This window comes from Haliotis rufescens, unplaced genomic scaffold (genome assembly GCF_023055435.1).
Source record: "Haliotis rufescens isolate VD_foot unplaced genomic scaffold, xgHalRufe1.0.p SCAF_2, whole genome shotgun sequence".
In the NCBI taxonomy this organism is placed as follows: domain Eukaryota; kingdom Metazoa; phylum Mollusca; class Gastropoda; order Lepetellida; family Haliotidae; genus Haliotis; species Haliotis rufescens.
In genome coordinates this window covers 7,862,074-7,923,021 of record NW_025963890.1, presented here as the reverse complement: position 1 = coordinate 7,923,021, position 60,948 = coordinate 7,862,074, and the positions used below count along the sequence as shown (strand labels likewise).

At 40.9% G+C, this 60,948-nt stretch overlaps 4 protein-coding genes across 4 annotated transcripts in view; 1 reads left to right on the top strand and 3 right to left on the bottom strand.

The window, feature by feature from the left end:
• Window positions 1-527: 527 nt before the first annotated feature.
• LOC124111112 (phospholipid scramblase 4-like) lies at window positions 528-10,190 on the bottom strand. The gene is made up of 6 exons (XM_046470708.2): window positions 9,657-10,190; window positions 7,013-7,099; window positions 6,003-6,195; window positions 5,544-5,652; window positions 4,937-5,033; window positions 528-1,396 (listed from the first exon to the last, which is right to left on the bottom strand). The coding sequence occupies exons 1-6, from the start codon at window positions 9,820-9,822 to the stop codon at window positions 1,308-1,310; spliced, it is 741 nt and encodes a 246-aa protein (XP_046326664.2). The 5' UTR covers window positions 9,823-10,190; the 3' UTR covers window positions 528-1,307.
• A 10,917-nt stretch (window positions 10,191-21,107) lies between these two features.
• LOC125381866 (cytochrome P450 2C7-like) lies at window positions 21,108-27,976 on the top strand. Its single transcript, XM_048399192.1, has 7 exons — window positions 21,108-21,196; window positions 21,736-22,325; window positions 22,574-22,786; window positions 22,991-23,105; window positions 23,258-23,376; window positions 26,541-26,668; window positions 26,885-27,976. Exons 2-7 carry the CDS (start codon window positions 21,780-21,782, stop codon window positions 27,093-27,095), a joined length of 1,332 nt encoding a protein of 443 aa, XP_048255149.1. The 5' UTR covers window positions 21,108-21,196; window positions 21,736-21,779; the 3' UTR covers window positions 27,096-27,976.
• Window positions 27,977-32,109: 4,133 nt separating this feature from the next.
• On the bottom strand, window positions 32,110-37,345 carry LOC124111111 (scavenger receptor class F member 1-like). The gene is made up of 5 exons (XM_048399191.1): window positions 37,315-37,345; window positions 36,779-37,147; window positions 34,809-35,411; window positions 33,718-33,785; window positions 32,110-33,535 (listed from the first exon to the last, which is right to left on the bottom strand). The coding sequence occupies exons 1-5, from the start codon at window positions 37,343-37,345 to the stop codon at window positions 33,518-33,520; spliced, it is 1,089 nt and encodes a 362-aa protein (XP_048255148.1). The 3' UTR covers window positions 32,110-33,517.
• Window positions 37,346-58,680: 21,335 nt separating this feature from the next.
• Window positions 58,681-60,948, bottom strand: part of LOC125371674 (platelet endothelial aggregation receptor 1-like) — a 3,547-nt gene continuing 1,279 nt past the window's right edge. Inside the window, exons 2-3 of the mRNA XM_048399571.1 lie at window positions 59,926-60,528; window positions 58,681-58,914 (exon numbers count right to left, since the gene is read on the bottom strand). Of these exons, the coding sequence (XP_048255528.1) occupies window positions 58,778-58,914; window positions 59,926-60,528 (740 nt within the window). The 3' untranslated portion in view covers window positions 58,681-58,777. The remainder of the gene's footprint in view (window positions 58,915-59,925; window positions 60,529-60,948) is intronic.

Here is a 60,948-nt window from a genome sequence, read left to right as displayed (position 1 = left end):
CTGGGGAATGGTAGCCCACTCGGCCTTCAACGCAAAAGCCAACTGCTGCGACGTCTCGGGTTGTGATTGACGTTGGCGTAGCCGTCTATCCAATTCATCCCACAGGTGCTATATCGGGTTCAAATCCGGGGAGCTGTAGGGCCAGGGGAGAACATCAACGTTGTCGTTGTGTAGACAGACTCTTGTGATCCATGCTGTATGCGGTCGAGCGTTTTCCTCCTGGAATACACCGTTGCCGTTGGCTGCATTTGGGAGGACGTGTGGTAGGATAATTTCGTTGATATATCGTTGAGCCGTAAGACTGCCCTGGATATGAATCAAACCTGCCCTGCCATGATGAGAGATCCGCCCACATCATAACGCAACCCCCTCAAACCTGTCCACTTCCTGTACGCAGTTTCCGGCGTAATGTTCTCCCCGACGTCTGTAGACCCGTAATTTTCCATCCCCTCGACGGAAGAGAAATCTTGATTCGTCGCTAAACAAGAAATCTCTCCATCGCAGTTGAGGCCATAGCCTGTGTTGACGATACCAATGCAGTCGTTGTTGACGATGTTGTCGATTGACGCGTCTAACAGGACGTCTTGCTTGTAGACCTGCTGCTCTTAAACGGTTTCGTACGGTCTGGTCAGAGATTCTGCGCAGTCCGGGTAGTTAAGTGCGACATTGTGATATCATCCAGGAATAATGAATGTAATGCATCATGTTTGTAACATATTCTCATGAGTGCTTTCTGTAAGGCATTGGTATATTTATTGTGTGCGGTGTACATGTGTAAAAGGTTTTTCAGTTTCTTGTTTCTTTGTACCTGAAAAAATACTACAAATATGATCAAATTGTTCCCAAGCGACAGTTCCATTATGATAGCTGCAGTTTTGTAGTTTTGTTTTCGGCGTCGTCGGACAAAGAACATATTTGTAACGCAGATGGAAGCTTAGTACATTATCTCGGTACTGGATATTAATAATGAAGATAAATTGCACAAAATGAAGAATTGTACATAGAAGGGAAAATATCAACATTGTAATAAATAATTACCCCTTAGTAATTTAGTAAAATGGGCCTTAAATACATAGATATTTACAAATTGCGTTACAATATACATATTGTATGTAAAATGCATAATAAAGAATGAAGTTTAAACAGTATATATAAATATATAACATATTAGTTTGATCGCTATTGCATATTCATATTACTATCTTGCAACACATCCAGCCCTGATATTATATATATGGATGATGCGAAGGTCGGTGCTCAGCCAACACAGCGTGGTCACGTGGTATGAAGATCACGCGTCAGTGAGGTCACACTCGAAGTTCCAGGTAGTTGAAGTCCACTAGGAACGCTGCCCCGAAGATGAGCATCTTGTCCTGGGCTGACATCGACGACAGGTCTAGACGACATGGAAGTGTTATAAGGTTAAAAATGCATCTCAGAAACTAATGATAACAAATAGAACCATTATAGCTGCAATGAGGAGTTGCATTAGATATAGTTTGTGACAGAACTTTTAGTTTGTAAGGAATCAATAGAGAAAAGACATTTCACATTTATCACAAGTGTATTCTGGACATTTCACATTTATCATTGGATTGGTTTCTGGCTACCGTCCATGAGTTAATGAAACAAATGGGGAGTTTCAAGGCATAATTCATTTGGAGCTTCCGGACGCGTGTCACAAAATCAATAGAGAGATGAGCAATATGGCACGTAGGCTCTGGTATTTTTCCGATTACGACACACATGAGTTCATGGTCAGATCTAACTTGTAACGAATCAAATGGAGGTATTGAGACATGTGACAAGGACAGGCCAGGCTCGAACACTATGAAATGATACCCTCAACATTAGGAGAGGAGAGCGCGGTTTGCAATCGATCGAGTTGAATCCCGATCGTTCTAAGTTTCCCCCAGCTAGTGACGAGCCTGGCCAGTCTGATCCTGTCCTGTATTGATAGATGGGCTGAGAGTAAGTAAAACTATGTGAGTATAAACTGGTGTTGCGTTTCTTTATTATGCGGGTGTGAATGCTGATAGAGACAACTTGGAGTAAGTGTCATTAGACCAATCATTCCTTGACGGAGCCGAGCCGTGGTGGACAAGGCGAGGGTAATGTCATGGCTTAATTGACCACAAGGACCAGGAACGGCAATACATTTAGTAACTGTAGCAGGGTCGCACTGGACGCCCAAAGGCAGTTACGACAGAAGCAAATCTCATATATAACTGCATTAACATGTTCATTATTGTCACTTAGTTTTACGTATTTTCTCAAAAACAATTAATTATTTTTTTTAAAGCTATCTAGTGAGTGAGTGAGTTGGGTTTAACGCCGCTATGAACAGTATTCCAGTTATACAAACAAGAAACATAATCGTGGCGAAATGAGATTCAAACATATGATCATAGATTTCTGCTGTGCCCAATGGACGCAACTCTGCATTGCGATTTGAGGCGCCTTATACGACTGGGAAAGCCGTGTCCCCTTGAAGAGATGTAAGACAATGAAGTGGCGGTCGGATAAAGCAATAACAATTAAATGTTTAAATGAAAACTCAAAGGGTTGCTTGCTTACCAAGAATATTGTTCGATTTTCTGATTGACAGTTAGTGAACAGACTTCGCGGGGAGAAAAATATTCATTTTGCAAAATTATAATTTCATATCACATATTTGCCATTTTGTATAGGGATACCAAGACGAAAAACATCTTATTCGACTGCAGAACAGAACTTTATCCTTACTCGAGGTTCTGAACCGTGGCGTAAATGAAGCTTTCCCGAGCGAAATGTCTCATATAACCTTTCAGCTGTGTTCTGGATACTTCATTCTGGACAGTCTACAAGAAGACAGTCCACAAGAAGACAGTCCACAAAAAGACAGTTCACAAGAAGACAGTCCACAAGAAGACAGTCCACAAGAAGACAGTCCACAAAAAGACAGTTCACAAGAAGACAGTCCACAAGAAGACAGTCCACAAGAAGACAGTCCACAAGAAGACAGTTCACAAGAAGACAGTCCACAAGAAGACAGTCCACAAGAAGACAGTCCACAAAAAGACAGTTCAAAAGAAGACAGTCCACAAGAAGACAGTCCACAAGAAGACAGTCCACAAGAAGACAGTCCACAAAAAGACAGTTCACAAGAAGACAGTCCACAAAAAGACAGTTCACAAGAAGACAGTCCACAAGAAGACAGTCCACAAGAAGACAGTCCACAAGAAGACAGTCCACAAAAAGACAGTTCACAAGAAGACAGTCCACAAGAAGACAGCCCACAAAAAGACAGTTCACAAGAAGACAGCCCACAAGAAGAGTCCACAAGAAGACAGTCCACAAGAAGACAGTTCACAAGAAGACAGTCCACAAGAAGACAGCCCACAAGAAGACAGTTCACAAGAAGACAGTCCACAAGAAGACAGTCCACAAGAAGACAGTTCACAAAAGACAGTCCACAAGAAGACAGTTCACCGGAAGACAGTTCACAAGAAGACAGTCCACAAGAAGACAGTTCACAAAAGACAGTTCACAAGAAGACAGTTCACAAGAAGACAACCCACAAGAAGACAGTCCACAAGAAGACAGCCCACAAGAAGACAGTTCACAAGAAGACAGTCCACAAGAAGACAGTTCACAAGAAGACAGTCCACAAGAAGACAGTTTATAAGAAGACAGTCCACAAGAAGACAGTCCACAAGAAGACAGTTCACAAGAAGACAGTTCACAAGAAGACAGTTCACCGGAAGACAGTTCACAAGAAGACAGTTCACAAGAAGACAGTTCACAAAAGACAGTCCACAAAGAAGACAGTTTATAAGAAGACAGTCCACAAGAAGACAGTCCACAAGAAGACAGTTCACAAGAAGACAGTCCACAAGAAGACAGTCCACAAGAAGACAGTTCACAAGAAGACAGTCCACAAGAAGACAGTCCACAAGAAGACAGTTCACAAAAGACAGTCCACAAGAAGACAGTTCACCGGAAGACAGTTCACAAGAAGACAGTTCACAAAAGACAGTCCACAAGAAGACAGTTTATAAGAAGACAGTCCACAAGAAGACAGTCCACAAGAAGACAGTTCACAAGAAGACAGCCCACAAGAAGAGTCCACAAGAAGACAGTTCACAAGAAGACAGTTCACAAGAAGACAGTCCACAAGAAGACAGTTCACAAGAAGACAGTCCACAAGAAGACAGTTCACAAAAGACAGTTCACAAGAAGACAGTTTACAAGAAGACAGTTCACAAGAAGACAGTTCACAAGAAGACAGTCCACAAGAAGACAGTCCACAAGAAGACAGCCGACAAGAAGACAGTCCACAAGAAGACAGTTCACAAGAAGACAGTTCACAAAAGACAGTCCACAAGAAGACAGTCCACAAGAAGACAGTTCACAAGAAGACAGTCCACATGAAGACAGTCCACAAGAAGACTGTTCATAAGAAGACAGTCCAGAAGAAGACAGTCCACAAGAAGACAGTTCACAAGAAGACAGTCCACAAGAAGACAGTTCACAAGAAGACAGTTCATAAGAAGACAGTTCATAAGAAGACAGTCCAGAAGAAGACAGTCCAAAAGAAGACAGTCCACAAGAAGACAGTCCACAAGAAGACAGTCCACAAGAAGACAGTACACAAGAAGACAGTTCACAAGAAGACAGTTCACAAGAAGACAGTCCACAAGAAGACAGTTCACAAGAAGACAGTTCACAAAAGACAGTCCACAAAAAGACAGTCCACAAGAAGACAGTTCACAAGAAGACAGTCCACAAGAAGACAGTTCACAAGAAGACAGTCCAAAAGTAGACGAGAGGCTGCCAACTATAAATACACGTTTGTCCAGCTTGAAGGTTATAATTGCTGAAATAAGTATCTTGTTAAGTTGGACAATAAATAGTGGTAATATATTAGAGATAAGCTTATTTAAACATTACTTACACTCGATCTTGAAATCATTAAGGAATGCACATCTCGCTGTGCAGTTCTCGTACGTCTTAGAAATAACCGCTACCTTCTCCCCTGATCGGTCGTAAACCTGAAACACGAGTGTAAAGTCAATAACTATGAAATATAGTCGGACATGTCACTCGGTGAGATGATGGATTACGCTTTTCTAGCATGGCTCACAGGGCGATTTGAGCCAGAAAGGCCCCTCTTGTGAAGTGTTCAGCAGACGTTCGTGAAAAGGTTGTTATTAGTTGTTAGGTGCAATGTATTGTTAACCGGAAGTCTTGTGACCACTACCTCGATTTCATGTGTTAATAATGGCCAGCCGACACGTCGTCCCAATGATGTCCACGTCTAGTCTTTCGTCCAGAGGACATAGTCCCCAAAACACAACATCGTGCATCCCACGATTCACGCAAGAACTGATTGGTGATCGGGTGGTTACAATGTATGACTGGGATGACCGTATCAACGCCATTGCATCATGCTTACTGCAGCTTTAAAATACCAAATAGCTCTGTTCCATGTAGTGCACAATCAAGTGTTTGGTAATTGTGTTCGAAAAGTTTAGAATAGTGTATTTAAGAGGGCAACTCACATAAAATTTGTTATGTGAAGCACAGCGACATGACGACCACGCCCCTCTCAGCAGGAAGCCGCCCTGCCCAGACACAGAGATATCAAACTCCGGCCGCCAACACGTCCAGCTGGAAACAGACGCATGTAGATGGAAGTTGAACTTTCAAGACAAAAACCCTATATGTCCCACTCGACATGTCAATGTTAATGTCAGCATCAGCGGTCCTGATGTTATATTTATGTCAAGGGATTTTATTTTGCATCATCTGCCTGTATTTAACCAGAAATCATTGATCAGAATAACAAACTAATATTTTGAGCCTGTGAATTAGTAGTATCTTATTTATCAGAATGAAATTGCAAGTTTGCACTGCAACTTTTTCAGCATTAGCCAACATGAAGCAGTCAACATGTATGTGATGTGTTTTATACTGATTCAGTGGGTAGTACAACATGTTATGCTTTGTCCAGTGCTTACTTCTCATTGACCGTTGCCAACACGACCCCTGGCGGCCGTTCTATGAACATTTCCTGTAAGTGACAACAACACAGCCAGCTCGCGCGGCACCGCCAGGGCCTGTCCAATCGCATCACGACGCTCCCATAGTTGTCCTTAACCTCCACTCTCATTGGTCGCTGATGGAAGCAGATCCGCCATTTTGTCTCACTTGCTAAAACCAGAGACCATATAATAATATTATTATTGTAATATTATATGGTCTCTGCTAAAACAAACCAACAAACACTATTCAAAATGTTTGAAAAGACACAGTTTTAACTGTTATCTAAATTGTACTAAAGGAACTTGGAATGGGCCAATCCGCAGTCCTAGCAAGAATGTTAATTCTTGTCAAAAACAACTTTGTCTGCTAACTCAAATTCAAGGACATATATGAGCCTTATCTCAATAACGGGCGGGCCTAGTGGTTGAAGCGTTCGCTCGTCACGCCGGTCCCGGGTTCGATTTCCGACATGGGTACAATGTGTAAAGCCCATTTCTGGTGTTCCCCGCCGTGATATTCCTGGAATATTGCTAAAAGCGGCGTAAAACCATACTCACTCACTCACTATCTTTATAACAGAGAGGCAATGTCTCAAGACCCTGATTGGCTTCATAATTATATACGAGTTCCGCTTTTATTGAAAATTGACTTCAATATAAGTATTGTGTTCATAGAGGTAGGATTTTTGTTTGTTGTTTAACGCCGCACTCAGCAATATTCCAGCTATATGATGGCGGTCTGTAATTAATCGAGTCTGGACCAGAAAATCCTGTGATTAATATCATGAGCATCCATCCACGTAATTGGGATCGATGACATGCATCAACCATGTCAGCGAGCCTGACCACCCGATCCCGTTAGTCGCCTCTTGCGACAAGCATAGTCGACACTTACGACAAGCATGGGTTGCTGAAGACCTATTCTACTCTGCATCTCCACAGGTCTACACCACATACATCCTGACACTATCATCCAAGATACTCACATTCCTTTGCGAAGTAACATGCTTCGTCGTCAGCGGTACATATAGTGTAGGTGTTGTACCGCTCAAAACTTGTCTTCAGGAAGGTAGCTGTAAATATGTATCATAGTCGTCAATATAAACAGAAATGACATGAACTCGCTTGTGTAGTCAGTCAGCAGATACTGATTAACAGACGCTAACACGTTGCTATGTACTCAATTGTTATTGTGACATGGTTATGTTTCACTGACAAACCCACATAATAATTTGTGGATTTGAACCATTGAAAATGTTTATGAAAACATCAGAATAACCGCAACCAACCAAATGTCGTTGGTATTGTTACGAGTTGATTTCCAAGTTGACAAGCGAAGGTTAACCCAGGTGTCGGTACGTTTGGATTTTTAAAAAATCAGTAAATAAACATACAAGATCAATAACTAGTTAACAAATCATATGGAAACACACCAGATTGTGTTTACTATCATAACAGATCAAGGACGTGACAGCAGCAGTGTGTAATAGGCCTTATTAAGTCAGTGCTCCGTGGTTCAATCCAGGAAACAGTGTTTGAAGCAGGCATTAAGTCGATGTTTTCCTACAGGTATCCTATCCACACTATATCAGTAGATAAGACTCAAGTCAGTTCGTAGAAAATCTCGAAGCGAACTCGTCTTGCTCTAAAACAGGTACAGCCAGCCTCCTAGAAAATGGGCATAGTGTAAAGTATGGAATGGAGTTTGGATTGGAATACTGGAATGGAATTTGGAATGGCAAAAATGGCATATACTCATCTCGCGCTGAAAACAAACCCTGTGTTGTACAGACCCTTATTGGTATAATATCGTGAATTAAATCGACAGTTTGTAAAATTCCATTCCAGTATTCCAGTATTCCAATCCAAACTCCATTCCACACTTTACACTATGCCAAGAAAAAAATCCATACTTTAGACAATGCCAAGAAAATGTTACCTCGCTAAGTTTCACAATCTCATTAAGATCAGCTCAAAGTTCTCGCTACCGCTAAACAAAGATCTGAAGACATCCCATTACGGGTCATTTCAGAACGACCTTTCGCGAACTTTTACCGACCACTGAAATGACTAACAAGAAGCCGACATCAGCCAGTTAGAAAGCAGCTTTCTCGAGCTTTACGGCACCCTTTTCAACCTGGCGACTTTCATTTCAGTCTACGCTTGAAAAATATGTTGAAAATAAAAATTTGAAAACTGAACAAACGAACATTCCAGGATGTCTAATATGTGGTTGAGATTGTATGGCAGTGCTTCCCACGTGCCGTGCAACGCCTCCTCCGTTCAAATGTTTATCCCACGGAAGCGAGATGTAGACGATGATTTTGACGGAATCAGTCGTACGGGCCGTAACTGTCGTTCGGAATACCCCGTGTTAACGTTTTCAAGATTGCATGTATTAGAAAACACATTCCGACTGTCACTTTCATGATCTGGTAAGCGACTCTTTGATTGGACAGATGGAAGGTCGTTCTGACGTGACCCGTAATGGGATGTCCTCAGATCTTTGTGTAGCGATAGCGAGAACTAAGAGGTGATTTTAATGAGATTGCGAAGCTTCACGGATGAGGTTGTCGGTACCGGGAGTCAATCGATAGCGGTATAAACAAGGTCTCTAGCGCTGGGACGGAGCGTTGACTTTAAAAAATAAGGGAGTCACTTTATTTTACGAGCGCTTCAATTAGCTGACACTAACAATCCTCCGAAATAAACTTACAATGAATACTGACACTTGACCGCAGTGCATGTTTTTGGCTAGAAGTGAAGAATATTCTGGAGATATTGCTTCTGATATTCTCTATAAAAGGCCAAATATCCAATCTCATATCAGTGACACTATAAACAAGCTTCGGAAGTGCAGAGCTAAGACAAACACGATGTGTGATCGTTTTGAATTCAACGTCCACGGGGGTATCCTATGGCACCTATGGCGACGTCACACTAGAACAACCACGTCAGAGATCGGTTCTGTAGCGGCCGCCCACACGTGACAACCACACACCAACACATATGATTCAAACCATGCATCTTTCAGACAGCAGGTTCCAGACGGCAACTCTCACATCCCCTGCAATCCCTGCTACCAGGGGTGTATCTGCGAGGTCAGACAGACGACGTCCACATATCTACCGCATCCGGGCGATTCGCCCACCATTGTATATGACTGAACCGCCGGGTGTAGAAGACCGTACCTCCGGATATATACGACTGTACCTTCAGGTGTGTATAAGCTTGTACCTCCGTTGTATAAGACAGTACCTCCGGATATAAAAGACTACCCCCAGGTGTGTATAAGACTGTGACGTCGGATATGTATGTGGGTAACTCCTTGTGCATGAGCCTGTACCTTGGTAATCGCGGTTGAACCTCCGGGTGTATAAGACTGTAGTCACTGTACCTCAGGATATATATAAGACTGTACCTCGATGATCGCGGTGTGTAAGACATAAACTCAGGTAGTATTAGACACCACAAGTTGTATCCGACAGTACCTGTTTTCATGGATCCACAAAAACATTATAATGGATCTTTATACATATGTCACAGGGTGTTAGTTTTTGTGACATCTATGATAGTCTAGGCTGATACATGTCGGTCACTACTGACTATAACATACACACAGACACCTACCGTCCAACAGGTCCAGCTGCTGGTATATCCTCAACTCATCCTGTCTCTCCAGGAAGGCTATATCCCTGGGGGGTGGGTCTGGGTCCTGAGGGGACCGGGACGTGCCCGGGGGTCGGGGGTCAGTATATCGGGAAGGAGAAGGCTGTGTGAGGATAGGTCTATCCATACTCCATTGTAGCTAGGTCTTATCTCTGACCTAGTTATATAGACGCATGTCGTAAAACCTTTTATCCGTTGTCCAGTATAAATCCTCTTGTTCATGTGTACATACTTTATCACTATTCATCACTGGAAGCAGCTCTCACAAACTTATAAACCACAAGATACCGACTATCGGTAGATATGGCTGCTGGCGTTGCTGGACACAAGTGCTACATCAGAAACGAGGCTCGGAAATGTATTTGAGTTCCTCCGAGATGCAGATGACTGACTGTTGACTAAAGATTGCGACTTGATGATGTTGAGGAAGAAGGTTCATGATCAAGCATGGATTCTCTACGTGGCATCGAACATATTGAAACGGGAGAGGGGAACTGCATTTTGAATGGGTATAGTCACAATATGAAAAGCGGCCATTTGGTGGAGGTTTTACTTCATAACTCACAGTCAGCTGACTGTATAAACAAGCCTGTGTCGACAGATACCTCTCTATGTTACTGTGATGTATCCTTAATGCGTGACTAGAGTAACATTGGGACAACTGAGCGAGGTTATCCATCATGTTCTCTGTGCTGATTCTGCATGGTGATCCTTTTTATTATTTAGCGATATAAATAATGTATTTATTTGAAAATAGTAATGCAATGTTACGCTCACGTTAAAAAAACATTTCACTCGAATAACATGTCGGGAAATTGTTGCCTGAAAAACTTGACATTTTCCCTCGTGGAAATATCACCTTAGCCTGGTCACTCTGTGAGATAAACATGTAACTTGAGCACACAAAAACATAATAAACTCGTTTAATCTGCCACAAAGATTGTCTCCTGGTGGTACATTAGTGTAGCCTTGTTTATCATTTATCATATTTATGCAATAGATTTTGATTGATTTATCTGTTTGTTCATTCTGCCATTTCATTTAACAGTGGGTGATTACATAATTTTTATTTATTAACAGAATTAATACCTATTTTATTTAAAAGCGAAACAAATACCAAAACAATGAAAACTAATCTGCACCGAAACAACCTGATCGACTAAATGGAAATGTAATGTGAAGTCGGTCTCTCATTTCATTGTCGGCTTATATATTTTTTCGTTTGAAGAAATTTGATGAAGTATTGAAAACAGAAAATTGTGACAAGTATTAAAATTCGGATTTATATAACAAATCATTTCATTCACGTGATCTAAGAAGATGGAACCGTTTGTGTGAATTATATTGACTATAATCAGATAAAGATTTGTTATTGCAACATTATGATGCAATATCATACCTTACTTCGTGCTTCTCGAACCGCTGTTGTGCTTCTGGGTCTGAATAATGCCTGTCGTGAGAGACTACTAAATTGGGTGGATATCAGGCCATGTGACGTCACCTGGTTCCGACGTACAGTAGTCTACAGGCCTCGACACTGGTCAGATATTGCGACTGCGGCGATGAACAACATCAATTTATTCAATCGCTCATTGAAGTCTTTTGTTTAATATCGTTGTGATTTTTTTATTGTATGTAATTTGCAATGTTATGTTTCATGCAGAAAGTGAAGAGAAACAAAAATGTAATGTTATTAATTTGGATTTATTATATTAATTTTTGAATTTTGACCTTGTTTCAGATGAACTGTTTTTGACTCCGTTCTGAAGTTATTTGTGTGTTGGAGATGAATGTTGGTGAAAATATACATAAATGTTAGCCAAAAGAAAGTACACATCCATGTTTAACGGTGGCTAACAAAAAATAAACAAGAAATGTGTTTTGGACCTTTAGTTTGCAGTGTTTTGGCGCCTGTTTTCAGCCGAGTCACGTTTTGATAACGTTTGAAAACGTTTCTAATTCTTTGGTCTAATCCGATTTGACAAGTGTATTAACTTGCCCGACAGTTTAATTAATATATTTTACTGTAAGACGTGTTTCAACTGCATACAATTTCAACGTGTATAGTGTTTGATTACAACAGATAATCTACAAGTCAGATATGGAGGTGAGACTCAGTTGAAAGGAGGGTGAGGCATGCACATTGTGTGTATTTCTGCGGCGTATTTGCTTGCTGCAGTGATTAAAATTAGTGCTTGAAGTGACTTCTATTATGACATGACCAAACTATAAAACTCAACATTTTTTATGGATGTCACTGAACAGACACAATACATCAGATGGGTGACTGAAACTGAAGAACGAATAATATTTGGAACAATTCGGCACTCATTGTCACTCATTGTCATTTTACTAGTCATAGTACTCGGAGTAAAGCGATCCTATAAAAAATGGTACGCATCACTTTGGAGTCAGGAGAAAGTTAATGTATATGTTACAGGAGAACATATACGTATGTTTACTACTCCGACTAGGAAAGGAAAGGACATGATTTAAAGATAGATAAAAATCTGTATAAAAATTACCACATATGTTCATTTGCATTCGGATTGGAGTAGGGGCGGTCGGGTAGCCTAGTGGTTAAAGCGTTCGCTCGCCACGCCGAAGACCCGGGTTCGATTCCCGACATGGGTACAATGTGTGAAGCCGTGATATTGCTGGAATATTGCTAAAAGCGGCGTAAAACCATACTCACTCACTCACTCGGGTTGGAGTAAGGATTGTGTATATTCACTGTAACACCAGTATGTTTCGACTTTTAACAACGTTTAATAAGTAGCTAAGACACGACGTGTCCTTGAAATCCACATGGTTATGACTCATTTGGTAGGATAATCTCCAGTGAGCGATGTGTCAGGCTGAGGTCAACACAATGGACAATGTGTACACATTCCATACACACGAGGACACCAGTGGCACATTCGTCTTGGTCGCCGCAGTTCACTGTGCAGACTTCAGAGTCGTAGCAATCCTCAGACCTTTCCCCCCACCTCACGCTGACACGGCCTGATGTCACTGAAATACTGTTCAAAGCAGTGTCGAGCCTAACTCGTTCACCCACTTACAACAACACACACCAAGGATGTTTGACGGGTGTTTATTGCCGTTGTAATTATCTGTCATGAATACGTAAAGGAAATAAAGTATTCACTGTGTCAAAAAGAACATGTATAAATACAACCTCACTGCAATACCAAGTACTGCTGTTCAGAAATACAAGCTGTAAATTACTGTAAAAAAACAATACACACATACTTGTAAAAAACAATACAATACTACAACAAAATCCTGCCTGGTACCATTCCTGCGGCATCAGGTTATAGTTAGTGGATGAAAGACAGACACAGGTCTTCAGACAGCAAAGCCGGTCAAATATATGTTTCATATTAATTCAATGTTAAGAGGTATAACTGAAGGGCAGACTTCGACTTGTGAAATTGACGTAGGGTCGATCATTTTGCCGAGTTGCTACAACCCCTGGACACTGCTGCATGAGTTGGCCTGTACATGACTTGCCAGAACCGTGAATGTTGACAGGCAAAGAAGCCCAACGCTTGTGATTAGATTCCACCTGGTTGGGCCACCTTAAAATCAAATACAAGATGAGATTGACACCAGTTCCCCCAGTTCTTCTGTGGATATTAGGCAATGTCATATATAAAGTTTACCAAAATTAAAAAAGCAATCCTTTTTAGGTTTGTGGCCATCATCACGCGGGGAAGATTGCCTGAGAATTGACGGTTTACTAATTCAAAATGGTTCAAATCAATCCATATTTATCACGGGCATAAACTTGAAACCCAATTACAGTTTACTCAATAATAAAAGGTAAGGTCAAGACTGCATACAAAAATCAAAATAACTATTAACTTCAATATTTCTAGACCCATCGTTCGTTCTAAGACATAACATGTTTCACAGAGATGTTGATCCAATGTTGTTGTTTTTTATATCTACCAGATTCAACTTGTAGTTTGTGATTACAAGGGGGGGGGGGGGGGGGGGGGGGGGTTATTGCCTGGCCTCTGCGTCAATCGAACAGTGACAGTTCAAGATCCTGCGAAGATTAACAGAAGTGCAAATAAACAACGTCATAGGCCGCTTGCAGGCAGAGGAATCTCGATTAGCTGTAGCCAGGGTTTTCAATGTAGCGCCCAGCACCATCACAAGGCTATGGGGTCGGTTTCAACAGAATGGGTTAATAAGAGTAACCACCCCCGCCCAAGACCGCTACATCCGAATGCGCCACATACGTGAAAGGACGACCACAGCCTCCTCAACCGCATCCCAAATACCCGGAGTGCGCAGAATCTCCGACCAGTCCGTACGAAACCGTACGAAAGAGCAGCAGGTCCTGTTCGACGCGTCATATTGAGTCGACAACATCGTCAACAACGACTGCATTGGTGTCGTCAACACAGGGTATGGCCTCAACTGCGATGGAGAGATTTCTTGTTCAGCGACGAATCAAGATTTCTCTTCCGTCGAGGGGATGGAAGAGCACGGGTCTACAGACGTCGGGGGAACGTTACGCCGGAAACTGCGTACAGGAAGTGGACAGGTTTGAGGGGGTAGCGTTATGACGTGGGAAGCTATCTCTCATCATTGCAGGACAGGTTTGGTCCATATTCAGGGCAATCTTATGGCTCAACGATACATCAACGATATTCTCCTACCACACTTCCTCCCAATTGCAGCCAACGGCAACGGTGTATTCGAGCAGGACAACGATCGAGCGCATACAGCATGGATCACAAGAGCCTTTCTACACAACAACAACGTTGATGTTCCCCCTGGCCCTACAGATCCCCGGATTTGAACCAGACAGAATACCCGTGGGATGAATGGGATAGACGGCTACGCCGACGTCAACCACAACCCCAGCAATATTCCTGCAATATGACGGTGGTTTGTAAATAATCGAGTCTGGACAGAACAATCAGGTAACATCAAGTCATCATGAGCATCGATCCACGCAATTGGGATACGAAGATATGCATCAGCCAAGTCAGCGAGGCTGATCACCCGATCCCGTTAGTCGCCTCTTACGTTAAGCATGGGTTGCTGAATTCTAACCGGATCCTCACGGGTCCACATAATCAAAACATCAAACTAATTGGTTTGTTATTTTAAGAAAGTGAATGATTTTCCGTGTGTGGATTAGCAATGAAATCATCTGCGATCAATGCAATTAGTTTGTTGATTTATAACAGGGAATTATCTCCAAAAGAATCTATACAACCATGTTTTGTCAAAATTAAGGCAAAATGGCATTATCACCTGAGAATTGGAATGTGTGTTCTGAAACAAGCTGGCATTAGTATTATAACCAGGAAATTTTGTACTGAGAAAAACATGGCACTTTTACCAGGGTGGTATTATAACCAGGGGTGGGGCGGTACATATAATGCATTGGTGACAGTAGTGTGAGTCATATTTAGGTTGATGTTTCAAACAGTTCATGTTTAGTTTTGACAGGTAAATACTATTATTTACATATACAAGTAAATTGTACCAGTTATTTAGTAACAAAATATTGGTGTATTTTCATACTGTGTTTGAGTTGATCATTTTATTCTGGAACAAACACTTTACATCTCTATCCTCATAGTGATGCGTGACAGGGTTTAGGGGTGGGTTTACTACAGCCCATTAGAACTACAGTCCAAAATAGATACAGGGGTTATGTAACCACAACTGGCCTACCACTATCATTGATAATGGAATAATCCCTTAGAACTACAGTAATATGCAATAATCACTTGGTATGAATGTAAGAAATTAAATAGTTTAATCATTAAATAAATTAATACTTATATTTTTTTCTAGTGATGGTATTACATATTATGTGATTGTTGAGTTGTTATAGAAACCAGTTACATGTGATTATAAAGTGGCTTATTATAGAAACCAGTTACATGAGATAATCTGGAAGCTAGTATATTATAATCTCCTAAATTCAGATTATTAATTGTTTTTGTAACACTTAATCAGTTTTGATTTACACAATTACGTGCTGTAAAGACTTCAGTTCAAAGTAGTTCAGCTAGACTTCCTCTCCCCCCTGTCAGCCTGATGCAGGACACATGAATAGAAGCCATGGAAGCGACTCCCGAGGTGCCACGCAGTGAGGAGTTCAATGACTATGTTGTGGCATCATGAGTTGCCTATGGTCCCTCCCTATCGAACTACTACCTGACAACTGAACCAAGAACAACAACTAAGAAGGATTCCATTCCTGACTCAACACACCCTTGCCTTATCATCACCCGAATCTCTTGAGATTTATTGACATCGGTTCCATTGAGAAGTGTGAACGTGCCAAACTGAGCCATGAATGTTATGTTATTTAAGGATCGAAGTTGTATTTGTTGACGTTCATCAGCTGATGAAGACAGTGCCTTACGTGAACAAATGTCTTTATATTGACTGAAACATAGTGAGTGAGTGAATGAGTGTGGTTTTACGCTGCTTTTAGCAATATTCCAGCGATATCACGGCGGGGGACACCAGAAACGGGCTTCACGCATTGTACCCATGTCGGGAATAGAACCCGGGTCTTCAATGTGACGAGCGAACGCTTTAACCCCTAGGCTACCCGACCGCCCCGACAGAAACATAAATCATAACAAAACAACCCATTAAACATCAAACTGTAATTATTTAAAGCGAACTATATCAACGCGGAGAGTCGTGACGTCATCCGTTCCAAACATTCCATTTGGAGTGGCATCCCTTGGTTTGACAAACGGCAGAAAATGGCGGCTACGGCAATGTCATTCACTTGAAATAAAAGTTGCACCCAGCAAAGTTAGAGTTGGAAAGAAATCCAGACCCGGCTGAAAATGGATTGATATTAACGTACTGTGAACTTTGGGTGTGTGTTTGAGTCATACTACGGCTGCTGACGACGTGGATTACCGCTTGAGGCGGCGCGGTTGGTTTCCCCGAAGCAATACACGACAGTGTGGAGCTCAGTAAAGTCGAGCATTCTCGGTTTTTTAATATTATTTTTAGACATTGAGGAATCCCCCTAAAGAAGTTCTGTATGTCTCCGCTCAATTCACAACCCAATCACGTAACATACTAAGGTTCATCGGGAATGAACGGCAGTCAGCTTGGTAGTGTTCACCTAGGCAAGGTCACCTGCTACTGTCAATATTATATACATATATGTAAGAAGGTTAATAAAGTACATAATAAGACATAAAGTACCATTTACTTCTTATGGCAGTAACAAGCAGCCCAATCAATTAACATAAAGACAATTGACACATACCTTTTACTGTTTTAAGCTGTAGTTCTTATGGGATGTGGTTCTTATGACAGGAGGCCTCGGGTGGGTGTAGAAGTCAGTTGTTGAGAGCTAATATCTGCTCCCCACACCCAGCAGTAACTATATAGGTTATCTCGCTTATTGTGAAATTATGTATTGGTGTGTTTGTAGTGTACTTTAGGTGAGTATTTTTTTTCTGGAACATAACCCCTCACATCTCTTATCAGCTAGTGATATGTGACAGGGTGTATGCGAAGGGGTGGGGGTGGGGGGTCAGTTTTTGAGAGCTCTAGTGTTTATAGCAAAGGTTATCCGGGTCACACGGGAAAGGATTGGAAAAACTGCGAAACAACACCTGCTTCTACTTGTTAAAATTACGACTACAAATGCGCAACAAGGTCATAACTTCTGTTGCGGACAATGCCTAAACACAATATTAGATCGGTTCTGCTTAACTGGTATAGTTGCATGTTGAATCATAAAGTTTATAATCATGACACTGCATAAATGTATAGTTTTATCCCTTTAAATATCAACAATATTAAAAAATGCAAATTAAATCATTTAATTCTATAATAATCCTTTCATAATTATAACACTTATTATGAATAAATTTGTATATATCTTCACTTGCCTACCTCATTTCATGAAACTCAACGGATATCACTGAACACATATATTATATTTGCAGGTATTTGACAGACTAATATAAAACTTAATAATAATAATAATCATCAGGAGAAGAAGAAGCATGTGTGCATGAATCATTATCATACAGTGATGATACCAGGTGTTCACGAAAAGGTGAGTGTCTCCTACCCTACATGTGACATTAATCACAAACACATGCAAAGGCAAGGCAAGTATTCACCTGAGGAAAAAACCCACTTATCTACACTAAAACTTTATGAATATTCTAACCCTCATCAATCAACTTTTGAGCAAGGGTGATATGACGCTCTTGGAAATCTTCGAGTGAGTGAGTTAGGTATACGCCGCTTAAACAGTATTCCAGTTATATCGCGGCGTGTCAGCTTAATGTGGGAGGAAAGCCCGAAGTGATGCAGGTCTCAGACGTTTACCACTTCGGTGAAACCCACGAGCACGGCTAGGTGCTGACAAACCTAGAAACAATCGGGGCGAACCGGGATTCGACCCCATAATCATAGGTTTCTGGCGTGCCCAAGGGACGCAACTCTGCACAGGGAAATCGTCGAAGAAAGAGCATGTTCGATTGCATCCCAAAGAACAAAGCGTAAAGAAACCGCATCAGTAGAAAATACTTCCATGATTAAACTTATAACGGCCCAGATCTGGAGCCTCAAACTCGCCTAAAGATCAGTTCTCACAAAATCGAAGCAAATGACAATCTGCATTCACGGGTGAAAGTTTATAATGGCAACAGTTGTTCGTGAACTGCCGGCCATGCGAGTACCAGGTGACTGACACTGTACCAGGTGACTTACTCTACCCGGTGACTTACACTGTACCAGGTGACTTACACTGTACCAGGTGACTTACACTGTACCAGGTGACCTACACTGTACCAGGTGACTTACACTGTACCAGGTGACTTACATTGCACCAGGTGACTTACACTGTACCAGGTGACCTACACTGTACCAGGTGACCTACACTGTACCAGGTGACTTACATTGCACCAGGTGACTTACATTGCACCAGGTGACCTACACTGTACCAGGTGACCTACACTGTACCAGGTGACTTACACTGTACCAGGTGACCTACACTGTACCAGGTGACCTACACTGTACCAGGTGACTTACACTGTACCAGGTGACCTACACTGTACCCGGTGACTTACACTGTACCCGGTGACCTACACTGTACCAGGTGACTTACACTGTACCCGGTGACTTACACTGTACCAGGTGACTTACACTGTACCAGGTGACTTACACTGTACCAGGTGACTTACTCTGAACCAGGTGACTTACACTGTACCAGGTGACTTACACTGAACCAGGTGACTTACACTGTACCAGGTGACTTACACTGTACCGGGTGACTGACACTGTACCAGGTGACTTACTCTACCCGGTGACTTACACTGTACCAGGTGACTTACACTGTACCAGGTGACTTACACTGTACCAGGTGACTTACACTGTACCAGGTGACTTACACTGTACCAGGTGACTTACACTGTACCTCACAAGTTGTGAAAATTATTCACAAAAAATATACCAAATCCATCACGTGTGTCAGCGATATTTGTGGTCAGACTGAAGTAGCAGGATAGTGTTGTTGGTTGTATCAAAGACATATATAGTATATACGTCCGTGGTTGTATATTAGCGCAGTTACGTGGTGATAAAATTAGTCGCGTAATCAATCAAAATTGATTATGTCCAATTTTGTGTATGACTTTATTGATTTCCAATCAAATTCAAGTTATTCACATAGTCATGGAAGAAGATCACATAATTAAAGCGAAGATTTGTTTGTGTGTGGGAAACGAATAACACTTGGCTGATGTATTTGGGTATCAGGAACAGTAGTAATTGTCACGGATCTGTGCTCCAATGTTCAGGTGTGTAATTACAAAGTAGAAAGTAATGATAACAACGTGGTAATAGGTTCACAGCTTTATTAATAACAGCTAATTGTACTAATACATGACAATAAAAGATAAGATAAACCCTATCTCCGCTGACACAGATCCCCGATTAAGTACATCAGACCAACGATCCGGGGTAGAAGAGGTCTTCAGCAACCCATGCTTGCCGTAAAAGGCGACTTTGCTTGTTGTAAATTAAAGGGCGACTAACGGGATCGGGTGGTCAGGCTTGCTGACTTGGTTGATGCATGTCATCGTATCCCCAATTGCGTGGATTGATGCTCATGATGTCAATCCCTGGATTGTCTGGTCCATACTCGACAGAACATCGGTCCAGGGAGAGGCAATGGTGTCACAGCAGCTCGGTACATTGATCTTGAGACCACACGCCATACCTCATTTGGCACGTCGCCGCAGCCACGAGTTTCAGCATGATAACGCCCGTGTTCACACTGCGAGAGCAACGAGAGACTTCCTCCGACAGAATGGCATCAGAACCATGTAGTGGCATGCCCTCAGTCCCGATTTAAATCCCATTGAGCACCTGTGGGGCGAGATTCAAAGATGGCTGAATGAAATCCGACCAAGGCCGACAACTGCAGCCGAACTGCGTCCGGCGTTCCTCAGAGTGTGGGCTCAAGTGCCTATGGCCTTCATCAACCGCCTCATCCATTCCATGTATCGACTTTGCACGGCAGTCATCAATGCACATGGCGGACACACGAGATACTAACTTTTCTCAGAGACTAGTGTTGTGTTTCACTTTAAGAACATTTGACAAAGTATGTCTCAAAGTATGTTTACAGTGTTTGGACAAATAAGGTTTCTCATATATCTATCCATGGTGACGTTTCTTTTGCGGTTCAGTATATATAATGAGACTGACCAATCATGAAGTTGGAACAATGATGAAACTCTCTATTATTTATAAGATTATTATGCCTCACTTCAAAAAGTAACTGGGTAAATTCATGTTAGTATCTTACCATCTTTACTGTTTAACTTGTATCTCATCTTTCCTTTCTTTCTTTCTCTTTTTTTATTTGACAAACCCAAATGCAACCTCGCCGTTTTTACTGTATATACAATGTGCATATAATATTATATACATACTGTACCTCTTATGCTGTAGTTTGCAGCCCGAGTGTAATAAAATTCAGTTAAGATGTGGGTCAACACGGTGACACTAATCTAACCGATTTATGGCTGCTGACAGCCTAGTCAAGTCTAGTTGACTGTGCTTGTTTTCGACCTATTTTCAGGAGACAAACATTCATGTGTCTGCATGCAAGAATGTTCAATCAAAATATTCTTAAAGCTATAAGATAAACGTTGATGACAGAAAACAGAAAATACTGTGATCAAATAGCAAGTTACGTATAGGTCTATGTACAGTATCTCCAAGTCCTACTTCATCCGATATAACAGCCTCGTTTTAAACAAAACTGCACTTTCACGTCAGTGGGTCATTGCCCTCCCAGCTCTGAGATAAAAAAAAAAGGTGTCCATTTACACCCTGTACACTTGGGGTCAATCAACGAAGCACAATCTGTGAGTCTACCTTCACAGGGACAGGGACAAACATCGGAACAAACTAAACTTAAAGAAGTGAATTCTTGTTGATTATCACGAACACAGATATATGTAAGTGTTTGTATTTTATTGTATATGTATACGTTTTACTCCTCTGACCCAAATCGTGATCAGTTGTAGCATTATAACGAGGGCATGTGTGATTTATGCGTCCAGCGTTAGGTTTTATATCACGAACAGGAGGCAAGGAAGGATACTGCCACAAAGAATGATCTTACCGACATGTTTCAATCTGCAATTGTAATTGAATTAAAACAAATTGAAAATTGATAGAACCAGTTGTTCGATTGAACTGACGTTAACTTGTGCTGTGTCACGCGTGACTTCACTTTTCGAAAACAACGTGGGACATTTTGCTTCTTGGTGTTGTATAAGAGATTTATTCTCCCGCTCACAATTGTACCCATGTCACGGGTGCCATCTTTGAGAAAATACACATGTGCGACTTTACAAAAGGAATATGCATGCCTCTAACCACCTCCACAAGAACGTTATTTGCTATTACGGTGGAAATATATCAATTCCGGTTGTCATGTTTTCTGAAACTTACATTTGTCCGTCATAGGTGGATTTCTTTTTTTCTGTTTTAGGCATACACAAGAAGCTGTGTATATTCACTGACGTTGTAAGCAAGATGTTGACGGAGTTGATACTTGGGACAGCTGTTGTGCTGTTTCTCGCCTACATATATCAATCGAAAAGGAAGTATAGTAAGATGCCCCCGGGTCCGAAACCACTGCCAATACTGGGTAATTTCTTCGAACTGAAGGAAGCGACAATGGTACAAGATCTCACTCACGTGGGTTCGCAATACAATGGTATATTCACCGTCCATTTGCTAATGACGCCGGCAGTCGTTCTGGACAAATTCCAAATCATAAGGGACCTCCTTTATTCTCCTGAATATGCTCATATCTTCAGTGGAAGAGTTAGCACATATTTTAGCAAGTATTTGCTTCCGCATGATATGATTTTCCAGACGGCCAGTAACAGTCAGAAGTACTTGAGAAAACTAACCTTTCGAGGAATAAAACAATATGGAACCGCATTGGAAAATGTTGAGCATCATGCTCAAGTAGAAATACAAGAAATGATTAACAGGTGCAGAGAACGAAATGGCGTCTCGTTTGACCCGTGGGAGGACCTGAATCAGTATGTCAGCAACGTGATCTTGATATTGGTAAGTTGTTGACCTATTCTGAACAACAGTAACTAGGAAACAGTGTAATTATTAGTGTTTAGGTACCTGAATAATGTGGATGCCCTGATTATATGTCATGGTATGTAAACTGGCAAAATGATGGACGGTTGGATGTGAACTAACAGACTGAACTGACACATGAGCTTTGATCAGTTGTGCAATATATTTTTATATGTATGACTGTAGCATTCACCCATGCCACTCACAACACGTTTATGTAATTTCAGGTTTGTGGAAAAAGATTTGAACCTGGCCATCAGACACTGGAAATTTGTCAGAATGTTGGCGCTGACTTTGAGTATCTCTTTAACTTCAAGAACCAGATTCTCATGGGCAATGTCCCGTTTAGTACAAAGTTGATGCCGAACCTAAGACGGGCTTGTCAAACTATGAAGGACGGTTACCACTATTTTACTGAGACTGTTGACAAAATATCAAAGGTAATGCACACAAACCATTACCAGAAATTCATAATTAATTTCAAGTAAAATATGCTTGAATGAGTCTGTAGTACTACTAATACTGTAACTACACTGAGAACACATGTAAATACAGATGTACATCGAATACTGTAATATAAGAGGCAAAATATGCAGCGCTTTTGGTGATTTCACACTGCTGTTATGGATTGAATATATTTTTAGGAATCCAAGGGTACGATGCCCGACTGTCTCTATACATTGCTTCTGAAAGAGCATGAGGAGGGAAAGATATCAAAGGAAAATATAAAAGGCGTTCTGATAGATTCCCTGATTGCAGGTAATACTTTACAAATAATATTATGTATAGATGACTTTCTAAAATTATATCTATGTTTATACCGAAAGAACTTTGAATGTTTTTCGGTTACTGAAGCAGTACACAGGTGCCAGATTTTTTAATTCAACTACCATTTTCCTTTCTGTGGATAGGTGTCACCACAACAAAACCAACCCTCTATACTGCCCTAATGGCAATGGTAAGCTTTCCTGAGGTCCAGAAGAAGATCCAGGAGGAGATCCAGAGGGTGGTTGGGAAGACCGACTTCCGGGTTTGGAGGACCGGAACAAAATGCCCTACACCAGGGCAGTGGAACTAGAATCATACCGCTACTTCATCCCTGTTGGGGCAGCTGGTCCAAGGAACACTACGCAAGACTGTACCTTTAATGGGTACAGCATCCCGAAGGGCACAATGGCACGTTTCTGTACTAAATGAAGGACAAAATACGTGAATTAGTTTCCTTCATGACAAATATAGCTTTAACATACACCTTCCCATTTTTTTATACTTTCCTTTGCTCTTGTAAGATTGATACACCTAATAAGATTACCCCGGAATAATGTAGTACAACTATAACAGATGCAGAGATCTAAATGGCGCCTCCCTTGGTTGGGAAGACCGACTTCCGGGTTTGGAGGACCGGAACAAAATGCCCTACACCAGGGCAGTGGAACTAGAATCATACCGCTACTTCACCCTGTTGGGGCAGCTGGTCCAAGGAACACTACGCAAGACTGTACCTATAATGGTTACAGCATCCCGAAGGGCACAATGGCACGTTTCTGTACTAAATGAAGGACAAAATACGTGAATTAGTTTCCTTCATGACAAATATAGCTTTAACATACACCTTCCCATTTTTTTATACTTTCCTTTGCTCTTGTAAGATTGATACACCTAATTAACAGATGCAGAGATCTAAATGGCGCCTCCTTTGGTTGGGAAGACCGACTTCCGGGTTTGGAGGACCGGAACAAAATGCCCTACACCAGGGCAGTGGAACTAGAATCATACCGCTACTCCACCCCTGTTGGGGCAGCTGGTCCAAGGAACACTACGCAAGACTGTACCTATAATGGTTACAGCATCCCGAAGGGCACAATGGCACGTTTCTGTACTAAATGAAGGACAAAATACGTGAATTAGTTTCCTTCATGACAAATATAGCTTTAACATACACCTTCCCATTTTTTTATACTTTCCTTTGCTCTTGTAAGATTGATACACCTAATAAGATTACCCCGGAATAATGTAGTACAACTATAACAGATGCAGAGATCTAAATGGCGCCTCCCTTGGTTGGGAAGACCGACTTCCGGGTTTGGAGGACCGGAACAAAATGCCCTACACCAGGGCAGTGGAACTAGAATCATACCGCTACTTCACCCTGTTGGGGCAGCTGGTCCAAGGAACACTACGCAAGACTGTACCTATAATGGTTACAGCATCCCGAAGGGCACAATGGCACGTTTCTGTACTAAATGAAGGACAAAATACGTGAATTAGTTTCCTTCATGACAAATATAGCTTTAACATACACCTTCCCATTTTTTTATACTTTCCTTTGCTCTTGTAAGATTGATACACCTAATTAACAGATGCAGAGATCTAAATGGCGCCTCCTTTGGTTGGGAAGACCGACTTCCGGGTTTGGAGGACCGGAACAAAATGCCCTACACCAGGGCAGTGGAACTAGAATCATACCGCTACTCCACCCCTGTTGGGGCAGCTGGTCCAAGGAACACTACGCAAGACTGTACCTATAATGGTTACAGCATCCCGAAGGGCACAATGGCACGTTTCTGTACTAAATGAAGGACAAAATACGTGAATTAGTTTCCTTCATGACAAATATAGCTTTAACATACACCTTCCCATTTTTTTATACTTTCCTTTGCTCTTGTAAGATTGATACACCTAATAAGATTACCCCGGAATAATGTAGTACAACTATAACAGATGCAGAGATCTAAATGGCGCCTCCCTTGGTTGGGAAGACCGACTTCCGGGTTTGGAGGACCGGAACAAAATGCCCTACACCAGGGCAGTGGAACTAGAATCATACCGCTACTTCACCCTGTTGGGGCAGCTGGTCCAAGGAACACTACGCAAGACTGTACCTATAATGGTTACAGCATCCCGAAGGGCACAATGGCACGTTTCTGTACTAAATGAAGGACAAAATACGTGAATTAGTTTCCTTCATGACAAATATAGCTTTAACATACACCTTCCCATTTTTTTATACTTTCCTTTGCTCTTGTAAGATTGATACACCTAATTAACAGATGCAGAGATCTAAATGGCGCCTCCTTTGGTTGGGAAGACCGACTTCCGGGTTTGGAGGACCGGAACAAAATGCCCTACACCAGGGCAGTGGAACTAGAATCATACCGCTACTCCACCCCTGTTGGAGCAGCTGGTCCAAGGAACACTACGCAAGACTGTACCTATAATGGTTACAGCATCCCGAAGGGCACAATGGCACGTTTCTGTACTAAATGAAGGACAAAATACGTGAATTAGTTTCCTTCATGACAAATATAGCTTTAACATACACCTTCCCATTTTTTTATACTTTCCTTTGCTCTTGTAAGATTGATACACCTAATTAACAGATGCAGAGATCTAAATGGCGCCTCCTTTGGTTGGGAAGACCGACTTCCGGGTTTGGAGGACCGGAACAAAATGCCCTACACCAGGGCAGTGGAACTAGAATCATACCGCTACTCCACCCCTGTTGGAGCAGCTGGTCCAAGGAACACTACGCAAGACTGTACCTATAATGGTTACAGCATCCCGAAGGGCACAATGGCACGTTTCTGTACTAAATGAAGGACAAAATACGTGAATTAGTTTCCTTCATGACAAATATAGCTTTAACATACACCTTCCCATTTTTTTATACTTTCCTTTGCTCTTGTAAGATTGATACACCTAATTAACAGATGCAGAGATCTAAATGGCGCCTCCTTTGGTTGGGAAGACCGACTTCCGGGTTTGGAGGACCGGAACAAAATGCCCTACACCAGGGCAGTGGAACTAGAATCATACCGCTACTCCACCCCTGTTGGAGCAGCTGGTCCAAGGAACACTACGCAAGACTGTACCTATAATGGGTACAGCATCCCGAAGGGCACAATGGCACGTTTCTGTAATAATGAAAGGCCACATATCTGTAAATAGTTTCCTTCATAACAAAATTATTTTCCCCTTGCTTGTTACCGACTGGTTATCTAAGACGCCCTACAAAGTCATTACACCTTGCAATAATAACCGTTTTGCTACTGTCCTTCGCTCTTGTAAAACAAATAAACGTATTATTGATAAGCACAATAGGATTAATCTAGAGTACTGTAGTACAATTATATTCTTTGTCATTAGGACATATTGTATTGTAAACAAAATTAATTTGAATCTGTCTTTATGAAGGTTATTTACAACGTATGGCAAGTACACCATGACGAATCATTTTGGGAGAATCCCTTCACATTTGATCCAACCAGATTCTTGGATGAACATGGCAAACTGCTCCCACCAGAGGATGAAAAACGTCAGAGGTAAACATGCATAGCACTTAACGTAGTTATGAATCAGGTTGTATGGTTTATTTCACAGTAGTGAACAGTATTTCAGTAAAAGTAAGGCTCAGACATAGACAGAACTTAAATGTTTACCAGACATACCAAGGAGGATAATAGGTACGAATATTGTAATCATATATGACAGGTATTTAATTGATTGTACATAATTACAAGAGTTTCTTTTGATTGCAGACTGTTGACGTTTGGCATCGGAAAGCGGTCTTGTATTGGCGAGAAGCTGGCCCGAGTGAGGATATTTCTTGGACTGACGTCCATACTACAAAACTTCGACCTGACTCGTGATCCATCAGAACCTTTCCCTTCACCCGATCCCCGCACATACGAGATTAAATTTCTCTTACAGCCACCTTCGTACAAGCTACAGTGCAAACCCAGGCAATGAGAGCCACAATACGCGCAGTTTACCATCGTGTATACGGCCACCTTCGTACAAGCTACAGTGCAAACCCAGGCAATGAGAGCCACAATACACGCAGTTTACCATCGTGTATACGGCCACCTGCGTACAAGCTACAGTGCAAACCTAGGCAATGAGAGCCACAATACACGCAGTTTACCATCGTGTATACGGCCACCTTCGTACAAGCTACAGTGCAAACCCAGGCAATGAGAGCCACAATACACGCAGTTTACCATCGTGTATACGGCCACCTTCGTACAAGCTACAGTGCAAACCTAGGCAATGAGAGCCACAATACGCCCAGTTTACCATCGTGTATACGGCCACCTTCGTACAAGCTACAGTGCAAACCTAGGCAATGAGAGCCACAATACACGCAGTTTACCATCGTGTATACGGCCACCTTCGTACAAGCTACAGTGCAAACCTAGGCACTGAGAGCCACAATACGCCCAGTTTACCATCGTGTATACGGCCACCTGCGTACAAGCTACAGTGCAAACCTAGGCAATGAGAGCCACAATACACGCAGTTTACCATCGTGTATACGGCCACCTTCGTACAAGCTACAGTGCAAACCCAGGCAATGAGAGCCACAATACACGCAGTTTACCATCGTGTATACGGCCACCTTCGTACAAGCTACAGTGCAAACCCAGGCAATGAGAGCCACAATACGCCCAGTTTACCATCGCGTATACGGTCATTGTCCTTCATGTTCAGCAGAGTAGTTGTATACCTGTATCTGCATATGAACCGATTGCAGTGATTGTAGCTATCGATATGCATATTTAAACTTTTAAAACGTTTATTTTTAACTTGGACTAAGTTCCAACATGGGATGTTATTTAAATCAAGTATGTTTTGTGGGTATCATCTTTTACTTTGTTTGTACAGTTTATACAGACCTGTAGCTACATAGTAACTGATTGCAATGATTACAGCTAACAATATGCATGACTTTTTTATTTTTAGTTTATTTTTAGCTTAGACTTATTTCCAAAAAGGGATAATATTCAAATCCAGTGTGTTTAGTCAGTATCAGTTGTCATCTCGTTTTTAAAAGATGGATCGAAACAATCCTTTTTTGGAGAACTATCTACAACAAAGACTATTTTTTCTAATTTGTCCTTTTGTGGAAAGGTTTATTTTTAATATGCAAACTGGTTATTTTGCAATCAAGTAAACAATTATTATTATGTTGTGATATTATTGTTTGGAGCCTATATAGGGAATCTCACCAGAGTGTCTTTTGATATCAAATATATCAACACGAGTTGATAAAAGTGGGAACACTCCGAGGGAAAACTGGTATAACTGCATGTCAAAGCCTAACGTTTTTAATCATAACACTGCATACATGTATAGTTCTATTTTCTTCAAATATTCTAGATATTCATAACTGCAAGTTAAATCATTAATTCTGTAATGACTATTTCACAATTATATCACTTTAAATGAAAAATTATTTTGTCGCTTTTTATTATTATTCCCCGTCCTTAAGGCTGGGAAGTATACGGGAAACGTTAATTTTGTAGCATGTATGTCGACATGTTGGTTTATTTAAAATTTCAAGCCACGCATTTACGGAAACAAAACATACAAATCATGTGCGTGGAATGTTGATGCTGTTCTTTTCCAGCAATAAGAGATACTTCAAAATTGTCTTTATGTAGTTCATTGACCGTTTCTGGTCATTAGCTGACATTATTAAACCATTCATGTGTAGTCCGATGTCCTTTTTTCCTCAAGGACTAATTTTCTGATTTTCACGGTGTATACAGAAGAAGAACTGTGCACCAGAGATCATAAATAACAGCATAATAAAAATTATGTTCTGAATATGCTTATTCATGAACAACAACGACCTCTCAATTTAAATGTAATATTGCACACTTTTGATTGTTTGGATGCTCATGTTCACTGGAAATATTTGGAATAGTTATATTCCGTATTTTGAATTAACCCAGTCCCTCATGTTTTTTTAATCAGTGCACCGCACATAGCCACATGTGAAACGTTTGGTAGCAAAGTTAAAGCAAAATCGGAGTAGTGTGTCGGCGAATTTGCATCAAGGCTGTAGTATGTTTCAACCGTTTAATGGAATTCAATGTACAGCCGTAGCTCTGGTCACTCATATATTTTGTGTCCTATGGGTCAAATCTATTTGCGTCTGTACGGTGTTCCACTGACCTCGATAATCTGTTGGGTGAAGGCACAGCTCTCTACAGTCACATTTAACACCGCTCCCAGCAGCCACTGTCTCAAGCGATATTGTCTACATAACAGATCAGTTTTATGGCTCCGTCACAGGTGCTCCAAATATTGAAGCAGGATAAACAAATTTCAAAGAATCATTTCAACAAGCAATATTGATATTCCCGTCACTTTTGGTAACTTTTAATGATGTCTCCATTGCAATTTTTACGGATTTTGATTCGTATGCAATATCTGACTCTCATCAGCGTAATGGTTTGGGTCAGATTGATCCGAATGGACAAGCGGTTTTACTTCTGTTTAGTAGTATGGATGAATTGTTATGTTACATCTTAACAGTATATCAGGCGACTATGCTTGTCGTAAGAGGCGACAAGCGGGATCGGATGGTCAGGCTTTGGTTGATGCATGGCATCGATCCCAATTGCGTGGATCGATGCTCATGATATTAAGCACTGGATTGTCTGGTCCAGACTCGATTATTTACAGAACGCCGTCTTATAGCTGGGATATTGCTGAGTGCGGCGTTAAACGACAAACCAATCAATCATCATCATATGAACTCAAACCAGTCATTGTTACAAGTAAACCACATTCCACAACAGTTACTGACACTGGATAAAAAACAGTACATAGAAAAAACCAAGTAACTCAACTCATCATGATCACAATTACTATTCTTTGAAAGCAAGAAATACAAAAAAGAAACTGACCAAAAAAGGTAAAACAAGAGACGAGGAATCTCCGTTATTGATTAGTCCCGGTATTGAAATGTTGTCCAACTACGTGATAATATTTTGAGTATGTGCATCTGTGGTTGTGACAAAAAGACCCTATCTAGTATGACTTTTTGGCCATATGGAGCCCTTGGTATTTTCATTTACATTATTATAACCAAATGCCAAGCGTAAAAAGAATGTGATCTATTATTTGAGTATGTGCATCTGCCAATGTTGTTGGCAGTTTTGATACTATTTCCACATGTTTACATTTGTGCCAGAAATTGCTTCCATTTCCTTCGATCTACGTTTTAAATAAAGACCCAGGTTAGAATAGGTCTTCAGCAATCTATGCTTGCCGTAAGAGGCGACGAACAGGATTGGGTAGTCAGGCTCGCCGATTTGATCGATGCATAACATCATATTCCAATTGCGTAGTTCGATGCTCTTGGTTTCAATAACTGGATGATCTGGTCCAGACTGGATTATTTACAGACCGCCGTCATATGGCTGGAATACTGCTGAGTGCGGCGTTAAACAAGAAACTATTTTTTAAATTGACCTACCCTATGCAAATGTATCAACTGTATTGCCCAATACTCAAAATAAATATAAAAAAATTCCACAACAGCGTTGTGATAATTGTGGTTAATATAATTATGCTCCATCATGCCTTTCAGTAACATCATAATTATGCGTTTAAGAGGCATCACATATGGCGGGGAACTTTGATGCTCTGCGTCAATGTTTTCTTGTATATCTTCAATTGCGTATTTCATTTCATCAAACTCTTAGAATGTAACTGCAAACACAGCCTACTCCAAGTAAGATATGATTTGTTTCAAAGCAGTCATCTTGTTTTTATTGTGACCGAATCATACATGTTACATTTTCAATAAACGAACATTTACTTTCACTTTCATCTGACCTCGCTGATATTGATTACATACATGAAGGACGTATTTAACGAATTCCATAGTATTCTTCTATGCAAGAGGTCGGCCAAATGTATGGTCATTGTTAAGGTAAAATGACCAACGACAGTGGATACGGATAAAGTCATCAATCATGGTTAACAGACTTTTGAATTAATAAAGTTTATCGATGGATTGAACCATATATTCTTATTTCAAATTGTGTGTGTATATTTCAGAGAGGGTTTTTTCATATAAATGGTTTATCTGAATGGAATGTATGTTCGGGTGAATAAACATGTTTTCAACGACACGCTATTCATTTGAATTTGTGTGAAAAAATGCTTTGTATTCCTGTATTATTCAGGTTTGTATTTGACAGAATAATATAGGGTAAATAAAAACTTACCTCCCAATCTGTTGAGTGACATTGGGAGAGTACACGGGTTTGCTGCCAAGAACACAGGCCTTGACTATCTGGGTAATGCAGAAGGCTGTAGTGTTGGGGAGTCTTCACATTCTTCGTAACGTTCTTTGTTGGTTCGACGAGGCAGCGTTTCATGGCTTGAAGATGTTGAGGAGGGGGGTGCATGATCAAGCATGGATTCTCTACGTGGCATCGAAAATATTGAAACGGGAGAGGGGAACTGCATTTTGAATGAGTGTTGGTGACGTTGGTGAGATTCACAATGTGAAACAAGGCCATTTAATGGAAGTTTTACTTTATAACTCATAGTCAGCTGACAGTTTTACTTTACACCTCACAGTCAGCTGACTGTATAAACAAGACTGTGTCGACCTCTCTATTTTACTGTGATGTATCCTTAATGCGTGACTAGAGTAACATTGGGACATTCATTGAGAAAGATAATCTCCAGTGAGCGATGTGTCAGGCTGAGGTCAACACAATGGACAATGCGTACACATTCCATACACACGAGGACACCAGTGGCACATTCGTCTTGGTCGCCGCAGTTCACTGTGCAGACTTCAGAGTCGTAGCATCCCTCAGACCTTTCCTCCCACCTCACGCTGACACGGCATGGTGTCACTGAAATACTGTTCAAAGCAGTGTCGAGCCTTACTCGTTCACCCACTTACAACAACACACACCAAGGATGTTTGACGGGTGTTTATTGCCGTTGTACAAATTGTGTAATAAAGAGTGAAGTAAAGTAGTCACTGTGTCAAAAAGAAAAGTGACATAAATCGATGTAAAATATGTGAAAACAAAACTGTCATAAGTGTATACATAAAGGCCTATATGCAAATATACTTCAAGCAACTGTCACATCACACTCGGAGCACAAAATCAATCCACAAATATATATAAATAAAAAGTAACACACGTGGAAAGAAATGTAAGCTCTTCACCTAGAGCATCCAGCTATGGACTGGATCATGCTTATTACAGGACTAAGGGGATGTTTCGAGTGCAGTCCGCTTGAGAAGGTAATGATTATTCCAATAATCACCGCTTACGTTTCCAATAACAGTCCACCACTTATTCAGATGAAAAACAATCCAATTTCCAAACAGCAGTTTTTTATGTCAAATGTTTTTCGAATGTGGTATATGTTCCAGCAATTATACTAATGATGCTACCTATTTTGACTATTATATTTAAAATAGAACCGAAACTGAATTCAGAGTCACGGCTACGTCATAATTCAAATTTGAATGTAAGGCCGCACTTGTTTAATTTAATGTTTCATGGATTTATTCCAGCTTTTCCAGCTGGTCGGTCGAAATAAAACTAATAATAAATAACTATGTCAATCATTTATTTATCTAAATGAAAATCATTCTGCCATGGAGTTAAAACTGCAGCAGGCTTCTTGAATCTTGATTGTGATGTAGACATGGAATTTATATATAACATTATATTTTATATAAGAGGGTCTGTATTACTAGTGGGAGACATAATAAACATAAATAGTTTATGCTTAATTTATATCTTTTCCAGCTGCTTTCGGTAGGGATGAAAAATAGAAAATGTGTGTCGTAACGGTTTATGAGCTACACAACATGGATACTCCTTAGTCGGAGGCGTAAACATGAAAGGGGGAAACAAACAAACATCTCCGAAAAAAACCCTGTTATAAACAAAAGTCAGATTCTGTACACATCCATCTAGGCGGTATAGTTTAAACCCTGTGAATCCAACGCATGGCCATCCACTGTCGATCCAACATCCAAGACCATGCCAGTGTCGGATTAAGGACTATCTAATTCACACCGTCACGTGTGAGCAACAGAAAAGGTTCAAGCGCTACAACTCTGCATGTGATATGGATATTCCACTGTAATTATTTAGCCCAGAGATCCTCACTACTTCAGTACATTGTTTTTCTGCAGCTGTACAAATGGAGTTAAGACTTAACAAAAGAGTACATATATCAACTATGGTATTTAAGACGGAACATTGGAACATTTGAACAAATGACGATATCAATCGGGAGAAATAATTATGATGTTCTTGTTTCGTTGTCCTGGCAGGTCTCCATCATCTTCCAAAGTCATCAATATCGTGCCCTGTATCGCCCCTGTGACATCAGGTTGTAGTCAGTGCCTGAAAGACAGACACAGATCTTCAGACAGCCAAATCGGTAAAATATATGTTTCATATTAATTCACTGTTAAAAGGTCGAACATTTCGTAGGGTCGAACATTTCGTAGGGTCGATCATTTTGCCGAATTGCTACAACTCGACCCCTGGACACTGCTGCATGTGTTGGCCTGTACTTGACTTACCAGAACCGTGTATGTTGACAGGCAAAGAAGCCCGACGCTTGTGATTAGATTCCACCTGGTTGGGCCACCTTAAAAACAAATACAAGATGAGATTGACACCAGTTTCCCCAGTTGTTCTGTGGATATTAGGCAATGCCTAAGCGGTAATAGGTGAGGTGAAATGGAGTTTAACGTCGCGTCCAAGATTACTGCACTCATATAGCGACGTGCATGCAAGTGTGTGTGTGTGGCTGCTTGTACTAGTGCTAGCACACTGAGATACCATGCCGCAGTTTAACTTGAATACCCCACTCAGACACAGTATACCGACTCCGAGCCGACCAGTCCTTGTTTTAGTCCCTTAATGTCGAGTGCCAGACAGGGTAACAACAAGTACCATCTTTTGACTTCTTTTGGTATGACGCGGCCGGGGATCGAACCCCGGATCTTCCGCTCTCCGGGCGGACGCTCTACCACTAGACCACGGCGGCAGTCTAAGCGGAAATACCTCTAGACCACGGAGGCGGTCTAAGCGGTAATAAAACTAAAGGTCAAGACTAAATACAAAAAACAAAATAGTAAATAAAACTATTAACTTCAATATTTCTAGACCCATTACCAACTAACGACGTATTCTGAAACAAACGGAACATAGCTACATTCATAAATGCCCACTGAGGACAGGGCTATACCATAAACATAGGTGAGGTAAGTACTGTTTCAAGCGTCTGTAAAATTTGTCGTATCGGAGATTAACACTGAGTGAACTAACTTCTGCACTAATATCACATAGTGTGCACTTAGGTAATTATTCAAAATATAAGTTTTATATTAACACACAAAGCAATCAATTTCACACTGAATATGTTAAGAACTACTATTTTGAAATAATCACAATGAAGACTTTGCTGAAAATAGGTTAATTAATCTGACAGTCACAACCACTAGATGTAATTATAGTTTTTATTAACGTATATATCGCAATAATGTTTTTCATGGCATTTTTCATAAATCATACACCGACATCAAACATTGAGTGGTTATGCTACTGAAATCCCATATATTGTGAATTCAGATTATTCACAAGGTTCATAAGTGTTTGTATATCTTACCACAAGTATCTTGATTTACATAGTATTTAAAGGCGCAAACTGGACAAATGTCTGTGTCACGCAGCGTTGAACAGAAGGTTGTGTCATCTGGTAGAGGGGGACATTCTGCACAGTCAAGTCCATACCACCCAACATCACATCTGGTGCACGTTCCCATGACCTTCTCACAGGTTTTACATGTGGCGGAACACTCCATGGTGCAGCCCGGGCCATACCACCCATCAGCACACGTGTCTGTCCTGCAACTTCCGTCTGGATTGCAAGCCATTCCATGGCATATCTCAGTGCAATCTGAGTGACAATCACGTCCAAAGTAATTGGAATTGCAAGATAGGCAGAATTCAGGTCCGTAACATCTTTTACATCTCTTGTTACAGGGTATGTTGCACTGTGTTCCCCAGAATCCGTCCTTGCATCCTGCTGTACATTTAGGTTGTCCATTTGTTGCTAAGGCACACTGGAGCTTGATGCAGTTATTTGGGCACTCATATTGACATTTGGGGCCGTAGGTGTGAGGATCAGCACATCCATGCAGACACTTTCCAGAAGGGTCACACTGCAGGTCTTTACAGAAGGTGCATCTACAGGCATCAGCATACGCGACTGAAACCAGAGGATTTTATGATCAATGGTTTACTGTCTGTAAACAATACGTTCCTCAATCACCCATGAATGTATTGGGGCGATAGGCGGTGTAGTGGTGACGTGTGTCAATTTTCAGTCAGTTAATGCATTGAGGACGGGTTTAGCTCACGGAAGTCAAGTTGTCGTTTGCGCGAAGTAAACTGGGCGCTCATTGGTCTGTTCCCCTGGCTGTGGAACCAGGGCCCTGCTTGATTCGTTGGTTAAAAATAGCGACAATATCACAAAATGTATTCGCAAGTGATGGATGAATGTAGTGAAAACAAAATTGTGAAGCATGAAAGATGAAAGGATTATAGGATTCTGTTATAGGTATCTTAACTTGTAATATTATTTGTATATTGTTTATATTGAGATCAAAACCCATATTGTTGCATGGCAGTGTAAGTTATTGTTAAACAATTATTGGAACTGTTTTACACTGTTTTTGTTGAGATTCAGTAGAATTCTGTCGAATCTCACATTTCATCTGACATTACATCAAGACCAGCTTTCGTGTGAAGATCACTTATCACCCCGGATTCCCAGCCTAGGCCTGTCTAGGAAGCTTTACCACTGTTGCGGATAGGTTGGTATTATTATCACTGAACTGTTTTATGTCACCACTGCCATCATATGTTTGTATTTGATACTGACCACTGCAATCACATTATATATTGTCATGGCATATTGTACTACCACTCTATTGTATACTGCCATTGGAATTGCTGTGCAGTAGTTTTAATTTGTATACCTAGTTAATTGTGTAATAAACTGACGTCCAAAAGAAACTTTACCAACTGAAAATATAAATTTCACACAAAGTATAATTTTTTTTTCGATGGCGTCTATCTAAAACACATAACTTAAATACAACAATAGTGTATGCAGAAAATGTTAATCGTCTGTTACATGTTTGCGAGATAACACGCGAAAAAGTGAAAAACAGGTGCACCACGGACAACTGCAAATGCACGTGCGGGTAAGGGTATAAAACAATTGCAACGGCAAGTCGGACATCCACAGTGATAAAAAAAACACACAAAAGAAATTCCACGACTCACAGTCGAACAACGTGAACGAGCCTTGGGTATGGTACAGATAGGAGCCACCCACGCCCATATTGCACGAACCTTGACTTGCAATATGGATCACCTTGACTTCTGTTCGTTATTTTAATGTATTATTTTGATTTTATTTGAAATATGTGCATGAAATATATGTTAATGTGGTCAATATGTGAATGAAAGTTTCTGACACTCAACAACACCCGTCAATCTGTTTATCTCCTGAACGTTACATGAAATCCAACAATTCGTACATTTGAGAGAAAAGCGCTAAATACGTACCTGGAAATGCTAGGGTCAAAGTTACCACTGCAATTCTGTTCCTGCTGATTGGAATTAGCATACTCAGCATTATGAGAAATGAGTTCGGGTGAAGAACCATGGAAGCTCCTCCTGGCAAACAGGCGCCATCGACCTGAACACATCGCCCACTTGGGCAGTCCTTGCATTGTTCATCACAGTGTAGCTTGTAGTATCCTGCTTTACAGCCTTCAGCACAGTTACCAGTATCTTTGTCACAGTACACTTGCTTGGTTGATTCTTCCTCGTCACAGTTGGCTGGGCACGGAGTTTTGCAGTCTGAGCCCCAGAAGCCATGGGGACATATGTCAGATCCATCTGCTCGAGTGACCAGAAGCAGTCCAACTAGTGCTGAAAACAACAGTTGGAAACAACCAGGCTGTACAATCAGGTTCGGGTATAACTTTTATTAATATGATAAAGTCAACCCTTGATGAAAATCAACGACTAATCACGTGGACAATGACCTTCAACTAATTTGAATATTCCTTAAGTTTCTTTTTCTCTGAATTTCTCACTTGTGGCAAAATATGCCCCTAGCTGTTGCATCGACAGTTTGAAATGTTCAAATGTATTTTACAAAAGAGGATATGACGATAGTTTTTGAACGGTTATAATTATGTTATAAACATAATTCTCATATTTTTAAAATTAATTGTGTCGCTTTTGATCCCTGCAACCGGCCGCGGTCCGTTTGAAATTGTTTTGTGAAGAAATCTTCTCAATCTATCGCATCGGTACATACCTTTCGATGTTAGTAGAAAACGAATGTAATTATTTAATTCTGAAAGGCATACTGGTGTCATGTAAGACATGCGTTGATTGCGTGTCACCATTGCTCATAAGATCAATCTCAGGTTTGTCTGGTCTAGACTCGATTATTAATAGAGCACATTCATTTAGATGGAATATTGCTAAGTGCAGCTTTAAACAAACAAACACAAACATTGAAGACATCCCAGATTAACCTACCATATGGAAAGTCACCTAACTGTTTATGTCTGTCATCCTTAATTGCGACCCGGGAAGATCCTAGGTATAACAGGTCTTCAGCAATCCATGCTTGCTGTAAAATGCGACTATGCTTGTCGTAAAAGGCGACTTACGGGATCGGGTGGTCAGGCTCACTGATTTAGTTGATGTCATCGTATCCCAATTGCGTGGATCGATGCTCATGATGTCAATCACTGGATTGTCTGGTTCAGACTCGATTATTTACAGACTGCCGTCATATAGCTTGAATATTGCTGAGTGTGGCGATAAACATCAAACAAATCTTCGATTGAATGTAGAGATCGCGGTGCCTCCGCACTCGTACATCGGGTTACATCGGGTTACATCGGGTAAAATTGAATTGGTCATCCGATGCCACTTGGATGTTTCCGGCGACCGCCGTCATATAGCTGGAATATTGCTGAGTGCGGCGTTAAACAACAAACCAACCAACGAGTGACAGATCGAGACTGGGCACTTAACTGAACGGACGAATATTGAACCACAGAAACTTACACCACCACGATCTCCCCATCATCCCAGGTACCGCTGTAAGGTAAGCAACCTTTCCCTTTCACTAGGCTTTCACAAAAGACCTCTGCACCTGCAGGACTCGGGGGTTACAGAGGTACAGTCTACAAATGCCGGAAATCCTGGAATCGATGTTTCGCACAGGTGACCTGCAGAGAGGCAAGAAAGGAACAGAGTGTGTAATGGTAAGTGATCGAATGTTTAGTACTTGTTGCAAGGATATCTAGATAGGTTGTGAGGATGTAACAGGGGGCCTACCTTTAGAATACAGTACCAAAAACTTTTCAAACACGTAACAATACCCTATGACGTAATTTGTGGTATTTTGTTGTCAGTCACACCGGCGAAACAATGCCCTGTGACGTCAGGGTCATCGAGTGTGCATAAGCTCCTCCCAGTGATCTATCATCTCTACACGCAATGTTATTGAATACGCCCAGCGGTGTTGAGAGTTTTGCAGTGTATTATTTTTTTCAGTTCATTTTTTTTCATTATTATGTACAAGAATGCAGTTTATTGGGGATATTATATTGGCGCTGAACACATCGAAATGTCGCCAGTGTTAGGGTAGGCTACCCCAAACTCTATCTTTAGCACTTGGATCCCCTTTACGATCAATCACCCCTTTACCATCATTAGGGTTAGGTACCCGTTTCGTGGCTATTATAGATTCGAGTAAAAAGAATGAAATGGTTTTGTGTCAAATATTTTGGCTACTGGACACTGTCCTGGAACATTCACACAAGCCACTTTCACCGACTACATTTTTTCAGTGCTGATTCAAAAGCGAGCTCACCGTTTTGTCGTCACTAGCCATGTTCATGCCTCCCTCGTTCCTTACTATTATCCACATCATCGTTACAGTGTTCCCTACCACACTTTTCTGTCACAAAATCCACCCGACGAATGATTAAATACCATGTCATTCATGCATACTCGCGAATTCGACGTCGGACATCGGACGCCTGGAGCCGTTTTCAGTTCGCGCCATATCGGCTCATTCCTCACCACTCGGTATCTTGTAAAGTACGGAATGGGACGAGTGTGCCAAATGGCATCGGGATCATTCGTAAGACACCATGCCTACCCGTAACCTTCGTAAGTGTCCGTCACCTATTCGACCCTTTTCGGTCAGTTCCGTAACGTCGTAGGCATGACTTGGTAAATTTTGCACTTTGTTTCACAGTTCGGGCTATCAATCCGAAGGTCGCGAGTTCGCGTCCGACGGATTCTCACAAAAACTGGTTGCTTGTCTTTGAGACATGTGACCTACGGCAGAGATCGTCCTCGCGAGAAGTTGTGGTACTGTATTCTAAAGGTGCTCCCGATCTTTCACAAGCCAGCGAGCCTGACGCCTCCGATCCCGTTAGTCGCCTCTTACCACAAGCATAGTCTCATGTTACGACAAACTTTGAAGACCTACTCTAACCCGGATCTTCACGGGTTGTCTATAGGCGTAAGTGCGATTTCGTATTAGATTAGCTACAGTCCCATTGCAATAGATAAGTGACGTGCCAGCTGATCAGCAGATAATTCTTATTCAGTATTACATTATGTCGACCACTAAACACAATCCCGTTAGTCGCTTGTCTCAATTGCGTGGATCGATGCTCATGATGTCAATCACTGGATTGTCTGGTCAAGATTCGATTATTTACAGACTGCCGTGACATAGCTGGAATATTGCCGAGTGCGGCGTTAAACAACAAACAAACAAGACTCTTCTAAACGTAGACATTATAAGTTGTAGCAGCATCACGAGGGTACCGAGCCGGAGGAGAGGTTTATAAAACCTAACGAGGGACGCATACAACCGCATGTACCCCGAGTGATACTGCTACTGCTACAACGAATTTATCTTACCGACATGGTTTATTCTGCCATTGTAAAGGAATTAAAACAGATTCAAAATATATAGAAAACAGCTGTTCGAATGAGCTGAGGTTAACTTTTGCTCTGTCGCGTGATTTTCATGACTCGAAAAAGCATGCAGTTTTTTGCTTAGATTCGGCGTATAAGGAATATATCCTCCCGCTCAGAAATGTATTTCCCTCAGGATCACGTGATCCAGTCAGATCTCATCATTCTGAAATGTATGATAAAGTTTGTTATACTAATTAACAAGGCAGGCGCATGATCAAATACATTTTTAAAAATGAGAAGTACACGAAAACAAGCTTCTTGCTGCAGGAAAGAGGTTTCTCCCATTAAAGAATATGTACATGGACCACTGACACGAGTAGAGACTTCACGGACACGAAACATTTAAGGAAACACTTACAATATCTTCTGTAATCGGGGCAGTAGTAGCTCAATCATGTCCCTCCGATGAATCTGCAAAAGAATGTGACTGATATATCACTTAACGCTGAGACTCTTATATGGTTGATTCATTGCCTGAAGCTTTTTTCCACCGCATGTCCTTTATAATCTTTATATTCAGTATTAATAGTAGTCTTACATTGTCAGTTTATGTATAGCCGTTGATAACACTGACACTATGGAAGTGTATTTGACAACGTTTTAAATACTAACATGAAGAGACGTGACTATGACACACGTCAGCTCCTGCTGTTCAATCCAAGCCAACTATAACAGCAAGCTTTTTCAAAAGGAGTTATAGTCCATAGTGTTTGAATGGGTTTTTACCAGTACATTGTGTGGAATCCGTTACGTGTGTTGTGAACACAACAAAATATATAGCACTCAGACCTATCATATAACAAATCTACTTATCAGTTGGACGCGTTTCACTTTGTGGTCAGGGGGATTGTGGTATTTGAGTTTATAAGGCACAGGGTTTATAAAACGGGAATATTGCTGAGTGCGGCGTTAAACAAACAAACAAACACTTGAAGACGTTAAATATCGCAACGTTACGTGTGAAGTATATAAAAAGTGTGTGAGCAGTTAAATTCTAAATATGTGACGGTGAAGACTTATTACTGTTTATGAAAGTCAAGTTTTATGGTACATGTACGTCATATTCGTGTGAAAATGGAACAGAACTTATGTCGTATTTATTAGTTACAAGCCCCCTGTGTATTCAAGTTACATCTTGTCTTTACACAAAACGTTATGTTTGCATTTTACGCCCAATGGAACATGTTTCGTCGGATGATCTAGACGGGATCACGGAATGTGTTCAGTGTTCACAGAATTCATATTACATCAAACAAGTTTCAATAATATAGTCTTTGTTCTGATTTTGATACATGGCTACATATAGTACACTTTACAACATATATACGCCAGACTAAGGCTGTGTGTGTGCGCGTGCGTGCGTCCGTACGTGTGTACTTTTTGAAGAAGACATCTTTATCAACACTCTGAGGCATACTTATTTGTAGGCATATTCTCGGACAAACACCCCCCTCCCAAACACCCTCCGAAACATGTAACCGGTGCCTAGGTTTTCTGACACTCTCTCTAAAGTCTTCCCCATTGGTCATGACCCTGAGACCCCCAGGATCTGAGAAATTACACAAACCAAAAGACAGCGCTCTCCATAAATAGTCAATTCCTTGAAAATGTATGCCTAAATATCGCTGGTGATCCTCTCAAATGGTAAAAGGATGAAATCCATTCTTGACATCCAAGATAACCATAAATCTTATCCATGGCTAACAAGATCTAAAGCAGTGCTTATGCCTTCATACTGAAATGATTTAATGTTTTAGATCGCCTCTTGTATCACCGAATCGAGTCGACTAATCGAATCGAGGTCGTCTAAAGATTTGACTGTAGAATACAACTTGTTTCTGGCGTGCCCAAGGAACGCAACTCTGCACATCGAATTGCGGCGCCTTAGACAACTGGGCCACCCGTGCCCGCGTAATCATCACCACGAAGTGTTGCAGGTCTCAGACGTTTACCACTTTGTTGAGATCCACGAGCAGGGGTGTGGTCCTAATAAACCCAAAATCATAATCGAGGCGAATCGAGGTTTGGCCTTCTAAAATATAACGTCGTCCAACATATGACGTTATCAAGTTGCGAGCGCATATTCGAATCTCCAGAAATGACGTCATTATAGAGCAGTGTTTTATTCGTTTTTCATAGTTCTTTGCGCTTTATAGCGTAGCTATCTAATATTTCAAGATAAAACATTGTTCTAGCATGGTGTAATTTCTGGAGATTCGAACATGCGCTCTCAACTTGATAACGTCGTATATTGGACGACGTTATTCTATAGGGGGGAGTGTCTAGTGATTTGTTTCCCACAGATGTAGCTGGCTACGCAGATAAAAGCAGTGGCCAAACGATCGCATCCAAATGTGGGAGAGATATGATACTCGGTATTTGGAGAAAAGGTACAGGTAGTCGACGTGAGGATTGTGAGAATATGCGAGAAATGCCCATCTGTGCATAAAATGGCCTATACTATTGAGGGAGACATCATTAATTAAATACGGGTAAATATTTTTAAAGCTTGTACATTTTATCATCATTCTTAAAGAGGCTGTACATAATGTTGATATCTCATATACCACTCATAGCTTATTTTCCCTGCAGTGTTTTATTGTACGATAAAGAACTCCTAATCGTCGATTAGTATAAGAATTAAGTTAATTTTGACTGAAGGAGAAACATCTCTGAAACATTTGGAGCTTTTATAATGAAAAATGAGTGACTTAATCTGGACATGTTTGAACCAATCGCCTGTCACATTCTGAGACTTAGTCACGTTTCGTAATGCAGATAACCCATGCAATTTGTTCATTTTGTTTTTAAAAGAGCTAAAATGTTTAGGGGAAATATATTCCTCTTTTTGCTAAAGTTAACCGGTCTATATTTTGTAAGAATAAACTATTACGCATTGAGCGATTATCTCCTTTAGCTATAGGCTTTATCATGCACTGACCTTGCAATGTACATCGTATCTCATTCAAGCTGTATCACTGAGAGTGAGTGACCATCCTTCTTACCCGAACAGCTCTATTGCGCACTACCTTTGCAATGTATCGTATGTTATTCAGGAAGCCATCGAGAAAGGTTCAAGGGGGGAATTGACGTCAAGCCTATAACGCGCACACAATCTATCTCCCTTCACACTGCTATTGCAACTTATTGTTCAACACGATTAAATACCAGGCTTCTATAAAATATGACTTTGTTCAACAAACAACACATGTAAAACAACGGGTTTGATATGAGAAATTTGTGAAACACGTCCCATTTTAATTCTGGAAACCCATTCGTCCAGAAACTCTCCATGCTTTGACCAGCCTCAGTCAAAGGTATTTCCAATACTTAACATGATGTTTTCATGGGTACATACTAAGGAGGAAAAAATGAAAAATCAATGATTCGAAAACACAAAATTTAAAATTTTGTCATGTATAAATGTGTTTATAAAAGTACCATGGCACATAATTCAATTTATTTAAACTTATGCCAACTAATTTGGGGCGATATTAAAATATTTCGCCCATGGGCGAAAAATTGTGGATTTCTTATGAATATGGAAACGGTTTTGTCGCTTTAGTATAATTGATATGTATTGTGAAGTCACAACAAGTTTTGAATACTTTTGACAAGGAAGGATGTCAGAACATTAACGAAAACAACATAAAACATATAGGTCTCAGCATGTTTCGGTCACCTGGAGGCGTCATGGGACTTTAGTCATGTCAGCGAACCAAGCCATATTGCCCCTGTATCACAACGTCTTCAGTCATCGAATCTGGATGGCACAGAGGAGTTGATAGAACTGGTTCTGTATGTTATGGTGAGTGAATAACACTTATCTGTTCAGACATTGTAAGCTCCCATGACATGATGTAGTAGGCGATTTTGACAAAGCTGGTACATGGTCTCCATGGTGATTCCAGACTTGAATATTGACCGATCAGTCCAACCGATTGATTGACCGACCGACCGACCGACCAGCCGACCGAGTGAGTGAGCTATTTTTACATTTTCACTGTGCGGGGCAAGTCGTCAGCTATGAGGTGGATGAGTCACGCCAAACAGTCTTGACTTTGTGGGAGTCGTTAGGCAACAATCCTGATTAATTTATCTCCTATGAGTCGCAACAGAGAAGTGTCGTGTCCAGAAACAAGACACTACTCCTGCATCAGGTAGTCATGGTGAGTAACCATGACAACGTATGCACGATAAATGTTTGCGATAGTTTTGGATGAGAGGGTTACTGAGCGACGCTTGAATTGCAATTTATCTGCTCAATGTTTTACTGAAATTGTGTCACCGTCAAATTTACCAGGACAAACGGTCGATCATGTCAACTATGTGTGTAGGCATGTTTGCGAAAGAAGCTATCCAAAACTGTGTACTTGGAGCGTAATGATTTCAATATTCATACACGCGACCATTATCGCCATAGACTTTGTAGGTTATAGAGGATTACACTGACATGCACTTTAGAGAGAAGTCTAGTTTTAGTAGGTTTGCTGATGGCTGTCGCAGATAGTTTTATTTCATTCGAGTTCACCGCAACATTAAAAACGTCATCACTGCAGCTTCTTTCAAAGTGAAAAACGCACGTCAACTCTGGGAGCTAAATGGCCACGTCAGTGACGCCCTCAGAACATAGACAGTCAGTAGTTGTACCTTTTGTCAGTAGGACTTTCAAGCAGCCATTTATATTTTCAGATGTACGTATTTTATGGTTCATTCTTTAATTCGAGTGGTTTCGCTTTTCCAAGGATGGATGGCGATATTTGGGCATTGATCCACGAATAGTCGCTTATGAACAAAGATTGGCTGTTTTCCTTCAGGAGCACGCACACGCGCACGCACACGCACGCACGCACGCACGCACACACACACACACACAGAGAAACAAATACAGACACACACATACATACAGACATACATACAAACACACATGGACACATACACATTCATACAGATACAGACACAAGCACGTACACACACTCACACATACAATCACAAACATACACGCGCGCACGCACGCTCACACACACACACACAGACACACACACACACACACTCAGACAGACAGACATACATACATACAAACACACATGGACAGACACACACATACACATTCATACACATACACACACACAGACACAAGCACGTACACACACTCACACATACAATCACACACATACACACACACACACACACACACACACACACACACACACACACTCACTATGTATCCCCAGCCCGTTCACTTTATCGTATATGTTTTGGAGGCAAATGGAATCCATCGTTTAGGCCATGTCATCCATGTAACTTAGGGTGAGATGACGTGTGTGTGTAGAAACATTTTGGTGCGATTATATGTTCTTATACTTGGACGGCGAGACCAAAACTCGCGGAAAACAAATCAGGGTTATATGTTTTGTTTGTTAGGTGACATTTTGGTGAGGGTATATAATTATGTCTTACAAATTTGTAAGTCGTAGATGTAAAGGCATAATCATAATTACATGTTCTAAACAACATGGATAAAATAAACGAGTGAGTGAGTGAGTTCATATTTACAGTCACATCGGCAATATTTCAGCCATATCGTGTCTAAAGCAATTTATACGTTAAGAAAAGATCAGTTTAGACTATGTTTAAACCTTTCTGCAAAGGACAGTAACTGTGTGTAACTATTCGCCCAACGGACAAACCATGGTTCGATAATGACCCCAGAAGGGAGCGTCGCTCCAGAGACCGCTATCGAATAAAGGCATTACGAACTGGTAAATTAAGCGATCTTGTCAATTACAAAATGCAAAGAAACAAATTTTATTACTTAAAAAAGATAGCCAAAGAAAAATACTATGGCAACATTAACGGCTTGTTGGAATCAGCCACTTCCGGATTTCAGTCAACGTTGTGAAGCCTCTCTCTGCCATATCACAGTTACTGAATCAGAAATAAGCGATCTCATAAAGACACTACTATGCAATAAATCAAGCGGACCAGATAATATAAACCCTAGATTTCTAAAACCCTTTGCTGACAGTATTGCCATCCCATTATGTATAATTTTCAATCGATCTTTTAAAGAAATGCTGGAAACTCGCTCACGTCATGCCATTATACAAGAAAGGTGACAAAGCACTACCCTCAAACTGCAGACCAATTAGCTTGTTATCTATTCATCGAAAACTACAGGAGAGATTAGTTTTTAAACGCTTATACAACTATTTCAATATGAATAGTCTCCTGTACAAATATCAATCCGGCTTTGTACCAGGACATTCTACTACCTCACAATTAATAGACATTTACAATGATATTGTCTCATCTGTTGACAAGCACGAATACTATTGTATGGTATTCTGTGATATATCGAAAGATTTGACAGGGTTTGGCATAAAGGATTACTTCATAAATTACTAAAATACGGTGTAACGGGCAAGCTATTACTATGGTTAGAAGACTATATTAGTCAGAGGAGACAAAAGGTTTTTTGTAAATGGCAGCTTTTCATCTTTGAAATTCACCACAGCCGATGTCCCCCAGGGCTCGATCTTAGGTCCCTTTTTGTTTTTACATCAACGATCTTGCTGATAATCTAGAGAATTCTACTCGCTTTTTCGCAGACGATACTTTCATTGGTACATCATCTCTTCACTTACAAATGATAGAACACAGATTAAACAGTGATCTAGAGCTTCTCAATACCTGGGCCGATAGATGGCTAGTTAAGTTTAACCCGGACAAAAACAACATTTATTCTGTTCACTCATTGTAAAAACCGCACTGCAGATATTATTTATAACAATTCCGCACTTAGCGCATCTATCTCGCACAAACATCTGGGCGTTACTCTCTCTCGTGATATGAAGTGGACAACTCACGTTGATAACATTTGCCGCTCAGCTTCCAAAATGATTTGTTCGTTAAGAACCGTTAAATATTTACTTGACAGACCAACCCTATCCAAAATCTATCTTGTTTTCATAAGGCCTATATTAGAATATGCTTCAGAGGTATGGGATAACGGCAGTCAAGAAAATTCCGAAAAACTCGAAGCCGCTCGCATAGTAACAGGTCTCCATAAATTCTCTTCAAGATCGAGTTTATATTTTGAGACAGGGTGGGAATCACTATCTTAAAGAAGGAAAAATATTTTTAAAAATTGTACAATCTACAGTATTGTTAATAACCTATGTCAATCGTATTTACATGACACGTTACCACCAAAAGTATCAACTATTAGAAGATATGAGTTACGAAATCAGAACAATATGAATTTGCCGCATGCACGAACAGCTACATACCAACAATCATCTCTACCTTCTTCAATCAAACTATGGAATGAGTTACCCCCTGAATACAGAAGTGCAACATCATTATCAAATTTTAAACATGTGATTAAAACAACCATTGCAGCTCCACCTCCATACTTCTCAACCGGTAACCGAAGAGCTAATGTTTTACATACACGCCTAAAGCATTCTTGCAGTTCCCTAAATGCAGACCTCTTTAAAGTAAATTTATCTGATACTTTGTCCTGCTCTTGTGGAAACCCATGTGAAAACAACATACACTTTTTACTTGAATGTCCCAATTACGCTATTCCCAGAAATATCATGTTCGCTAACATTATAAAACCTGGAACTACATGTACAATACAAAATATTCTCTACCGTGATGTATCCCTAGCTGAAAGTCACAATAACCTCATCTTCAACAGCGTTCAAAAATATATACTGTCGACTAATAGATTCGAATAACTCTTTATCATAAATATAGAATATCGCTCTGCGACCACTTACTATTAATTACGCCATTAGTGTATAAACTGAATGTATGTATAAATGTATATGAATACATGAGTATCTCTGCCTCTGTCTGTAAGCATAATGTTTACGGGTATGTATATCTTGGTGTATGTGTGTAAATATGTGTATGTGTATGTGTATATATATGTATGTATGCGTGTACAAGGGTATATGTATATGTATGTAGTGTGTGTATGTGTGCATATATGTACATGTATATAAGTGTATGTACGATTGTGTAATTATATATGCAGTCTTGCATGTATTTTGGATTAATGTGTATATACAACTAAATTGTGTTTATATAGGCATTTCTTATGTATGTCTATGTTATTCTTGCAAACATTATGTTTATGTTCTTGTGTAAATATATTTCTCTTTGTTACTATAAATGTAATATGTGCATATGGATATGAGTATGTGTATGTATGTATGATTATGTGTATACATGATTATGTGTATATGTATGTATTTCTATATACGTATGTATATGTATGTGTGTATGTATATGTGTATATATATGTATAATCAATGTCTGTACATATAGAGTAGGAAAAGGGCCACCTTAGTTGGATAATTTTTGCCAATCCTGTTGACCATATAAGTCAATAAAATATGTTTAACACAAACAAGGACAGTTAAATTACTAGACTTATCACATATATCTAATTTTAAAACTAGTATTGGATCATAAAAAGCTTTTACCAAACAGAACAATACATTGTAAAAACGGGCTATAGCTCACCAGCAATTGAAGGTAGATCACCATACTAGGGACCATGGGGACTTCAGCCACTGGCGATTGTATGCAAGTTTAGCCATCAATTGAAACTAACGAATATACTATGATTAAAATCGTGGTAGGCCTAAATTTACTTTGAACGATGTGGAACTTACGTATCCTCTCAGGGGGACAATAATTTTACAGTACCTTAACCCCTTCAAGGATACTGCCACAAACAATCTCAGTTGCTAATTTAATCTACCAATTGTAAAACATTCATATTTTATAATATGTATCAATCAAACTTTCTCAATCAACTCTATTTCCTTTAAAAAAAAAAAATAATTAAACGAGAATTAATATTATTAAAAAGATCCTTTATGGATGATGCTTTGAAATATTTATCCCTTGTGAGGGCAAAATCAATGCAGCCAAGCAGGACATGCTTGACTGTGATTCTCTCATCACAAGGGATACACAATGGAGGATCCTCACCTTTCAATAAATATTCATTTGTGTACCTGCTGTGGCCAATACGACGATGTCGTATTATGACCTCTTTAAATTTGGACTGACAACCCAAGTAGGTGTAGCCAATAGTTGGTTTAATTTCATGTAATTTATTTATACCTACTTAGGTGCCCCTCTTCTTTTGCATCAGATCTCGTATGTAAGATCTGATCACTGGTTAATAGGTGGTGTCACAGATTTGTTGACCGCCTCCGTGGTCTTGTGGTAGAGCGTCCGCCCGGAGAGCGGAAGGTCCAGGGTTCGATCCCGGGCCGCGTCATACAAAAAGACGTTAAAAGATTGTACTTGTTGTTACCCTGTCTGGCGCTCGGCATTAAGGGGCTAAAACAAGGACTGGTCGGCTCGGAGTCAGTATACTGTGTCTGAGTGGGGTATTCATGTTAAACTGCGGCATGGTATCTCAGTGAGCTGGCACTATAAATCGGCATCAGTCCGGACTAGTACAAGCAGCCACACACACACATACACGTGCATGCACGTTGCTATATAAGTGCAATAATCTTGGACGCGACGTTAAACCCAATTTCACCTCACCTCACCTCACAGATTTGTTGAGAACTGCTTTAGCTGCAGAATCAGCCACTGTGTTATCAATTATTCCGACATGGCTGGGCAACCAACCAAATACAATGTCGTATTGGCCAGTTGCAAGATCATTATATAATTCAACGGATTCATTTCTAATAAAAGTGGATGAGGACATGCATTATTTTGAATGGCCTGAAGACATGAGAGAGAGAGAGAGAGTCAGAAAAGATGATAAATTGTTTATATTTAGACCATTCAAACTCATTCAGTAAAGCTGAGTCTGAAATCGATAAATCTATAGAAGAGTAAGTACCTGCACCTGGATGTAAATATGTGTTCGAACCATTGTTATATATGCATAAATGGTTATTTGAAATAAAATCTTCTAGCGTCTGTCCTTTGTTGTTTGTATGTGTACTGCCCCAAAGAGGATTGTGCCCATTCAAATCGCCCATAATAACACAGGGCTTGGGGAGTTGGTCATACAAATACTGAAGGTCAGCCTGTCTAAGAGAAGACAATGGAGGAATGTAAACAGAGCACAAGGTGAGAACAACGTGCATTGTAACTCGGACAGCAACAGCTATTCAGATGGCCAGGGCTATGAAGAACACCCTGCCTCACCAAGACAGTTGCCTTCGCAACGGAAGGGGAAAAGAAATGATAGGAATTGTATTGTCTGATGTGAATTTGATCAGTATCTTTTAAGTACGTTTCTTGTATGCATAATGCCGATGGTTTATAATCTTGAAGTAATAATTGTAAATCATTAAAATCATTCCATAGCCCTCTGCAATTCCATTAGAATTCCATACTAATAGAAGAGCTCACGGTGGCTCAACTGGTGATCTGGAATGGGAAGGGGGTCTACTCCCATGGACTGGCATAGTGGGAGTCACTTCCACCTCTAGAGGTTCGAATGGATTGTGAACCCCCACAGGGGTGGGCAGAGGAGGCACCTCAAAGTGTTGGAGGGCCTTTGCCCTTTTCAGTTTCTTTTTTTGTAAGATGGACATCGCCCTGAAGAAGACTCGATTCTTATGTATTGTCAGAAGTTGGAGATGATGGTATTGCCGAACTTGATATTGTAGAAACTTTTTTTTGAAACGGTAGTGGTGTCCTCAATATTGATCTGATCATCTTTCACCCAGGAGATTGATGTTTGACACCCTGTGGAAACGGTAGCAGCTTTGGTAACAACAGTCAGAGAAGACACTGCAGCTGAATATGATTTGGCAAATGTTTAAGATTGAACTAATTTCTTTGCATCAAGGTAGGGGATATTGTTGGTGCATTATATTTTTAGAATTTAGTCTCAAACTGAAAGACAGGGCAAGATTTGAATGAGGCCATGTGATCTCCATGACAGTTGAAACACAGAAGAGACTCAGTGGAAAACTGGACTTTTATAGTCAGTCAACTCCCTTGCCTCGGGAAGATGCTTAACTGATAGGTAACATCAGGCTAAGGGAGAAGCTACTCGTGACAGTAAAACATGTGTAACACGAAGTGGCCTCATCAATATCAAGCATGGGAAGGGAAATTAGTGATATGCAGCACACACAGCTACACACCCATACAGGCTGACATAGGCTTGGAATACTAAACTGCCCGTTCCCAAACGTCCTTTGTGAATGTTTGAAGGTCTTCATTGATGATATGAATTTAATTACGAGTTACCGGTCGTTGTATGTTGATCACATTCTCATCTTTAGTCCCGTCACAACAATCTTTTACTGTTGTGCGTTTGGGTGACAGGCGCAGTTGGTAAGACATAAAAAATGTTCTGTACAGTATTCAAATAACAAGTGTTGTGCAAGTCCATGCGCAGCTACATGTATTATCAAAGTTTACACCAGGGCCTTTATGATTGTGAACTTCGTTTCAATGTGACTATTAGTAACAATAGTGTGCAACGACAGATCATGTTTGAAAACTTGGTACCAAACAAACCGTGACATTAAGATTACGAAGCGGTGAGAAACACCTGGTTGTATTCCCCAACTTGAGTTGAGGCCCTCTGTATTTCTACACAATATAATATGCCACAACCTGACCTCTGGAATACGCTATAAAATACACGTTACGCTCTGCATTCAACACGGGCAAAAGTCATTTATTGCTGATGTGAATTTGATGAGTGTTCAAGTACAAAAGATAATATATTTTCTGCGTATGCACACAGAACGTTTCACTTCATTACGTATTGTGTAGGTTGGTGCAGTTGTTAGGCTTTCGTGAATGTTATTGTCGTCGTAGGATTCAAACATGGGAAATGTGGGCAAATCGCACTCAAGCTAATATGATCGTTGTGTAGGCTTTGAAATTGTCAACTATTGCTAAATGTTGAATCACACGTTTATCTGTATAACGACTATTGTATCAATCACTGGATTGTCTGGTCCAGGCTCTATTATTCACAGACCGCCGTCATATATCTGGAATATTGCACAGTGCGGCGTTTAACGACAAACATTACAAAAAAAACATGACGCACGTATATTGCCAGCTGGATATATGAGGCCGTGAGTGAGGGGCATAAGTCATATCACCCAGAACAGAAACTGAACGCGGGAAAAATGGATTCAGCCTGATTGCAAGATAAACAATACTTGTCATAGTGCTTTTTTTGTGACCGAGTCTGAGGCGTGAGATGGCAATTTCAACTTTCCTTTAATTTGAGTATGAGTTTGGCTTTTGTTCGATCTTGGGTTGAATTTTGTATAGCCATCTGCCGATCTTACCTGCGTTCCACTGGGCTTGCCATCTTTGGACTATAGAGGCTTTGATTTTGCTTTTTATCTCTAGTTTACTAGGGGAATAGGCTGTATCTCCGCTTTTCTTGCGCTAGCTTCGCCAGTGTGTCTGCTTTTTCATTTCCATGAATATCTATGTGAGAGGGGATCAAACACAGCTCCACCTGCTGCCCTTGGTCCAATAGTTTTGTATATTCGTATTGAATATTATTGCCTGAGTTTCTGCGGCTGATGGCTTGAAGTGCACTTTGTGAGTCTGATAGGATGACTGCCTTTGCTTCGGGAAGTTCCGGTAGGAGTTTGAGTGCATGAATTGCCTTCAATTCAGAAGTGAATACTGACTGACCATCAGGCAGGCGAACCGAACGTGCTTGGAGTTTTGAGCTGAAGATATGGATCGCGTAACCAGCACTGTTGTTGATAGGATTCTTGAATATATGGGCCCAGCTGGCCCAGGTAGCTTGAGTTATAGTGATAGCTACTGATCGTTGTAGGGTTGGGTTTTCTTTTTTAGTGACTTCTGATGTTAAAGCAGTGTCAACTTCGGAAGTTTTTAAAGTCTAGGGAGGGTGTAAATCCTTTGTAGTGACTTTCTGCAGGCTGAATGTCATCACATTTCGAATGAGTTCTCGTACTAATATCCCAGAATGCTATAGTGAGCTAGGGCTTCGTCTCGTGTGTTTTTGATCTGATAAGTGATTTGTAGAGGTCAAGCTGAGTGTCCCTCGATGTGCCCCAGGATGTGCCTGAAATTGCCTGTAATACGTTCAGGTCTTTTCGACATCTGTTTTCCACATATATGTTTGCACAAAGTGAGGTGTTGGTTAAGGATCAGCCCAAGAAATATTGTGGAATTTTCGAATTTGATTTTGTTTCATGGAGACACGGGGTATAATAGCACCTTTCACCCTACGTTTGATTAGAACTCAAACAGTTTTTTCACTTGAAAGGGTAAACCCCCATTTATTGCACCATTGATCTACTCCATCCAGGGCTGACTGGAGATTTTTTCGGATTTGGGAAATATCTCTTTGCTTCACCCATATTACTGTCATCAGGGAATTAAGAGGTTTGGGTAGGATAATTGACATGATCAAAAAGATCATTGATCATGATGTTAAACAAGGTTGGGCTTATATTGCCACCTTGTGGCGTGCTGCTGTCCAGTGACATAGGATCAGATTGATTGTTCACTATTTTAACTGATAGCGACCTGTCTTGCAGGAAGGTGTCTATGAAGTTTGCGGTGTTCCCTTCTACTCCATTTTTGCTAGTTTTGTGAGGAGTCCGTCGTGCCATACCATGTCGAAGGCTTTGCTGAAGTCCAGAAATACTGCGTCTAGGTATTTACTTTACACCGGAAACTGCATACAGATTTGCTGGGGGTAGCGTTATGATGTGGGCGGATAGGTTTGGTCCATATCCAAGAGCAATCTTATGGCTCAACGATACCACCCGTCCTCCCAATTGCAGCCAACGGTAACAGTGTTTGCAAGCAGGGCAACAATCAACCACATACAGCACGGACCACAAGAGCCTGTCTACACAACAACAACGTTGATGTTCTCCCCCGGGCCCTCCAGATCCCCGGATTTGAACCCGATAGTGCACCTGTGGGATGAATTGATTGGCGGCTACTCCGACGTTAACCACAACCCCAGACGTTGCAGCAGTTGGCTTTTGCGTTGCCCAAGTAGGCTACCATTCCCCAGGATATGATTCGCATTCTCGTCTCTTCCATGGATCTGATAGAAATACAATGGTATCAGCACCACTGTAACGGTTGAGTACACTCATATGCTGCTCAACTTAGGATTCTGAGAAATGCATCTTGTGAACAAGCGGTTGTTGGAAGATCCATCCATGCATGAATATAGAAAATAGAATCCCCAAGTTTCAAGAGCCTTCACAACATTCCAGAACATCCTGTACAGCTGAGGTCCTGAAGCCTAGTTGGTGGGATAATATGCCACCAGGAACCTGAAACATGTGAATCCATGAAACATGAAGTGAATTACATGAATTACCATGGTTGGACCATCCTTACTAAAGAGAAACTCAGCTTCTCTGCCTGTGTCAGTAAAGCAAACAAACTTGCGTCTGTCACCTTTCCGAACTAGGATCAAATTCTGAACTGCCATCTCGTCCATGACAACCCCACCATGGAAGCCAGCTGGGGGCAACTGTTGGTGCTTCGCCTGAAGGTACATCCATGTCATCATGTCAAAATTGATGCCAGGTTTTTGATTGACACAATTCTTACTCCTACTCAATGTGCTTCAAGATGGAAGGCGAAAGCTTCCACTGTTCATCAACTGTCTGTACACTCTCGAGCTACGTGTGTAAATGGACAGCGACAACTTTATCATTCCCTGGCATGTGACTTTTGTTCACACAATATTGTCTTTGGCAACTTCAACAGATGCAAACAATTTGACGCATTATCTTCCGAAATGTGAAGATTCCGGGATTCCATGCTTGTCGTTAAACGCGACTAACGGGATCGGGTGGTCAGGCTCGCTGACTTGGTTGATGCATGTCATCGATCCCAATTGCGTGGATCGATGCTCATGATATTAATCACTGGATTGTCAGGTCCAGACTCGATTATTTACAGACCGCCGTCATATAGCTGGAATATTGCTGAGTGCGGCGTAAAACAACAAACCAACCAACCAACCAACCAACCGTGAAGATTCGGGTTAGAATAGGTCTTCAGCAACCCAAGCTTGCCGTAACAGGTGACCATGCTTGTCGTAGGAGGCGACTAACGGGATCGGGTGGTCAGGCTCACTGAGTTCATTGATGCATGTCATCGTATCCCAATTGCGTGGAGGGGGCACGGGGGGCTGCGATTCGCTGTGCAGAGTTGCGTCCCTTGGGCACGCCAGAAACCTACATGTTCATTCTACTTAAAAGTATACGCACAGCAAAAGCTGTTACATGGTTATGATAGGCGATGTGCGGAAAAAATACGGAAGTATAATTTTGTTCGTCAATACTGGACATCGTTGTAATTCTAAAAATGCGTTTTGTTTCATATGAAAATGCAACTCGAATTTTTTTAGTGTACACTTCTCCTTTAACTAATTCTAATATTGCTTTTTGTTCATAGTAATAAACATTGTCTTAAAAAATGTCTCAATGTCGGACTAAAGTACTCAAGTAAGGTTACTGGGTAGGATGAAATTGGACAGCGCTTTGTTATAATGCGGACATGTTATACAGATTATTCTTTGTACTCTTTCGATCATATTTCTGAAACTGAAAGCAACGTGTCACTGGGTGAAATAACGACCGTGTACTACGCTGTTGCCGGTAACAATTAATTTTACGCCTACATAATTACTGACGGGTATTTCATGAAGGAATGAAGATGTTGGAATACCTTTCGTTGTTTGTAGCATCATACCTCTACCTCAGTGGTAAGCATTGTCCTATAAATACACAAATTGCAGGCATAAATCAAAGGATGGTTGTTTATTGTCGGTTTCTCGGTGAATTTCTTTCTAACTCTTAATTATAGGGGTAGACAATAGGTACTTTCATACCAGTGGTTTGTATAACATAAGTAAATTTCAGGAGAAAATAACTAGTTGGATTTAATTAGATTTTCACTAGTCTTGGACTAGTAGCCGTTTTAAACTCTGCTTTAACACAGTCTAAAGTTGTTACCTTCATCAATAGTAACTTTCTCAATAAAGCCGGGGCGGTGGGGTAGCTTAGTGGTGAATGCGTTCGTTCGTCACGCCGATAACCAGGGCTCGATTACCGACATGGGCAAAATGAGTAAAACCCATGTCTGGTGTCCACAGCCGTGAAATTGCTGGAGTATTGCTAAAAGCGGCGTCAAACCATACTTACTCGAATGAAGTAAACAGATATTATGACACTGTTCATGGCCCTGTAAATGCTAAGCTAAAAAAAAAAGGAAGACAGAGATAGATTTAGTTTTTCCAATAGAATTAAATTATCATTATTACTTATATATTCAACCCTTAACCATGTTATTAGCATCATTTTTATTTTGCAACTTAGAGTCATCTCATTAGGGATCAGCCGCAATTCCCTGTGAAGACGGATACTACGGTGACCATTGCAAATTTAGATGTGGTGAAGGGTGTCTGTACAGTAGATGCCGGTTGCATCCTACAAAAGGTACAGGCATATGTACTGATGGCTGCAGGAAAGGAACATGGGGCTCTACATGCATGATCAGGTGTTCAGAAGGATGTGTAGATGATGACTGCCTCTCTACAAGTGGAACATGTACGTGCAAAGACGGATATTGGGATGAACGGTGTGACAAGAAGTGTTCCGTCAGATGTGTTAAGTGCGATAGAAATTCTGGAGAGTGTACACAATGTATCGAAGGTTTCTTTGGGTCAAAATGTGAAGATTGCAGCTACTGCAGGAGTTCGTGTGACACTGGTGGATGTGTTGCCGGCTGTTTGACTGGCTACTACGGAAGGTTCTGTCATGTTCCGTGCAATCGTCACTGCAGACTGACTGATCAGAACAGGTGTTTCATTCGAAGAAACAGCTTCGATGAATACAGGTCCGTGAGCTTAAGTCCCAGTGTGATCAGGTAACAGGTTATTGTCGTCATGGGTGCGAAGTAGGGTGTTTCGGCTTATCATGTGATCTACAATGCAATGAAATGCAATCGTTTGGCGAGTACATGTGGACATTTAGGGCAATGTCTTCATGGACGTAAATTTCGATATTTCGGCACATTGTGTGAACTGAAGTGCAGCAGCTACTTCGAGAACCGTCATCTCGCACTGAAAACACACCCTGTGTTGTACCGATCCTTATTGGTACAATATCGTGAATTGAATCGACAGTTTGTAAAATTCCATTCTAGTATTCCAATCCAAACTCCGTTCCATACTTTACACTATGCCAAGAAAAAACTCCATACTTTACACTATGCCAAGAAAAAACTCCATACTTTACACTATGCCAAGAAAAAACTCCATACTTTACACTATGCCAAGAAAAAACTCCATACTTTACACTATGCCAAGAAAAAACTCCATACTTTACACTATGCCAAGAAAATGTTACCTCGCGAAGCTTCACGGATAAGGTTTTAAATTTGGGTCCCGGAAGTCAATCGATAACGGTATAAACAAGGTCTCTAGCGCTTAGACGGAGCTTGGACTTTAAAAAATAAGGTAGTCACTCTATTTTACGAGCGCTTCAATTAGCTGACACTAACAATCCTCAGAAATAAACTTACAATGAATACTGACACTTGACCGCAGTGCATGTTTTTAGGGAGAAGTAAAGAATATTCCGGAGAGATTGCTTCTGATATTCTCTGTAAAAGGCCAAATATCCAATCCCATATCACTGACACTATGAACAAGCTTGGGAAGTGCAGAGCTAAGACAAACACAATGTGTGATCGTTCTGATGATAGTTCACAATACCACGCCTAAGTGAAAATGACAGCTGACGAGTCAGAGCAATGCTAGAACTCGGTACCTCGCGGGTTGACGTCGTCAATTCAACTTATTGGGACGTTATAATTACCAACAGTACAACAACGTCAGACCCGGCTCTATAGGGGCCACATTACCGTGACATCCACACACCAAACCATGCATTTTCCAGACAGCATTCCTCTCTTAGACGACTGGGCCCCCCGTGCACTCCATCCAGTTATGGACTGGATCATGCTTATTACAGGACTAAGGGGGGATGTTTCGAGTGCAGTCAGCTTGACAGCAGCAGGCTTCTTGAATCACTGATTGTTATATAGACATGGAATTTAATTATAACATTTTACTATATTACTTATTTATTTAATTTATATCTTTTCCAGCTTTCAGTAGGTGCGATAAATAGAAAATTAATGTCGTAACGGTTTATGGGCCACACAACAAGGATACTCCTTAGTCGGAAGCGTAAATATGAAAGGGTCAAACAAATTAAGCTGGAGGAACCATCTCCGAAACAAACCCTGTCATAAACAAATGTCAGATATAGTTTAAACCCCGTGAATCCAACGCATGACCATCCACTGTCGATTTCAAAATCCAAGACCATGCCAGTGTCAGGTGAAGACTCTAATTCACAGACACAGATCTTCAGACAGCCAAATCGGTGAAATATATGTTTCATATTAATTCAATGTTAAGAGGTATAACTGAAGGGCAGACTTCGACTTGTGAAATTGACGTAGGGTCGATCATTTTGCCGAATTGCTACAACTCGACCCCTGGACACTGCTGCATGTGTTGGCCTGTACTTGACTTACCAGAACCGTGAATGTTGAAAGGCAAAGAAGCCCGACGCTTGTGATTAGATTCCACCTGGTTGGGCCACCTTAAAAACAAATACAAGATGAGATTGACACCAGTTCCCCCAGGTGTTCTGTGGATATTAGGCAATGCCTAAGCGGTAATAGGTGAGGTGAAATGGAGTTTAACGTCGCGTCCAAGATTACTGCACTCATATAGCGACGTGCATGCAATTGTGTGTGTGTGGCTGCTTGTACTAGTGCTAGCACACTGAGATACCATGCCGCAGTTTAACATGAATACCCCAGACACAGTATACCGACTCCGAGCCGACCAGTCCTTGTTTTAGTCCCTTAATGTCGAGTGCCAGACAGGGTAACAACAAGTACCATCTTTTGACTTCTTTTGGTATGACGCGGCCGGGGATCGAACCCCGGATCTTCCGCTCTCCGGGCGAACGCTCTACCACTAGACCACGGCGGCAGTCTAAGCGGAAATACCTCTAGACCACGGAGGCGGTCTAAGCGGTAATAAAACTAAAGGTCAAGACTAAATACAAAAAACAAAATAGTAAATAACTATTAACTTCAATATTTCTAGACCCATTACCAACTAACGACGTATTCTGAAACAAACGGAACATAGCTACATTCATAAATGCCCACTGAGGACAGGGCTGTACCATAAACACAGGTGAGGTAAGTACTGTTTCAAGCGTCTGTAAAATGTGTCGTATCGGAGATTAACACTGAGTGGACGTGAAACTAACTTCTGCACCAATATCACATAGTGTACACTTAGGTAATTATTCAAAATATAAGTTTTATATTAACCAACAAAGCAATCAATTTCACACTGAATATGTTAAGAACTACTATTTTGAAATCATCACAATGAAGACTTTGCTGAAAATAGGTTAATTAATCTGACAGTCACAACCACTAGATATAATTATAGCTTTTATTAACGTATATATCGCAACAATGTTTTTCATGGCATTTTTCATAAATCAAACACTGAGTGGTTATGGTACTAAAATCCCATATATTGTGAATTCAGATTATTCACAAGGTTCATAAGTGTTTGTATATCTTACCACAAGTATCTTGATTTACATAGTATTTAAAGGCGCAAACTGGACAAATGTCTGTGTCACGCAGCGTTGAACAGAAGTTTGTGTCATCTGGTAGAGGGGGACATTCTGCACAGTCATGTCCATACCACCCAACATCGCATCTGGTGCACGTTCCCATGACTTTCTCACAGGTTTTACATGTGGCGGAACACTCCATGGTGCAGTCCGGGCCATACCACCCGTCAGCACACGTGTCACTCCTGCAACTTCCGTCATGATTGCAAGCCATTCCATGGCATGTCTCAGTGCAATCTGAGTGACAATCACGTCCAAAGTAATGGGAATTGCAGGACAGGCAGGTTTCAGGTCCGTTACATCTTTTACATCTCTTGTTACAGGGTATGTTGCACTGTGTCCCCCCAAATCCGTCCTTGCATCCTGCTGTACATTTAGGTTGTCCATTTGAAGCTATGGTACACTGGAGTTTGATGCAGTTATTTGGGCACTCATATTGACATTTGGGGCCGTAGTTGTGGGGATCAGTACATCCATGCAGACAATTTCCAGAAGGGTCACACTGCAGGTCTTTATAATAGGTGCAGCCACAGGCATCAGCATACGCGACTGAAACCAAAGGATAATATGGTCAACACTTCACTGTCTGTATTGGGACGGTATGCGGTGTAATAGTGACGTGTGTCAATTTTCAGTCAGTTAATGCAATGAGGACGTGTTTAGCTCACGTAAGTCAAGTTGCCGTTTGCGCGAAGTAAACTGATTCGTTGGTTAAAAATAGCGACAGTATCACAAAATGTCTTCGCAAGTAATGGATGAATGTAGTATAAACAAACTTGTGAAGCATGAAAGATGAAAGGATTAAAGGATTCTGTTATAGGTATCTTAACTTAATATTATTTGAATTCTGTTTATATAGAGATCAAAACCCATATTGTTGCACGGCAGTGTAAGTTATTGTTAAACAATGATTGTTACTGTATTACATTGTTTTTGTTGAGATTCAGTAGAATTCTGTCGAATCTCACA

Excerpts from the sequence above, each read along its gene's own strand:
- LOC124111112 (XM_046470708.2), bottom strand. The coding sequence starts at position 9,822 with ATGGATAGACCTATCCTCACACAGCCTTCTCCTTCCCGATATACTGAC. Across the intron at positions 5,653-6,002 it reads TTGGCAACGGTCAATGAGAA|CTGGACGTGTTGGCGGCCGG; the intron begins GTAAGCACTGGA and ends GTCTGTTTCCAG. Across the intron at positions 1,397-4,936 it reads TAATGATTTCAAGATCGAGT|ACCTGTCGTCGATGTCAGCC; the intron begins GTAAGTAATGTT and ends CATGTCGTCTAG.
- LOC125381866 (XM_048399192.1), top strand. The coding sequence starts at position 21,780 with ATGTTGACGGAGTTGATACTTGGGACAGCTGTTGTGCTGTTTCTCGCC. Across the intron at positions 23,106-23,257 it reads GATAGATTCCCTGATTGCAG|GTGTCACCACAACAAAACCA; the intron begins GTAATACTTTAC and ends TTCTGTGGATAG. Across the intron at positions 23,377-26,540 it reads TTGGGAAGACCGACTTCCGG|GTTATTTACAACGTATGGCA; the intron begins GTTTGGAGGACC and ends GTCTTTATGAAG.
- LOC124111111 (XM_048399191.1), bottom strand. The coding sequence starts at position 37,345 with ATGCAACAGCTAGGGGCATATTTTGCCACAA. Across the intron at positions 37,148-37,314 it reads AGGGGCATATTTTGCCACAA|CACTAGTTGGACTGCTTCTG; the intron begins GTGAGAAATTCA and ends TGTTGTTTTCAG. Across the intron at positions 33,786-34,808 it reads TGTAAATCAAGATACTTGTG|GTGGCCCAACCAGGTGGAAT; the intron begins GTAAGATATACA and ends TTTGTTTTTAAG.